Here is a 72,089-nt window from a genome sequence, read left to right as displayed (position 1 = left end):
AAAAGTGATCCACAGAAAGTGACTTCAATTCAACATAATACATTATTCAATCACACCAAGGCCTCAGCACCCCGAAATACACCGACATGCAACCCCAGACCGACTAGGTTTTTCCTTTATTGTTATTTCAGTTCCCCACAAACGGGACACGCTGGTAGCGGATAAAAACGCTCTCCGCTGACCAGACTGGCTTTGTCTGATTTAAACGGCCAGTTCACAGTGGAACGCACGGAGCGCTCACCTCTCACCGGCTAGCGCTATAGCTCGGCAAAGTGTTTCACCTGATTCATCCCTACTGAATTCGCCACAGACTGTGATACTTTCAATGATCTATTTCTGGGTACAGTATCATCTTTGCAGAGTGTCAGTGATTTAGAATGAGTTAGAATGAGCTGAAGATAATCTGTTCCGAAAGTTGAGGTTGTGACAGGCAACGTTCAGGCTTTACAATTTTAAACGTTAATATCATGAAGGGAATATGGTACTGAGTGGAGAGAGGGACTTATTCATTTTCAGAGCACTGAGAAATATGCCACGAACTGCGTTTTTCTTAATAGGAACGCACAGAAAATGGTTCAAATGGCTCTGAGCACTTATGGGACTTACATCTATGGTCACCAGATCCCTAGAACTTAGAACTACTTAAACCTAACTAACCTAAGGACATCACACAACACCCAGTCATCACGAGGCAGAGAAAATCCCCGAACGGACAGAAAATCTGGAGCTACAGTTAGCTATTTGATTGACCAAACAATGATTTTTCCCCCCTTGCTACATGAATGGAAGTAATAAAAGTCAACTAGGACAGGTACTTTTAGTGGCCTGAGTAATAGTACACTACTGGCCATTAAAATTGCTACACCACGAAGATGACGTGCTACACACACGAAAATTTAACAGACAGGAAGAAGATGCTGTGATATGCAAATGATTAGCTTTTCAGAGCATTCACACAAGGTTGGCGACACTTACAACGTGCTCACATGAGGAAAGTTTCCTACCGATTTCTCATACACAAACAGCAATTGACTGGCATTGACTGGTTGGTTCAAATGGCTCTGAGCGCTATGGGACTTAACTTCTGAGGTCATCAGTCCCCTAGAACTTAGAACTACTTAAACCTAACTAACCTAAGAACATCACACACATCCATGCACGAGGCTGGATTCGAACCTGCGACCGTAGCTGTCGCGCGGTTGCAGACTTCAGCACCTAGAACCGCTCGGCCACCACGGCCAACGTCGTTGGCTCGTGAAACGTTGTTGTGATGCCTCGTGTAAGGAGGAGAAATGCGTACCATCATGTTTCCTGTTTTTGATAAAGGTCGGATTGTAGCCTATCGCGATTGCGGTTTTTCGTATCGCGTCATTGCTACTCACCGTTGTCGAGATCCAATGACTGTTAGCAGAATACGGAATCTGTGGGTTCGGGAGGGTAATACGGAACGCCGTGCTGGATCCCAACGGCCTGGTATCAGTAGTCGAGATGACAGGCATCTTATCCGCCTGGCTGTAACGGATCGTGCAGCCACGTCTCGATCCCTGAGTTAATAGATGGGGACGTTTGCAAGACAACAAACATCTGCACGAACAGTTCGACGACGTTTGTAGCAGCTTGGACTATCAGATCGGAGACCGTGTCTGCGGTTACCCTTGACGCTGCATCACAGGCACGAGCGCCTGCGATGGTGTACTCAACGACGAATCTGGGTGCACGAATGCAAAACGTCATTTTTTTGGATGAATCCAGGTTCTGTTTACAGCATCATGATGGTCGCATCCGTGATTGGCGACATCGCGGTTAACGCAATTGGAAGCGTGTATTTGTCATCGCCATACTGACGTTTCACCCGGCGTGATGGTATGGGGTGCCATTGGTTACACTTCTCGGTCACCTCTTGTTCGCATTGACGGCACTTTGAACAGTAGACGTTACATTTCAGACGTGTTACCACCCGTGGCTCTACCCTTCATTCGATCTCTGTGACACCCTACATTTCAGCAGGATAATGCACGACCGCATGTTGCAGGTCCTGTACGGGCCTTTCTGGATACAGAAAATGTTCGACTTCTGCCCTGGCCAGCACATTCTCCAGATCGCTCAGCTATTGAAAACGTCTGGTCAATGGTGGCCGAGCAACTGGCTCGTCACAATACGCTAGTCACTACTCTTGATGAACTGTGGTATCGTGTTGAAGCTGCATGGGCAGCTGTACCTGTACACGGCATCCAAGCTCTGTTTGACTCAATGCCCAGGTGTACCAAGGTCGTTATTACGACCAGAGGTGGTTGTTCTGGGTACTTATTTCTCAGGATCTATGCACCCATATTGAGTGAAAATGTAATCACATGTCAGTTCCAGTATAATATATTTGTTCAATGAATACCCGTTTATCATCTGCATTTCTTCTTGGTGTAGTAATTTCAATGGCCAGTAGTGTAATTATGTAGGTCAGATACTGGTTCAAAAATCAAAGTGGACTTGTTAGAGCTTAAATCATTGAAACAAAATTTGGTTTATATTACCATCCTTTATTATACAAACACAGTCCGAAAGGCCTTGAAGGCCCAACGGAACCGACCGACCGCCGTGTCATCCTCAACTGTTGGGCATTACCGGAAGCGCATGTGGTCAGCACAGCGCTCTCCCGGCCGTTGTCAGTTTTCGTGACCGTGCCGCTATTTTTCAACAAGCAGCTCCTCAACTGCCCTCACAAGGGCCGAGTGCACCACGTTCGCCAGCAGCGCTCGACAGATTCGGACGGTGACCCATCCAGTTGTTAGCCAAGCCGGATAGCGCTTAACTTTGCTGATATGACGGTAAACGGTGTTGCCACTGCGGCAAGGCCGTGGCATAATTTATTACATGGAATTAAGAAGTACATTTAAAAAACACGTACGTACATGATGCTGAATAGGAGCCCCGCAGTTCATAATTGCTAATGGCTCCGCAGGTCATAAAACCGGCTCTGCCACTTGCCAACTGCACAAATACGCCAAACGACGACACTGCATTGTCCGACAAAGCCAACTGTGGGTCCGGGCAGAGTGGCAGCGTTGCGATGTTAAAGTGCGCAAAAGACAAGAGGGAGAGGAGGGGGGGGGGGGGGAGAGGAAAAAAATGGTTCAAATGGCTGTGAGCACTATGGAACTTAACTTCTGAGGTCATCAGTCCCCTAGAACTCAGAACTACTTAAACCTAACTAACCTAAGGATATCACATACACCCATGCCCAAGGCAGGATTCGGACCTGATCCAACTGGATCAATACTGGAGCGCATCTGAGTTCTTTTTCCTCTCCCCGCCGGCCGGGGTGGCTGAGCGGTTCTAGGCACTACAGTCTGGAACCGCGCGACCGCTGCGGCCGCAGGTGCGAATCCTGTTTCGGGCATGGATGTGTGTGATGTCCTTGGGTTTAAGTAGTTCTAAGTTCTAGGAGACTGATGGCCTCAGCAGTTAAGTCCCATAGTGCTCAGAGCCATTTGAACCATTTGTAAGCACGTTTAGCGTGGGAGCACGTGCCGCCTGTTTCTACATCGGTGCTTTCCAGTCTCTTGTCTCCTTCTGATCAAAGTTAGATTAGTAATAAAGTTAACAGAAAATTATCACACATATCACAGAAGAAATTTTCTGTGGTCGCTTTCAGCGCTAATATAGCGGAACAATAATAAACAACATTTTGATCTTGAATGTGACTGTAGCTGCTCACACTACCGTGCATCTTTCCTGAAACGGCCTGAGGCACAATTGACTTCGTCTTATAATCGACCACGTAGTTACAGTCATCTAGACAAACACGGCTACGCTCAGTATTTAACATTAATACTTCGCAAGAAGGAGTACCATTGCAAGTTAGAAAAGGAAATCTTTACTGCTACGTAGGAAGCTGAGTTTCCCAGCCAATGAAACAATTTAACCTGTTTGTTAAGAGCCAAAACATTTCTTCCGTGTTGGGCAACCTTTTACATAGTAACTTCATTTGAAACAACGCGTCTTCTCAGGTAATGAGTACTGACTATTATTCATCTCTGTTTATTATTGAGATCGAGCTCCATTCAGTTCAGTTTCATTCAACGTTTTAACAGTTTTGAAAATACATAAACACAGCTCTGTTGTGGAGAACACCCAACATAAACATTTCTAAGGCGAAGCCAGTGCTAACAGTGAACTACAGAGAATAGCATTTTTTATATGAATTGTGATGTTTCCAGTAATATCGCATCCATATCAGCTATGTTCTCCCAATGACAATCTAAACAGTGCTATTTTCCACTGCTTTCTCAAGTTACGGGCATAGTGGACATCATCTGAGGTTCAGCGTTCCTCTTTCAGAAGCACAGCACCAAATCACCTTCTGATAGCTTGATTTTTTACTGAAAGGGATTTAGACTAAGCTGATTACTCCGGAAGTTTATCTTTCTTACATTAGCACAACAATATGTTTAAAAGAGCCACCTTAGTTATTTATTTCAGCCTTTAATTGAAGGTTTTATTCTGAAGGTAGATTCAGTTTCTGTTAGGAACTCATCAGTACGTGATTTATAATTGAATCTTCCTACTTGCGTCAGACCTAGTATTCTATTTTTTTAATCTCTTCTTATTATACATCCATCAGGAGAGAGTTTGAAAGAGGTCCAACCAACTCCTATTTGAGAAGTGTTCGCACTATTTGTTTTTAATTGAGAATCAGTCTTTGCACCGTAAACCAGCTGCCGTTCCAATCAGAAAAACTGGACGCTATGTTAGGCAGTTATAGCTAGAGTCCTTCGTAAGTATACTTGTATACTTAATCATGACTTAAACTTGTGTCTAACATGTTACACTTACTCGAAAATCAGTAGCGTACGTAAATCATAAAGTGAGAGATGCAAATACTTCGGCGCGTCCTCCAGTCTAGGTTGCTTCAGTCAGAGGCATATTTTAATAGAGACTCCTTTCATCCGTCTGAATAGAAACACAAACGACAATCAACTTTCCGTTATATCCTCCACGTCATAGTTGCACATCAACTTATTTTTATTCCTACCGATAAAATAGTCAGCAAAAGAACCGGAATTAAAAGTTTCTCTAAACTTGAAATACGTTAATTGATCCTTCAATGTCAGTAATTTGTTTCTACATGCAATCAAAACAAAGTATGTGCAGATGCATGCATCCACATTCTGTAGATCTAGATAATATATTAAACTTAGAGACTTCCTTCTAAAAGAAGTTAAGTTTAAATTTTAAATCTGATAACATAAATCAATTTTTTACGAAATAATCACGCACCTATACCTCTTTTGAAAAATGCCTGAGACGTAAATACAGAGGCACTTTTACAATATCATATTGTCTAATATATACTCACTTATGATACTGCAGCGTAACGAGGAGAAATGGACTCTAAATACTAACAGAGAGATTGGTCAAAGTAAAGAAAAATGCTATAAAATGTGTCGCAACCTGCGCTCAAGGTATTCTTACGGAGATATATTTAGGGAAATAAAAAACACTGATAGTACCTTCAAACGAACCATATATGTGCACATAAAATATCTTCACAGATTTGTTAGAGACATGACAAACAGAGACATATACACCCCTGGACCTTGAAATAAGAACACCGTGAATTCATTGTCCCAGGAAGGGGAAACTTTATTGACACATTCCTGGGGTCAGATACATCACATGATCACACTGACAGAACCACAGGCACATAGACACAGGCAACAGAGCATGCACAATGTCGGCACTAGTACAGTGTATATCCACCTTTCGCAGCAATGCAGGCTGCTATTCTCCCATGGAGACGATCGTAGAGATGCTGGATGTAGTCCTGTGGAACGGCTAGCCATGCCATTTCCACTTGGCGCCTCAGTTGGACCAGCGTTCGTGCTGGACGTGCACACCGCGTGAGACGACGCTTCATCCAGTCCCAAACATGCTCAATGGGGGACAGATCCGGAGATCTTGCTGGCCAGGGTAGTTGACTTACACCTTCTAGAGCACGGGATACATGCGGACGTGCATTGTCCTGTAGGAACAGCAAGTTCCCTTGCCGGTCTAGGAATGGTAGAACGATGGGTTCGATGACGGTTTGGATGTACCGTCCACTATTCAGTGTCCCCTCGACGATCACCAGAGGTGTATGGCCAGTGTAGGAGATGGCTCCCCACACCATGATGCCGGGTGTTGGCCCTGTGTGCCTTGGTAGTATGCAGTCCTGATTGTGACGTTCACCTGCATGGCGCCAAACACGCATACGACCATCATTGGCACCAAGGCAGAAGCGACTCTCATCGCTGAAGACGACATGTCTCCATTCGTCCCTCCATACACGCCTGTCGCGACACCACTGTAGGCGGGCTGCACGATGTTGGGGCGAGAGCGGAATACGGCCTAACGGTGTGCGGGACCGTAGCCCAGCTTCATGGAGACGGTTGCGAATGGTTCTCGCCGATACCCCAGGAGCAACAGTGTCCCTAATTTGCCGGGAAGTGGCGGTGCGGTCCCCTACGGCACTGCGTAGGATCCTACGGTCTTGGCGTGCATCCGTGCGTCGCTGCGGTCCGGTCCCAGGTCGACGGGCACGTGCACCTTCCGCCGACCACTGGCGACAACATCGATGTACTGTGGAGAACTCACGCCCCACGTGTTGAGCAATTCGGCGGTACGTCCACCTGGCCTCCCGCATGCCCACTATACGCCATCGCTCAAAGTCCGTCAACTGCACATACGGTTCACGTCCACGCTGTCGAGCATGCTACCAGTGTTAAAGACTGCGATGGAGCTCCGTATGCCACGGCAAACTGGCTGACACTGACGGCGGCGGTGCACAAATGCTGCGCAGCTAGCGCCATTCGACGGCCAACACCGCGGTTCCTGGTGTGTCCGCTGTGCCGTCCGTGTGATCATTGCTTGTACAGCCCTCTCGCAGTGTCCGGAGCAATTATGGTGGGTCTGACACACCGGTGTAATGTGTTCTTTTTTCCATTTCCAGGAGTGTACATGACATAGCGGTGTCCATCTTGAAGTGAAATGACACAAATTAACCCACTGCGGGACACATTGGAAGCATTCTGCATATCGTATCACCGGACACGCTAAAAATCGTAGACAGACTCATTCCGAAATAAATTAAACATGTTACTTCACCTCCGTTTGTGTATTTAATGTGAAAATGTTCAGAAACAAATGAGAGAGAGACATTTTCCTCGAAAGAATATTATCAGGCAATCACATAAATATCCGTACAGCTAATGCAGTGTGTAAACCGTTAGTTTTTGTATGGTAATGGTCATACTGTTGGTTTTGCTCTTTATTTCAGTAATATTCAAGTACAGATCATACTGCTGCGGCAGGCATGGCATAGGTAGAAGCGGAATGAGTGCAGTGGATGTAATGCCATTTTGTAACATTGACCAAGGACTAATAAATAAGGCGAGGACGCAACAGGCGTCTTATGGGGTTCTTGTAATACATAAGGAGAAAACAAACTACATTATCAGTGAAGACAGCTTGATGGTAGATAATTACAAATTTTGTTTGGGGAATATCAAAAAGCAGGCAGTATTCCACCAACTATGTAACATGATCCATCTTTCTTTGGAGAGATGAAACAAAGTGCAACTAATTGGCACTGGGAGGTGACGTAAAATGCATCATAGCTAATTGAATTTAGCTATCAGAGGAGACGAGCAGTCCACTTTTCGCACCATTTCCGCATCATTCCTCACCTAAATATGCGAGTGTTAAAATGGCGCACAGCCTTTCACATATGTAACCTGCTTTAACCATGCACACTATGATTGCCCATAGTCTAGCGAAGTGACAGTTTTGTTGCTTTTTTCCTCACCCCCCCCCTCCACTCCCCCACCACCACCCCAACCGATGTCGATTAGATCAATTCGAAGAAATGACATTCGACCTGAAGAAAACTTGTTCGAACACCAACAATGGAAGAAACTTGGCTAGCAAGCGGGGGAGAGTTTGTGACCTGAAAGTGCTAATCACTAGACCCTATGTCAGCCGAGACACTGTATTTTGTATACAGATTTCACTTCATTCTTATTTTTATTCTAGCAACATCCACGGCATCCATGGCAACAATAACAGAGCACCTCGCTTAATATTCATTCCGTTCAGCCATTCAGAAATATATCGGACACATTCTGTACAGGTTACATCCCTGCAGTAACAAACTCTGTTCACTCTGATGAGCCATGAAACTATTGCTACTGTAGACTACAATACTTTTTCGTAATTATGGTGATTTTACATTATCACCACACGTTTTCTGACTGCAAGTGACACAACTGTCACTATGAAGGATGTGAAATGTAATGTAAATGATCGAGCAAAAGGGTTAATGCATAACATTTCGTGGTCTACAGAAAGCAGATTGAAACAAAAAGCCAGAGACCCCTTTTGTAAAGGGGAAATTCCTCAGTTACTAGGTGATCCAAATTTTAAATTAATGTGATGAAAAGTCCTCTTTGAAGCTACATTCAGGGTCTTATTTAGATGCTAAATGCTGCTCCTTTTACTATAAGAATAACATCCTCTGTCTCTGACAAACGCGATGCTTGTTTACTCAGCATACTTGAACTCCATTATATTCTGTGGTATCATTTTTGGGGCATCTCTGTGCATTCACAGAGAATATTCTTAGCCCTGAAAAGGATAGTCAACACGATCTGCAATAGCGAAATCCGCACCGGTCCTTGGTCAATCGTCTGTCAAAACTATGCATGTACTCCATGAGATTTGATGTTAATAATATGGACTCCTTCAAGACCAAACAGGTTAGCCGAGAGCGTCAGTCGGCCTTTGGCTGTGGAGCGGTGCGGTACGTCCCGGCCGCTCCGTGTCGCGTTTCCGGGTGTGTTGTTGTTTACCGCGCCGGCGCGCTAGTGTTACGTATTGCCGTCACGTTCCTGACACACGATGGCTCTTTCGTATCGGAAAGCCACGATCAAGCTGCAGTTCGACACTACATACTCTAGACCCAAGGCCCACGAAGTAGAGCGTTTTTTACGCGATGTGGTACACGTTGATCCTAACGAGCTGATCGGCATCTACTTATCTATTGTCTCCAGCGTCGTATATCTTAAGTTCACTGACGACGAAGCATGTGACAAACTTCTCAGACGCTCGACGGCAGGTTATCGGTTCTGCCACTCAGACGGAAACGTGGGTGTGGTGACGCTTGAACGTGCTGGATTGGGAATCCAAAATGTGCGCGTGTTTGAGCTTCCTTTTGAAGTTCCAGCGGATTTGGTCACCCTTGCTCTTCGACCCTATGGAACAGTTCTCGGCCACACGGCCGAAAAATGGAAGACCTTCGACACCTACCCTGTCCTTAACGGGGTGCGACAAGTCCGTATTGACCTGCATCGCCATATTCCTTCGTATCTCACGATCGCTGGTTGCAGAGCAATAATTATTTACGACGGTCAGCCGAGAACCTGCTCCGGTTGTGGCCAGACGGGACACATGCGTACCGAATGCCTGCAACGCCGTCTCGCGCAGACACCCTCGACCGACCAGATTCGTCCGTCGACACCGACCTCTCTGCCGATTACGTATGTTGCGGCGGCGAGACGGGAGACGCCAGCTGTATATGACGACCCCACTGTATTGGTGCGAGCTTTGGAGGACCCTGCAGTAGCTTCCACGGAGCCCCAAGCGTCTTTCAGTGCTGATGCTACTGATGTCCTTTCGTCGGACCCCGGCGCACCGTCACAACGGCTCGCCGACGGTGCGATGGAAGTTGAAGCACAGGATGCAGCGTCCTCCCCTTGCCCTACGTCGGAAACAGAGGCGCGCCAGCGTAAGCAGAAATCACCCAAGCGTCATAAGAAGCGGCGCAAGACAACCGACGACGTAGAACAGCCCGAGGCGACACCGCTGGATGACGAGGTGCCTCAACCGCTCCACCCCGCCGACACAGGCGACCCTACCGTCTCACACGGTTCGACGTCTTCTCCCACTACCGCTGGGTCTGGACCACATGGGGATGCGGGAGATCACCGCAGTTCCGACACCGGGGATGCACCCTTGCCTCCGTCTGCCTCTCGAGATCCAGTGGTGTCAACGTCCCTGGGCGACTGGGCGCAGGAGATGGAGTTGCAGGATGCGTTTCAGAACCAAGACGATGCACCGATGCCGATGGCAGCGTCTACGCGGCCGGCGACAGACGCCTAGGACGGCATGAGCACCTCTCGTCGCTGCCTAGCACTTCGCAAGACCGGCGCTCCACGTCACGACTACTGCCCTCCTGTCATACCATGGTCACCTCCCGAGACTTGATGGACCAGGCATACCGCCTCGCCACGATCAACGTCAATGGCATTACATCTGATGTCAAGACCCGTATGCTGAAGGATACGTTACGCGCTGCGGATCTGGACGTTGTTTTCCTTCAAGAAGTCCGATCAGGACTCTGTCTCGATGCCTACGGATATGACGCCTACACTATGCCTGCAGATGTGGGCGGCGGAGGTACGGCGATTCTACTGCGGGAAGGGATAATGGCCACTGATGTCTCCTATTTACCGTCGGCCCGGGGGGTCGCACTCACGATTGGTACAGTACGTCTGGTGAACTTATATGCTCCTTCAGGCACCGGCAAAAGGAGAGAACGGCGCACCTTTTTTGCCGAAGATATAGCCCCGCTCTTCCAGGGCAATACCGACCACTTGGTAGTAGGCGGCGATTTTAATTGTGTGCTCCGCCCATCCGACCAGGAGCCACACTATACCACCTGCCCGGCACTCCAGGCACTTGTACAGGACTTGGCCTTGTTGGACACCTGGATCATCCAACACGGCGACCGTCGAGCACACACCTACTTTACTAGTCACTCCGCGAGCCGTTTGGATCGAGTCTACGTCACCCGCGGCCTACGATCGGCCGTTGTCGACGCTGAGATGTGGCCGGCAGCGTTCACGGATCACCTCGCATATGTGTGTACTCTCACCCTTCCCCGCCAGCGCGTCCGCCGAAGTAGGGGTCCCTGGCGCCTCAATGTGGCCCTTCTTGATGAGATAAATTGCAGACGCGCAGTCGAGTCCACATGGAGCAATTGCCACCGGCGTTTACCCGCCTACCGTTCTGTACTTCAATGGTGGTTACGGTGTGCAAAACCCGCACTGTGCCGGACATTAGTCAGCTATGGACGCGACCGAGCGCGCTGGTATACTGCGACTACTGATTTTTACTATACTGCGCTCCGCGAACTGGCTGTACAACCGCCGTCGCCAGAGCGACAATCAGCAGTACAACGCGTCAAGGCACAATTGCTTCGTATCAACGCCGTACGTCTTGCGGGTGTGCGGGTGCGAGCGAGGACGACTGATGATGTTCGTGGTGAACGACCTTCCCTCCACCATATCATTCAAGAACGCCGAAGACGCAAGAGGCAGCTCATTACCGAGGTTGAGACGGAGGACGGGCGACGCGTTGACGCACAAATGGATATCGTCCGAGCGTTCACTCAGTCATATAAACTTCTTTACGAGAGGGAGTCCCACATGAATGTAGGGGTCAGGGAAGTCCTATCTGACCTACCAGTCTCTCGGAACCTACAAGATGATGCTACGCTCTTGTCGGCGGTGACTTTGGAAGAACTGCGAGAGGCTCTGTTGCGTGGCTCTCCCAACAAAACGCCTGGCCCTGACGGCCTCCCTCTTGAATTTTACAAGCGGTTCTTTGATCTCATGGGCCCAATGTGGGTCAGGATGTACAGTGAACTCCTGGACGCCGATTTTCAGGTACCATCTGACTTTACTGAGGGTCTCTTGATCCCTGTGCCCAAACCCGGCGGAGGCCGTCGCCCTCTTGATTTTCGCCCGTTGACAATGCTAAACACTGACTATAAGCTGTTGACACGCATGCTCCGTGAGAGGCTCAAACCTACGGTAATGGCGGCCATTCACACTGATCAAACCTGCCTCGGGGGCGACACTAATGTGTTTACGACTTTAAGCACCTATAGAGACGTGGTGGCGCTCATGCAAACTTGCCGCCTCCAAGGCGCTCTTGTTGCGCTGGACTTCGACCATGCTTTCGATCGCGTTAACCATGGTTTCCTGCGTGCTGTTATGGACCACATCGGTGTCCCGCGTCTGACGACGTCTGTTGTGCTTCGATTGATCCATGGGGCTGTCACGAGGATTATGATCAACGGCTGTCGGTCCGCCCCCGTCCGTGTCAACAGGTCCGTCCGGCAGGGTTGTCCTCTTTCTGCCATGCTCTTCGCCGTTGCCCTCGAACCAGCTCTTCACGGACTACGGCGACGCTTAGAAGGACTTACTCTCCGTTCCGTAACCTTTCGATGTGGTGCATACGCCGACGATGTGATGTTCTTAGCACGGTCTGGTGACGAAATACACACGGCGTTTTCCTGGCTCCACCAGTATGGGGCGGTGGCAGGCAGTGTGCTCAACCTTCGGAAATCACGCTACATGGAGGTAGGACGAGGAATGCCTGCAGGTCTGGCCGTACCTCTGACAAAGGTCCCGATGCTCAAGTGTTTAGGGATATCACTCCATCGACAAATACAACGCACGGCGGCCTTTACGTATCGTATGGTCTTACGACGACTCCGTTTAGAGGCTCGTCTCAATAAATTCAGATCATTGAACATTTTGCAACGCGCCCAATACGTTAATGTGTACATGGCTTCTCACCTTAACCATTACGCCCATGTACTGCCGATAACGGACACGATGGCTTCCAGGATACAGGCAGTGTTTGGACACGTGGTGAACGATGGTGCTGTTTTCAAGATCCGTTTTGTTACGCTTACTTTACCCTTCCACAAAGGCGGTGTTGGACTCACTCACGTCAAGCACAGAGCGCTGGCACTGTATCTCCGTTCCATGAGGCGACTCTGGCTTTCACCAACAGCCAGTCTCCCAGGCCTACTGATTGAAGAAGTGGCCCCACGTACGCTGTACCCACCTGTACCAGTTGGACATTTATCGCCCTCGCTGTCACACATTAGAACGTTTTTCGTAGAGCATAGCTATGTGTTGCGGGTTATATCGGAGACACGGAATCCGACAGCGAAGACTTATTATAGTGCTCTCCAGCACTGGACTCCGGATAACGACATTGTACGGCGCCACCCTACGGTCGACTGGCCACGAGTATGGCGAGCCATCCACGCGCCGTTCCTGTCTACTTTCGTGCGGTCGACGTGGTATGTGGTCGTTAACGAGAAACTTCCAACCCGACAACGGCTGCATGCCATTCACCTAATTGACGACCCTGTGTGCCCCCGTTGCACGACGTTAGACACGGACGAACATAGATTGAACTGTGGCCCCGCGCGTGAGTGCTGGAAACTGATCCGCCAGATCCTGGCTTTCCTGCTCCGCCGCCCCTACGTTTCGATTTTACCCCAAGAACTCTTTCATCCCGACGCTGTCTATTTCCCTATGACCCGGATGAATGCGGTTAATTGGGTACGAGGAATGGCGATACACTACATATACCGCGATGGAGACAAAGACGTCCTCGATTTATGGTACTATATGATCGACGAGTTTCTGGTCTTAACGAACAGACAGGATTACCGGAACCTTTTTGCGAACTATTTGGGTTCGTCATTCATGGACCCACCACCCAGCTGGGGTGTGCCGGGTGTGAGAAGACATTAACTTATAGATGTGATCTTTCCACGATTCCCCTATGGTAACAGAAACAGTCTCTGACTGTGTGCAGCGGCCCCGGGCGCTCCAACGATTGGTGGCTGGTGATGTCCAATGCAATGACGACCGCCCGTTCCTGGCCGCCCGCCTAGCAATGTGACCGCGGCGAGCAAGATGGCCCTTTTTAGTTCACTTTATTGGCAACTTTTTGCGCATGGCTGCCTTGTTTTCTTTTATGCATTCTCAAAAAAAAAAAAATGTAGTTAGTAGTTTGTGAAATAAGCATTGTAGGCTGTGATTATATTTTTGTTGAGCTTAATAATTAGTGTGTGTAGAAACACCATTTTCTTTAAGTATTCATTGACATATTTCTGTACATGTTATTTGCATAAGCGCCTTAGTACAACTTCAGTTTTGTGGCTTTGTCATCGCATTTCCATGAAAGTAACCAAAAAGATGGGAGGTTATTTTATGCACAGACAGATTTTTTCTTTTCTTTTTTTGTAATATTTTTATTTTCCATTTGAAGTGTAAAATTTGAGCTTAATTGTTATGTTCTGCACCACAAAGGTGAAGCTTTGTAAGACTTTTCCCAATAAGTTGTTTTCTTGTGTACTATTTTGTAATTGAATCTCATTTGTATTAAAAAAAATAAATTTTGTACTATGAAGAAAAAAAAAAAAGGGTTAGCGTCTTTGATTCAGAATCAAAACGTCTTCGGTCCCGGGTTCGATCCCCGCCACTGCAATAAAAAAAAAAAAAAAAAAAAAAAGGGGTAGCGTCATTGAATCATAATCAATACGTTTTCGGTCCCGAGTACGATACCCGCCACTCCCTAAATTTTGATAAAAAAAAATAAAAAAAAATAAAAAAGAGCGCTAACGCGCTGCTTCCTGGACTCGGGTAGGCGCGCCGGCCCCGGATCGAATCCGCCCGCCGGATTAACGACGAGGGCCGGGGGTGCCGGCCAGCGTGGATGTGGTTTTTAGGCGGTTTTCCACATCCTTCTAGGTGAATACCCGTCTGGTCCCCACATCCCGCCTCAGTTACACGACTCCCAGGCATTTGAAACAGTTCCGCACTTTTCCATGATTTCCACTAGACGCAGACGGAGGGGGTACTCTGATTCCGCCCCAGAAGGGTACGGGGTGGCGGCAGGAAGGGCATCCGGCCACCCCTTCAAATTCACATGCCAAATCCGATTTAACCACGCCAACCCCGCGCACAATGCGGGACACGGCGCAAGCGATAGTAGTAATATGGTCTCATTCAAAAGGAATTGTCACATTCACTCTGCTAACGCTAGGAGGGAAAACTAAGAACACTTGGATAACTGTTCTTAGTCCATTGTGCGTAAATATTCTCACTGGTCTGCCGATTTCATTTTCAATAGGCTTCCATCAGAACAAACATGTGCGTGATAAATCCAAGATTTTCAAGTATAAGATGAAAGACTTCCGAGTGGGACACTTCTTTATGTACTATTTTTTTTTTAAATTATGGACTTTTTGGTTTTAAATTTTTCTTGTTAGGTATTTGTGAATTGCATAACGACTCGTTCGATGACGGTGTAGCTTTGGTGCAAGGTTCATTATTTGGTCCCTAATACGCCTGTTCTCATCTGAATTATAAACCCTAATGTCATACAAATTTATGCACAGAAATGTTTTCGTGACACTGACAAAAACTGTTGCATTAATTTCAGTCTTTTTTAGAGAAGTAAATATCGATGTTCACAACTACTTTCCCTCTTATTTGTTCCCTGAGTACTACTTGTAAGTACGTGCCAGTTTCTCCAGTCCGCACTCCCTGCGTCACGCGAATTATTTTATTTTAACATCCAGTTACTACTCACCTTCCGTTCCGGTAATTTCTGGCCCGATCCAGCAGACTGCCGAAGGTTGTCAGCGGTGACTTGGGAGGAGGTAATGCCCCTCTTGTCTGGGTGCACCATTTGCTCCGTCAGTTTGCCGTTTGCCGTTGTTAGTTACGGCCACTGCCTGTACCTCGGCCTCAATTCTGGGGACGAGAAATACTTATAATCATTTTCTCGGCGGACCTAAATTTGTACGATAATATAGTAAAAACCTGAATGTGACCGTGCAATTCAAAGAAATGTACCAGAAGTAAAGTATTAGGATTACAGTATGACGTTTTAAGTAAACCCGAGGTGTGAAGCCTTGCACCGTTTCGTATGTGGCACATACTCATTAAAAAAATATTGTTATTTCACACAATGATACGCAGTCTTTGATTCTCTCTCCCCGAGAAACCATCTACGCGATTGTTCCATTTTGCGTTTTTCGTAATTGTAATTCCTTTTAGATCTGTGTAATTTAACAAGTAATCGAAGTTTAACGGGTTTCTTTTAGTACTCATGTGGATCTCGCCGCGGCGAAAAACGTCTTTGCTTTAATGACTTCCATCCCAACTCGCGTATCATATCTGCCACTCTCTCTCCCCTATTACGTGATAATACAAAACGAGCTGCCCTTTCTTGCACCCTTTCGATGTCCTCCGTCAATCCCACCTGGTAAGGATCTCACACCACGCAGCAATATTCTAACAGAGGACGAACGAGTGTAGTGTAAGCTGTCTCTTTAGTGGACTTGTTGCATCTTCAAAGTGTCCTGTCAATGAAACGCAACCTTTGGCTCGCCTTCCCCACAATATTATCTGTGTGGTCTTTCCAACTGAAGTTGCTGAACTGCTACTTAGTTGAATTGACAACCTTGAGAATTGTACTATTTATCGAGTAATCAAATTCCAACGGATTTCTTTTGGAACTCATGTGGATCACCTCACACTTTTCGTTATTTAGCGACAACTGCCACCTGCCACACCATACAGCAATCTTTTCTAAATCGCTTTGCAACTGATACTGGTCTTCGGAGACCTTACTAGACGGTAAATTACAGGATCGTCAGCGAACAACCTAAGAGAACTGCTCAGATTGTCACCCAGGTCATTTATATAAATCAGGAACAGCAGAGGTCCCAGGACGCTTCCCTGGGGAACACCTGATATCACTTCAGTTTTACTCGATGATTTGTGGTCTATTACTACAAATTGCGACCTTCCTGACATGAAATCACCTGCGTTGCACAAGAACGATGTTGTCTGAAACCATGCTGATTACGTATCAATAGATCGTTCCCTTCGAGGTGATTCATAATGTTTAAATATAGTATATGCTCTAAAACCCTACTGGATTACTCCTACTACCCTTCTTAAACACTGGTGCGACCTGCGCAATTTTCCAATCTGTAGGTACAGATCTATCGGTGAGCGAGCGGTTGTATATGATTGCTAAGTAGGAAGCTATTGTATCAGTGCAGTCTGAAAGGAACCTAATCGGTATACAATCTGGACCTGAAGACTTGCCCGTACCAAGCGATTTGAGTTGCTTCGCAACCCCTAAGGTATCTACTTCTAAGAAACTCATGCTAGCAGCTGTTCGTGTTTCAAATTCTGGATATTCCATTCGTCTTCCCTGGTGCAGGAATTTCGGAAAACTGCGTTCAATAACTCCGCTTTAGCGGCACAGTCGTCGGTAACAGTACCATCGGCACCGCGCAGCGAAGGTATTGACTGCTTCTTGCCGCTTGCGTGCTTTACATACGACCAGAATTTCTTCGGATTTTCTACCAAATTTTGAGACAATGGTTCGTTGTGGAACCTATTAAATGCATCTCGCATTGAAGTCCGTGTCAAATTTCGCACGTCTGTAAATTTTAGCCAGTCTTCGGGTTTTCGCGTTCTTATTAACTTCGCATGCTTTTTCCGTTGCCTCTGCAACAGCGTTCGGACCTGTTTTGTGTACCATGGGGGATCAGTTCCATCTCTTACCAATTTATGAGGTATGAATCTCTCAATTGCTGTTGCTATTATATCTTTGAATTTGAGCCACATTTCGTCTACATTTGCATAGTCAGCACGGAAGGAATGGAGATTGTCTCTTAGGACACTTTATCCGCTTTTTTAAATAAAATTATTCTGCGTTTGTTTCTGGTGGATTTGAAAGAAACGCTATTGAGCTTAGCTACAACGACCTTGTGATCACTAATCCCTGTATCATTCATGGTGCTCTCTATTAGCTCTGGATACCTGCACCATGCAGGTATATTGTCTAAAGCATTTTGCAATTGGTTTTGTACTTCTGATGACTTTACTAGACGGTAAACGACAGCGTCATTTGCAAACAGTCCAAGAGGACTGTTCGAATTGTCTCGTAAGTCGTTTATACTGAGTGCTCTAAGATTCCCCTTACAAACTTCTAGGATTTCTACAGGGGACTGAGTAGATAACATTTCGCACGGGAACTCATATCCGGAAAGGTACCGTTTCCGTGCAACAGCCATCTGAAAATGTGTTGGTAATGCTACCACTTTTACAAGTAATTTGTTCAAATGGTTCAAATGGCTCTGAGCACTATGGGACTTAACATCTTAGGTCAGCAGTCCCCTAGAACTTAGAACTACTTAAACCTAACTAACCTAAGGACATCACACAACACCCAGCCATCACGAGGCATAGAAAATCCCTGACCCCGTCGGGAACCGAACCCGGGCGTGGGAAGCGAGAACGCTACCGCACGGCCACGAGATGCGGGCAGTAATTTGTTAGGCGTGTCCCAGTACATAACTTGTTTTACAATTCTACTCATTAATAACCAAAGAAACAAAAATGAAACTTAATCAGCTTTCTCAAACACTATTTTTTACAGTGAATTCGGGTGTGCTGTGCCTCATTTGAGCACCAAAATCACGCCTACTGACGGTGAAGACATCTTTCTCGAAGCGAGAGGGGTATGCGATGGAATCGGACGTTGTGGTTAACGATCCTGATAAAGGCGTCGAGCAGCTCTTCCATTACCGTGAGATATGCCACACGGATGGATCATGCCATTGTATTATGCAAAAGTGCACTCAACCAAAAGTTGCTCTAACACTCACAGACATGTGAATGAGGCTTGATCCAGGTCATAGAGGTAGGACAGATGCCAAATGGCATCAGCCGATCTACGATATTTACGAACCGGGGCAAAAACTTGAGACAGGACGTCAAGAAATTCAAGAAAATCGATTTTTCAAAAATATTTTCATTTTGCGGCGCACATCCTTCTGAAGAGTTTCATATATGAAAGATGTGTTTGAGGAAACGTAAGACATATATTTTGGTGTTAAGTGTGCCAAAGTGCAGTGACACGCCTCTTCACACAGCATTCTTCTATCATACGTCACTGTCTTTCTCTCTGTGGAATCCAAACGTGTATATTTTGGAATGGAAGACATCCAACCTATTTTCAGGACAGTGGAAATTAAAATGAACTGTTCAAATGGCTCTGAGCACTATGGGACTAAACACCTATGGTCAACAGTCCCCTAGAACTTAGAACTACTTAAACCTAACTAACCTAAGGACATCACACAACACCCAGTCATCACAAGGCAGAGAAAATCCCTGACCCCGCCGGGAATCGAACCCGGGAACCCTGGCGTGGAAAGCGAGAACGCTACCGCACGACCACGAGCTGCGGACAAAAATGTCCTGTGATGCCTCTCCTACTCCCAGTCGGCCGATTTGATAGCCTACCCACGCTTTAAAAAAATTTACAATTAATAATGGGTCCGATTGGGAAAAATCAAAATATCGTTGTCTAATACTGAAAAAGCTGTTAATACGAATAATACCGAAGAGTGCTAGAGTTTCTCGATCTGATTACGTCTATTTTGTCACTGTCTGCCAGATGAAACGAAATAGGCCTTTCTGATATTGCAGCAATTTTAACACATGCCAAATAAGCGAGACGGTTTTGGCACAAATGGTCATATTTATCTACCCGATTTACATAAATAACGACACAGAATACAACTCACAAGGTACAGATATCAAATCCCTATTAGGCCCATTACAAGCAAACAGTTTTATGTTACAAAATAGTTTCACAAATCATTCATATGCTCCGATTTCTTAAGCATGAGATCTAAAAGTAGTAGCAGTACGAAATTTTTATATAAATTTGGAATGTTCATACTCTTCCATATAATGTATGTGATGTCCCCGTTTCTTCTCCTTCCTCTTATAACAAACAATCTTGTCATCGCTAATTCTTTAACTATTCCTGCCGTTCTCAAAACTTGGCCTCCGTTTAACTTCAATAACCCTGCCAGAATCACCTGTTCATTTATTCCGCGTTTATTCTCCGGTTAGGCGTTATTACGCGTCCGTACAACGCGTTTGCCGCTCTATTCCGAGAATAGAACTTAAGCGGCTGCTGACCGGTGACTGTACCACTGGCCCTTAGTACTGTAGCGATCTGGCAAATATCGGCGTGGCCGATCGACGTAAGTACCCCCGACCATGACTACTTTGCTGCATACCTACCTTGCGAACATGTTATCAAAAGGCTGCAGCACGGAAACCGTACTTTTCCGGACATGGCTTCCTATCCAAAATATTGTCCACTCAGTTCCCTCTACAAGGCCTAGAAGTTTGTAAGTGGAAGTTTAGAGCGCCCTGTATCCATTACAAACAGCAGAAGGCCTATAATACTTCGTAGGGGAACGCCAGTTATCACTTCTATTTTACTTGATGACTTTCCGTTAGTTACTGCTGTCAACTTAATGACAGTAAATAACGAATCCATTCGTACAGCTGAGACGATACTCCATAGGCACGCAGCTTTATTAGAAGTCGCTTGTGAGAAAAGCTGCCAAAAACCTTCTTGAACTCTAGAAATTTGGAATCGTTTGTAGATCCGCTGTCGATAGTACTCAACACTACATGTGAGTAAAACACTAGCAGTGTCTCAAAAAGACGATACTTTCTGAATCCGTACTACTTGTCATTACATCTTATCATCAAATGGCTCTGAGCGCTATGGGACTTAACATCTGAGGTCATCAGTCCCCTAGAACTTAGAACTACTTAAACCTAACTAACCTAAGGACATCACACACATCCATGCCCGATGCAGGATTCTAACCTGCGACCGTAGCGGTCGCGCGGCTCCAGACTGAAGCGCCTAGAACCGCTCGGTCACCCTGGCCGGCTGTATTTCTTCTTGGTGTAGCAATTTTAATGACCAGTAGTGTACATTCAGTTCCGCAGTGACTTCTGCAACAGTCGTCCTCTTATTTTTCGTAGCAATCCTCTTCAATGACCGTATGTCACGATCACTCGACACTCTTTCGTCACAGTTGTGACTTATCGGACGTTTTTCCTCTTTCCCTGTATGCGGTATAGCTCTTCGATACGATGCCTCCTTAAGCACAGAACACCTTGGCTACCAACAGTTTTTCCACGCTGGAATTCACTAAGTTCCGACAAAATGCACTCACAACTATACAGAACAGTATTCTGACCGCGATTGACGCAGCTCTGATCATTTGTATCGTTGTCCGCCGGCGATAAAGTTACATGAGAAACCACGATACGTTTTCTCGTCATAAATCACGTGACAAAGTTTGAAAAAAGGCGCGTGATTGGCGCTTGTCACTGTTGTTTGTAATATTGAACTAAATTTAGTAGCTGACTTCAAAATGAATAAATTAGTTTATTCTGCATGTTTCCATTTACTAGAAGGATACTAGGTTATTTCTGACGTAACTTGATTTACAAATATGACAGTTTCAGAATACAGAAGCGTGTTATATGAATTATGTCTGACATAGGTAGTAGAGCAACCAGCAGAAATTTTCTTAAAAAGTAGTACTTTGACATATGTTTAACAGTACACACACGAACAAATAGTATTAATCATTGTCAACATTTCTTTTCTCTAAAAGAATCACAATAATACGGAACGTAAACATAACAACAGGACCAAAAAAATCTGTACGAGAATTTGCGGGTAGTACAGCAGAGTTTAAAAGTGAATTAAGGAATTTTCTGTTGATCTGTCCCTTCTATTCCAGTGAAGAGTTTCTTCAGAGGAATACTTGAAATTTTGTATTAAATTATAATATGTTTCATATTACTAATGTAAAGATAACTGTGAACTTGAAATAACGGTACCCTGTGGTTCATCTGGAGTGGAAAAAGATGCCTCAGATTAACTACACGTAGAGTGCGTATTGGTATCACTCCAAATGTTAGAGCAATATTAGTAGAAATAAATAAAGATAAGGAAAAATAGGAATACGGATCCTATAACCTTAATTCAATTTTCAAAATAGAAAAAAAAGATTATCATGAAGGTTCACATAAATATAATTCTGCACGCATCGGTGCATTGTTGTCATCAGGAAAGTGTAATATCATAAATCAATAGTTGTAAAGATCAAGGTGTCGTCATCCCTAAAACTGATTTGAACACTATTGTCGTATTGGAGGTGGTATGCCGTTGTCTTCCTCCGACCTTTGAGACTAGTTAGAAGGGGACTACTTGAGAATCACGGTGCAACCTGGAATTTTTATTACTTTTGAATACATTTTGGGAGTGAACAGTGAGTGATCAATGTGTTACAAATATTTAATTTTGTTTACTATCAAAAGCAGTCTTGATCACAATTTATTTATTACGGTGACCGGTTTCGACCACTACTGTGATGATCTTCAGACCAATGAGTAAGAACCTCCTTCTGCTGGAGAATCACTACTAAGTAGCACCGTAATAAATAAATTGTGATCAAGACTGTTTTTGATAGTAAATATCTGGAATTTTTATATTAACAAACACTGCCAGAGGTGAAAGGAATAATAAGTCCGTGGCAAAAATCCTAGGATTAACTGGGGATTGAACCTGGGACCTTTAGGTCCGTAGTCTTGTACGTACCGCTTTTTATTTTTGTTTCGTTTCTTTCTTTCTTTCCCAACATAACTTGTTGAAAAGTATATCTGTTATCCGCCCGGAAGTCTTTTCAACAGTGTCGACATGGTTTCAGGGTTTATTTTGTACTTGGAGCTCACTTTTTGTGCGTAGTTAATTTCAAAAACATGATTGTGGAAATAGGGTTCTGCCTTGAACAAATTAAACAAACATGTTTCGGGAAGTTTCACCGTCGTCAGTGGGTTCATTTATTTTCTGTTAAGTAACATTTAAAAATTTAACATGATAATATACACAGTTTTGGGATTATGATATCATGGCATTAAGTACAAAAATATGTACCTTAGTATCATATATTTACGTTTATGTGATTGTCTATCATTTGAAGTAAAGCTGGTATTTTGAATCATTTTGTCATCTACAATCAATCAGGATTTCTCAATAGTACCACATATATTTAGCTAAATATTAGACGTGAAATGAAGCTATTGCATTTTTCCTTCGATTTGCTAATGTTAGCGTATGTTAGTGTCATTACTTTACATTTTGTAGTCAACACTGCTTTTTATCCACTCTTTAACTATCGTTTGATAGGTTAACGTAACAGCTTTCGAATTTGTAGTGAACATCTGTTATCTGTGACAGGCTTTGTAATCTGGATGGTAGGGAGCGGGAGGAGGCTGTGTACGTAATTTGTATGTACTTACTTTTAGGTGCTTCCACTTTTTGAAACAGCTATATAGTCTGAAATTTCTAACATGCACAGTGTTAATGTTTATTACATATGCAGATGTGCTACTGTCTTGTTTCACGCGCTCAGAGCGGTCTCTTTCTCTCTCCCCCCTCCCCTCTCCCTCTCTCTGTCTCTCTCTCTCTCTCTCTGTGTGTGTGTGTGTGTGTGTGTGTGTGTGTGAGAGAGAGAGAGAGAGAGAGGGAGAGAGAGAGAGAGAGAGAGAGAGATAGAGAGAGAGGGGGGGGGGAGGTGTGTGTATGCAGGCAACGGTGCTGCAATATGTGCTGATGCTGACCAATGTGTAAGACTGCTGACTTGCATATATTCAAGGATGCACCACTGTACTGTTGGTAGTTTCGTCGAATCTGCTAGACTAGTTGAATGTTCGCTGTCATCTTGGAGTACAAATGTGACACCATCTGACCACGTGTGGACGATTGTTTTGAATCTATGTACACTGTCTGATCAAAAGTATCCGGACATCTCTATGTAATGCGGAACTAAAAACTAGATGCCACTAGAGTTGGATTCGCACGAAATCAACAAATCCCTAGTGAGTTTTAAAGTATTGTGTGGGCAGCACTCCATCTGGCACAATTGCTAAAAAGAATGAGGCAAAATTATCGAGCACCTCCTCATAAGCCATGCATTTCTAAGTGACGCTCGACATGGTGTAAAGAGCGTCGACACTGGCCAGTGGATGACTCAAAACGAATGATTTGGAGTTATACGCTGTGGCAATCCTACGGAGGGGTTTGCGTTTGGCCGGCCGGAGTGGCCGAGCGGTTCTAGCCGCTACAGTTTGGAACCGCGCGACCGCTACGGTCGCAGGTTCGAATCCTGCCTCGGGCATGGATATGTGTGATGCCCTTAGGTTAGTTAGGTTTAAGTAGTTCTAATTTCTAGGGGACTGATGACCTTAGAAGTTACGTCCCGTAGTGCTCAGAGCCATTTGAATCATTTTTTTAGTTTGCGTTTGACGTATCATTGGAGAACGTTTCCTGCCGCCCTGTGTAGTGTCAACGATGGAGTAGGGAAGAGGTGGTGTTGACGGTATGACCGTGTTTTTTGTGGTTTGAGTGTGGTCCCCTTATTGCGCTTAAGAAAATGCTAAATGCTGGAAGAAAACTTGGAAATTTGTGATAAAGTCTTAAGGGACCAAACTGCTGAGGCCATCAGTCCCTAAGCTTACGTACTACTTAATCTAACTTAAACTAACTTACGCTAAGGACAATACACACACCCATGCCTGAGGGAGGACTCTAACTAACGACGGAGGGAGCCGCGCGAACCGTGCAAGACGCCTGAGACCGCGCGGCTACCCCGCACGGCTGACTATGCAGGAGGATATGAAGACATTTTACAGTACTGTGTTCTGCGTACAATAGGGGAACAGTTCGGAGGCAATGACTGTGCACCCTGTCATAAAGCTGCGTTTTTGAGGCAATGGTATGTGGATGACAGCATTCCTGAAATGGATGACATGCCGGAATCACTGCCTTCTCTGGTTCGGCTCTTGAGGAGGAATGGGCAGCCATTCCTCCATAGAAATTCAGACACCTCCATAAGTGTCCCCAGCAGAGTTAAAATCGTCATAAAGGGGGACGGTGGACACACCGCATATTAGCGTCCACTAATATGTGTTCGAATACTTTGGATCAGATAGTTTGCTTTGTTACCCGTTACTGTGTGGTGAAGATGTCCTATCAGGGGTTCGGTGGCCAGCGCTAAAAAATTTAGCGGATAATGGGCAATCATGTCGATGTCCTTTAGGAAAAGGAATTGGGTTCGTCAGCGTTTTATTCGTTTTCAATCTCGAGGATGTGCCGCTGATGTATGAGGTTATGAAATCAGTGAAGGTAAAATGAAAACCTAGAGTTGTGTGGGCAGAAGAGCCAACACAGTGTTACTAGAGGAGGCCGAAATGCACGCTTTTTAGCTCACGCAGGCTGGCGTGAGGAGGGAAGAACTGTACTGACGTGAGGTCTGGAACATGACAAGGAATTAGAATTAGGAAAGCGGACGTAATTAGTTTCATACTTAACTTTAATCCATTAATGATGAACGTCGCTCTTGACTGTACATGATTCACAGATTGTAGTATCTTAATATGGCGCCTTGCTAGGTCGTAGCAAATGACGTGGCTGAAGGCTATGCTAAACTGTCGTCTCTGCAAATGAGAGCGTATGTAGTCAGTGAACCATCGCTAGCAAAGTCGGCTGTACAACTGTGGCGAGTGGTAGGGAGTCTCTCTAGACTAGAGGTGCCGTGTGGCGGCGCTCGATCTGCACTCTCTGATAGTGGCGACACGCGGGTCCAACGTATACTAACGGACCGCGGCCGATTCAAACGCTACTACCTAGCAAGTGTGGTGTCTGGCGGTGACACCACAGACACTATGTACAACAGACAACCATAATCTCTTCAATCATACGCGTTTGCTAGCTCTAAAAATGTGTTGGCACTTGACACTTGCAAAATGGCTCTGAGCACTATGGGACTTAACATCTGAGGTCATCAGTCCCCTGGAACTTAGAACTACTTAAACATAACTAACCTAAGTACATCACACACATCCATGCCCGAGGCAGGATTCGAACCTGCAACCGTAGCGGTCGCGCCTAGAACCGCTCGACCACACCGGCTGGTTGACACTTGAACCTGCCAAGTCATATATACTAGGTCTCTGTAATGGGCTAAAAAGTTCATCATCAATACGGAGATTACGGTGGCAGTGTGCTGGCAGCATCGTGGGACACACGATAAAAGATGTTTCAATCTATGCTTAGACTGTGCGTAAGCAAGTTGAACCACAGTTTGGCTATGTAATCGACCTTAGGGCTACTATAGTCGTCGCGTTCCCTGAGTGAATTCCGCTGGTATGAGTGTCCCCCGAAGCAATTCGTTAATGATCTCTGTAAGGAAGTTACCGTAGCGTACATAAAACTCTACCGGCAGGCCGTCCGCCTTGGAGATATGCGCCCTGGTGTGGGGTTTTTCACGCTGAGCGCAGTTCCTCGCTGTAACTTACATGTTGGCGGCAGTATTTGGTTCCAAACGTCGCTAAACGTCTTCGAATGCCATCTCTACTACTCATATACACACATCAAAAAAGGTTTTGCATCACCTCGGTTCCGAGGTACAGAAAACTGGAATAGAGATCAACACAAAGATCATTTTCTTACTTTTTATTGCTCATGAAAACCACACATAGCATGTTGTACCACCATACAGCGAGACCTTCAGAGGTGCTGGTCTAGATTGCTGTACACACCGGTACTCAGTAGCACGTCCTCTTGCACTGATGCACGCCTGTATTCGTCGAGGCATACTACCCACAAGTTCATCAAGGCACTGTTGGTCCAGATGGACAAACACCTCAACGGCGATTCGGCGTAGATCCCTCAGAGTGGTTGGTGGGTCGCGTCGTCCATAAACAGCCCTTTCCAATCTATCCCAGGCATGTTCGATAGGATTCATGTGTGGAGAACGTACCGCGCCGCATAGTGTCGTGGTTGGAAAGATGGACCTCGTCATGGCCATAGGGAGTGAAGTTGCGCATCATGCAGCCTATTGCGCACAGTTTGAGTCGTAATACGACGTCCTATGGCTGCACGAAAAGCATTATTCAACATGGTGGCGTTGCTGTCAGGGTTCCTCCGAGCTATAATCTGCAGGTAGTGGTCATCCACTGCAGTAGTAGCCCTTGGGCGGCCTGAGCGAGGCATGTCACCGACTCCGAGACGCCTTTACACTTCCCTTGTTGAGAACCTTTCCTGGCACAAAATAACAATGCGGACGCGGTATTGACTGTTTAGGTATGGTTTAACTACAGACTGGAACTGATCGGTTGTCGGACGCCCTCCGTCTAATAGGCGCTGGTTGTTTACATCTTTGGGCGGGTTTAGTGACATCTCTGAACAGTCAAAGGGATTGTGTCTGTGATACAATATCCACAGTCAATGCTTATCTTCAGGAGTTCTGGGAACCGGGTTGATGCAAAACGTTTTTTGATATGTGTATAAAACTGCTCCGAATAATTATAGCCTAGTGTACGATAGTCTTTAGATAGCAAACAGTAGAGATCTTTACACGAATTACCGGTGAATGGAATGCTGAGAATTGCTGCGTTACATGACCGTAGTAAAAGCCACATCTTTCTGCTCTGCAATTAGTTCCCGAGGGGGCATAAATGTTATTCAATTGCAGGGCGTGTAACCGAGCGGCTATGCGTTGCCCGGAAGCGGGATGCGTGCGATTCCTTGCTTGCTTGAACATGTTCATTACGCCAACGTAGAATCCAGTTTTGATAGCGACTGCGAGTAATAGTTTGCTTCTGGTGCCTTCTCTAAGAATGATAACATCTACGTTAGCAGCATACAAATATTGATGGGAAATAAATATGTTGGTATCAGACGCTATCAGACTGAGATATAAGGTAGCGAATTTGCAGATCTGCGAGAGAGGATGTAATTAACTCTCAGTATCTTCAACCCACAAAAATTTGTGGCGTGAGGTTCAATGCTGACCGATTTCCATTGGCTCTTCTTTTTGCTGCCAGGGGACGTTATTATGTGTGATTTTCATCTGAGAAGAGGGACTATAAGGAGGCCCACATCATATGGTCCGTTGTGGTAGAATTTCTCTTAGGTCTGCGTGTGCGTCTTTTCTGTTGGCCGTCGGTGAAATCCACATGCTGCCGTGCGCGTTTAAGCCAATATTGCTCACTTCTGCATCATCTGTTCTGTTTGGGAGCTCGAAAGAGTGAGCACTAGGACTTTATGGTATAGGAGGTAGCGTTTGTCAGGGCGTCTGATTGGACTTCTCGATTGTCACTGAATCGCGCGCCGCAAGGTTAAGTTTCGAAGAAGTCGCCGTTTCCGAGGAATATATAATTTGGCTGTCTCCCTTCTCCTGTGGGGTGCTTGGTTCTCGAGAAGAAGTGACGACGGCTGTCGAACTGTGTCACCAGGAGGCTGGGTAAGAACGCCTGTTAACATGTCGATGGGCTCGGGTCTACAAGTCGTGGGTACGTTGCGCTGCAGTGAGTCAACCGCGTCTAATGATACAGAGCGGCTGTTAATTAAGCGGTTGCGTAGGAGGAGTCTGCCTGCCAAGATTGATTTCGTAAGTTCTCGCGACAGCTGAGCACCTGACTGCCTATAGCGGTAGCCTGGTGCTGGACACATTGGTAGCCTGTAACCCTACAAGCCGCGTAGCTTCGGTCCAGTAAGAGGGAACATGCGTCGTCAGACCTCACGAAGGTGCTAACACCTGCTTTATAGCTTCGTTGAGTGTCTCAAAAGACAAGCTCTACACCTTTATTGTGAGCAACCCCTTATCCACGTAAGAGGCAATTACTTGTAAGCCTCTCCGTGGACGTAGGAAATCAAGTTCCATCGAATTGGTCAACCACTTGTGCATACACGTCATCGCTAATTACTTTCATGTAAATCGCATAGGCGAAAAAGTCGTACTGAAAGCCGGATAATTCGTGTTCAGAAATGTCAATACCATTGCGCTTAAAGACGTTGATGAGCTGAGTCATTATGATCACCTGCTTAATAGCGTTTGAGTCCGCCTTTAGCATACAGCAATTTACCAGCGACTCTGGGTGGCACGGATTCGACAAGTCTTCGTAGGTTTCCGGAGGAGTGTGGCATCAGATGTCAACGCACAAGTAATGTAGTTCCCACAAATTTAGGGCAGGGGCGTTTTGGACACGGAACTGCCTCGATAGCGTCCCATATGCATTCCATCGAGTTCAGAACGTAACGTGACTTCACTATCACGTTATTCAAAACGTACAGCACGATTCTGGACTTGTGACACGGACAGTTATCCTGCTGGAAGATTCCGTCCCCATCAGGTGTGTGACGAATGGTGGTCCGCATTAATGTTCATTTAGCCCCCTGAATGATTCCTTTACATACACTACTGGCCATTAAAATTGCTACACCAAGCAGAAATGCAGATGATAAACGGGTATTCATTGGACAGATATAATATACTAGAACTGACGTGCGATTACATTTTCACGCAATTTGGGTGCATAGATCCTGAGAAATCAGTACCCAGAACAACCACCTCTGGCCGCAATAACGTCCTTGAAACGCCTGGGCATTGAGTCAATCAGAGCTTGGATGGCGTGTACAGGTACAGCTGCTCATGCAGCTTCAACACGATACCACAGTTCATCAAGAGCAGTGACTGGCGTATTGTGACGAGCCAGTTGCTTGGCCACCATTGACCAGACGTTTTCAATTGGTGAGAGATCTGGAGAATGTGCTTGTCAGGGCAGCAGTCGAACATTTTACGTATTCAGAAAGACCCGTACAGGACCTGCAACATGTGGTCTTGCATTATCCTGCTGAAATGTAAGGTTTCGCTGGGATCGTATGAAGGGTAGAGCCACGGGTCGTAACACATCTGAAATGTAACGTCCACTGTTCAAAGTACTGTCAGTGCGAGCAAGAGTTGACCGAGACGTGTAACTAATGGCACCCCATACCATCACGCCGGGTGATACGCCAGTATGGCGTTGACGAATACACGCTACCAATGTGCGTTCACCGCGATGTCGCCAAACACGGATGCCACCATCGTGATGCTGTAAACATAACCTGGATTCATTCGAAAAAATGACGTTTTGCCATTCGTGCACCCAGGTTCGTCGTTGAGTACACCATCGCAGTCGCTCTGTGATGCAGCGTCAAGGGTAACTGCAGCCATGGTCTCCGAGATGATAGTCCATGCTACGCAAATGTCGTCGAACTGCTCGTACAAATGGTTGTTGTCTTGCAAACGTCTCCATCTGTTGACTCAAGGATCGAGTCGTGGCTGCACGATCCGTTACAGCCATGCGGATAAGATACCTGCCATCTCGACTGTTAGTGATACGAGGCCGTTTGGATCCAGCACGGCGTTCCGTATTACCTTCCTGAACCCACCGATTCCATATTCTGCTAACAGTCATTGGATCTGGACCAACGCGAGCAGCAATGTCGCGATACGATAAACCGCTATCGCGACAGGCTACAATCCGACCATCATCAAAGTCGGAAACGTGATGGTACGCATTTCTCCTCCTTACACGAGGCATCACAACAACGTTTCACCAGGCAACGCCGGTCGACTGCTGTTTGTGTATGAGAAATTGGTTGGAAGCTTTCCTCATGTCAGCACGTTGTAGGTGTCGCCACCGGCGCCAACCTTGTGTGAATGCTCTGAAAAGCTAATCATTTGTATATCACAGCACCTACTTCCTGTCGGTTAAATTTCGCGTCTGTAGCACGTCATCTTCGTGGTGTAGCAATTTTAATGGCCAGTAGTGTAGAACGTGAGAAGATGTCTCGTGCTGTTAGTGCTTCTGGGTCGCTATCGGGCCCATCACGACGTTCGCAAATCAGCGGCCCGTTATTTTCGCGAATTACAAGAGCTATGCCTAGACATCCAACGCCACACACCTCCACAAACCTATCAACAAACTGTCGGATTGATGATACGCAGAATCAGTGATGTATTTCATTCCACAGACGGACAAATAAGCTATTAAGCAGGTGGGCATACTGTTTTTTCTTATCAGAGTATACTTTGGTTTCTCGTCATCTGTGCGTAACTACTGCAGCCTACATCTATTTGAACATGTTTACTGTATTCAAGCCTATATAGTTTTACCTCAGACTCCCCTCCTCAACCCCCCCTCCCCCTCTTAGACTTGACCTCGTTATCAGATTAACTACAACTTTGAATGAACCCTATCAATCTATCTCTTCTTTTAGTAGGGTAGTATCATTTTTAACCCTGACTCGATTCAGTAACTCTTCATTAGCTACCCAATATGCCTACCTAATAATGCTAGTCTCTCTCTCCAACCCCTCTCCTTACATATACAGGGTGGTCCATTGATAGTGACCGGGCCAAATATCTCACGAAATAAGCATCAAACGAAAAAACTACAAAGAACGAAACTCGTCTAGCTTGAAGGGTGAAACCAGATGGTGCTATGGTTGGCCCACTAGATGGCGTTGCCGTAGGTCAAACGGATATCAACTGCGTTCTTTTTTAATAGGAACACCCATTTTTTGTTACATATTCGTGTAGTACGTAAGGAAATATTAATGTTTTAGTTGGACCACTTTTTTCGCTTTGTGACAGATGGCGCTGTAATAGTCACAAACGTATAAGTACGTGGTATCACGTAACATCCGCCAGTGCGGACGGTATTTGCTTCGTGATACGTTATCTGTGTTAAAATGGACCGTTTACCAATTGCGGAAAAGGTCGATATCGTGTTGATGTATGGCTATTGTGATCAAAATGCCCAACGGGCGTGTGCTATGTATGGTACTCGGTATCCTGGACGACATCACCCAAGTCTCCGGACCGTTCGCCGCACAGTTACGTTATTTAAGGAAACAGGAAGTGTTCAGCCACATGTGAAACGTCATTTGCACCCGTACCATATTTCTATGCACCAGGAATTGCATGGCGACGACTTTGAACGTCGGGTACAGTTCTACTACTGGGCACAAGAGAAATTACGGGACGATGACAGATTTTTTGCACGCATTCTATTTAGCGACGAAGCGTCATTCACCAACAGCGGTAACGTAATTTGGCGACGTACTTCAAACATAATGGATGTCCGGCACATAACTCGCGTGCGGTTGACGCGGTATGAATCACATATTCCATGACAGGTGGATTGGTCGTCGAAACACCATACCATGGCCCGCACTTTCACCGGATCTGACGTCCCCGGATTTTTTTTCTGTGGGGGAAGTTGGAGGATATTTGCTATCGTGATCCACCTACAACGCCTGACAACATGAGTCAGCGCATTGTCAATGCATGTGCGAACATTACGGAAGGCGAACTACTCGCTGTTGAGAGGAATGTCGTTACACGTATTGCCAAATGCATTGAGGTTGACGGATATCATTTTGAGCATTTATTGCATTAATGTGGTATTTACAGGTAGTCACGCTGTAACAGCATGTGTTCTGAGAAATGATAAGTTCACAAAGGTACACTTTAGAACAACCGAAATAAAATGTTCAAACGTACCTAAGTTCTGTATTTAAATTTAAAAAACCTACCTGTTACCAGCTGTTCGTCTAAAATTGTGAGCCATATGTTTGTGACTATTACAGCGCTATCTGTCATAAAGCGAAAAAAGTGGTCCAACTAAAACATTCATATTTCTTTACGTACTTCACGAATATGTAATAAAAATGGTGTTCCTATTTTTTTTTTAACTCAGTTGATGTCCGTTTGACCCATGGTAGCGCCATCTGGTTTCCCCTGTCAAGCTAGACAAGTTTCGTTCCTTGCAGTTTTTTTGTGTGGCGCTTATTTCGTGAGATATTCGGACCACCCTGTATATTGCAAATGATGTGTATACCAGGTCTGGTTGAACTGATCGAGTGGTTTAGGAGGGGAAGTTATGCATACATACATAAATACACACATTTTTATACTATATACCGGCTGAATTGACTTAGTGGTTTAGGAGGGAAAGTGGTGTATACTGAACTAGTTCAGCCAAATCGTAGACACAAATCATTTACTATCTGGAAAGAAGCACTGTATGGGTAGGGCATGGGGGTGAAAATGGGGTGACATACAAACATTACTGAGAAATGTCCGGTAGTGATGTGATGGGACAACCGACTGGCATTTAAAAACCGACTGATTGGTTGGTTGGTTGATTTGGGGGACGGGTCATCGGACCCATCGAATGAGGGGAAGGATGGGAAAGGAAATCGACCGTTCCCTTTCAAAGGAACCATCGCGGCATTTGCCTGACGCGATTTAGGGGAATTACGGAAAATCTAAATCAGGATGGCCGGACTCGGGCTTGAACCGTCGTCCTCCCGAAAGCGAATCCAGTGTGCCCTGCGCCACCTCGCTCACTATCGAATGACTGGGCTAAAATATTGTTTTTTCGTTCAGTCGGTTGTTTCAGTCGAATGGCAACAACTGAATAAAACTTGTCTCTCTGTGGCCACATCAGCTATATGAATGTTCAGTCACTGAGTTTGAGTGACTTCACTTACAAAGAGAGGCCACGTCGTTTTGGAATGCGGATTTACTGCAAAGTTCGTGCACTCGTAGTACTCCATGAGGACAACAAAATGTGTAAGCAGTAGGGCGTACTTCTCAAGCGTTATTGAGAAAATTGCAAGGTAATCTCGGTCGTCAAATATGTACCTGCGAGGGGCCGTTATTATCACAAAGCGGCAGGCGTTATCAACACGAAGCGGGAGCTGCTCAGAGCCGTCACGGTAGTTCAGCGTGTTGGGTCAGAGGGTTAGCTGCCCTCTGTAATAAAAAAAAAAACTGAGTTCATAGACCAACGACGAACTTAAAGAGATGTCTTACGACGTCCACACCGAGCAGATGCATCGAGCGTAAACGAACAAAATGAAATTAAAAAAAAAACAGTGGTTAGCGTCTAAGCCCCGTAATCGTGGGTAGTTGGTCGCTGTATCGATTCCCGTTCGTTACACCCCCTCTTTTTTTTTTTTCAGGCAACATGTAGTTTCGGGCTCCTTCCAGGTATAAGGGATTTTTCAAATCACGGACAAGAAAACATTTTCAGTATCACTTTATGCGTTTATATGGTTTATATGGTGCGGAGACCTGGACATTGAGGAAGGAAGATGAAAGAAGATTGGAAGCACTAGAGATGTGGATATGGAGAAGACTGAAAAAAGTGAAATGGGAAGACCGAGTAAGGAATGAAGTATTAAGAAGGGTTGGAGAAGAAAGAAACATGCTGAAAGTTATCAGAAAGAGAAAACAGAACTGGATTGGACATTCCAGAATGAGATTTTCACTCTGCAGCGGAGTGTGCACTGATATGAAACTTCCTGGCAGTTTAAAACTGTGAGCCGGACCGAGACTCGAACTCGGGACCTTTGCCATTCGCTGGCAAGTGCTCTAAAAAATGAGCTACCCAAGCACGACTCACGCCCCGGCCTCACAGCTTTACTTCTGCCAGTACCTCGTCTCCTACCTTCCAAGCTTAACAGAAGCTCTCCTGCGAAGCTTGCAGAAGTAGCACTCCTGAAATAAAGGATATTGCGGAGACATGGCTTAGCCACAGCCTAGGGGATGTTTCCAGAATGAGATTTTCACTCTGCAGTGGAGGAGACGAGGTACTGGCAGAAGCAAAGCTGTGAGGATGGGAGGTGAGTCGTGCTTGGGTAGCTCAGTTGGTCTGCCGGCATGGTAGCTCAGCGTGCTCGGTCAGAGAGTTAGTTGAACTCTGTAATAAAAAAAACTGAGTTAATCGATCAACAAAGAACTTAAAAGCAGATGCGAAGAACGAAAGTGAACAAAAATGATAAAAAAAAAAACAAAAACAAAAAAAAGTTGGTAGAGCACTTGCCCGCGAAAGGCAAAGGTCCCGAGTTCGAGTCTCGGTCCGGCACACAATTTTAATCTGCCAGGAAGTTTGGATTGGACATTGTTAGAGGAGGGACTGTTTATTGAAGGGAGGAATAGAAGGAATAGTAGATGGAAAAAGGGGAAGAAGAAGATATCAAATGCTGGACAATATGAAAGGAGACAAATATTCAGAAATGAAAAGACTGGCTGTGGACAGACAAAAGTGGAGGAGCCGGCTGCGGTGGTCTAGCCGTTGTAGGCGCTCAGGCCGGAACCGCGGGACTGCTACCGACGAAGGTTCGAATCCTGCCTCGGGCATAGATGTGTGTGATGTCCTTAGGTTAGTTAGGTTCATGTAGTTCTAAGTTCTAGGGGACTCATGACCTAAGATGTTAAGTCCCATAGTGCTCAGAGTCATTTGAACCATTTTTTGAAAAGTGGAGGAGGCTTAACCCATGACAAGACCTACCGTAAGGCAGAACCCCATACTGCTACTGCTTATGCGGGTGGTCGTTTACTAGTCGGTAGTTACGAATATTATATTACTTGTGAAAATAAAATTTTGTAGACTGCCAAATAACATTGTAAATGTAATACAAGTTCATCTGATTACACGTATTTTTCACGTTATTTCAACAGTAATATAAACAGTAAAGAATATGACTGTGTTGGAAAAAAAAGTGACGAACAGGACTCGATCCAGCGACCGACGACCTACGATTTCGCGTCGTTGACGCTAACACATTTTTTTTAACGCTCTATCCATCTTTTTTAATTACGCCTTAACCACTTTTTCGTTTTTTTTCTTTCTTTTTTTCTTATTTTAAAGCCCCTTAGGAAAATGGAACTAAAAAAAGAAACTAAGTGCCACCGACACTTTTCTTCCTATAACAAAAAATCTGGTCCACTTCAGGCATTGGCTCCTGACTAAATCTACCCCAGAGAGCTGCCAATATACCAGGGAAAATATGGGAAATCAAGGTCAGGGCTACCCTTACAAACAAAACAAAATCTTCCTTTTTCTGAATTTTATTTTTATTTGTATTTTTTTATTTTTGTTGTGTAATTGATCAGTGGCATTCTGCGTCCCGCTGGTAATATGTTGAGTCACGTCTTCTCTAAATTGATGTGTTCCGTTCAATTGTTCAGAAATGTTCATTGGTTCGAACAGGAAACTTTCTTCTCTCTTGGTTTAACACATTCTAGCTGCTAGGCGGGTCATGGAAAGCACTCCCAAGGAAGTTCGAGAAAAATTGTCTGTATTATGGGTGACGGACAACGACATAATGACGGTCATTGACGTATGTCCATTACTCGCGTACAGAGTCTACACTATGTCCAAATAGGTAGTGAATGGCATGTCCGCGAATCCAATTCACATCATTGTGCTTTGTCCGAGGAAAATAGTCACGTTCCGGAAATAATAATGAAAGGGGAGTAATGTGATCTGGGATGTCCCGCGTTAGAAAAGCCACAATACGACGAATCAATTGCCAAACCTCCGCCGCCGGTCAGCAAACAAACCGATGTTCGTCATTGTCTGGCACTCCACACGTGGAACATGGAGGTGATTGGGCGAGGTGGATACGATGAAGGCGAGATTGGTTGATTTGCTTACCACTGACAGTTAGGTACCAGACAGATTGAACGTTCGTGTCAAGGTGACAGGGGAACACCGCGCGCCATACATGACGCCAGTCAACCTGGGGGAACTTTCGTTCAATCGGGTTAGGTGGACGACCTAATAGGGGGACATTGTATACTGCCTTTGTCTTGAGTAAAAGCTGTCTTGGTAAGGTGAGGCGTAGATAACTGAGTTTCAAAATGGTTTCAAATGGCTCTGAGCACTATGGGACTTAACAGCTGTGGTCATCAGTCCCCTAGAACTTAGAACTACTTAAACCTAACTAACCTAAGGACATCACACACATCCATGCCCGAGACAGGATTCGAACCTGCGACCGTAGCGGTTACGTGGTTCCAGACTGAAGCGCCTAGAACCGCACGGCCACACCACTGAGTTCAAGAAAGAAGTATATTATATAAGGGAACATCCGAGATTATCACTGGGGCTGACCATAGACTTACTAAATACAAACTAGACCGCGCATTAGCGCTAGTGTCGCGTCCCCACACTGAACGTGATAGAAGACGCCATTTGCAGGGGAACAGAGCGTAAACATGGTTCGTTCGTGTGCTGCTTTTAATTGTAACAGTAAGAATGGAAGCAAAGACGAAGACGAAAACAATATTACATTTGACAAGTCAGTCATTTCTGGTCGTTTGTTACTTTCTATTACATGTATATAGTATTTTCATGGAGAAATAATACATCGTGAGCGTTTGTTGTCCGGCCGCGGTGGTCTCGCGGTTTTCCTTCCCAATCGTTCCCTAACCCGAGCTTGCGCTCCGTCTCCAATGACCTCGTTGTCGACGGGACGTTAAACACTAACCACCACCACCTTTGCCGGCACGGTAGCTCAGCGTGTTCGGTCAGAGGGTTAGCTGCCCTCTGTAATAAAAAAACTGAGTTAATCGAGCAACAACGAACATAAACGGATGTCTCGCGACGTCCGCACCGAACAAATACAACGAACGAAAACGATCAAAGTGAGACATAAATAAAATATTAAAAAAAAAAAAAAAAAAAGGCGCGCAGTCCGGAACCGTGCGACTGCTACGGTCGCAGGTTCGAATCCTGCCTCGGGCATGGCTGTGTGTGATGTCCGTAGGTTAGTTAGGTTTAAGTAGTTCTAAGTTCTAGGGGACTGCTGATCACAGCAGTTGAGTCCCATAGTGCTCACAGCCATTTGAACCTTTTTTTTTTTTTTGAGCGTTTGTTTTTGTTTAGGTTTCCCTTTACAAATGATTTTCTAAATCGGAAATGGACAGTTGCTACTCGGAGAGAGAGCTTCCAACCTACAGCAAATCATTTGCTGCGCTCTCTTCATTTTGAAGAGAATTGTTACATGGAGAATTATGTAAATGGACTTCAACTGAAGGACGATACTATACCGACAGTATTTGGATTTCCAAATCATTTGAAAAAGGTATAGTGTCCTGGAAATCGTGCAATATAGGCCTAGGTTAAATAGTGTGCAAATACTGTCAGTGTGTGTAATTTTGAACGTTCCTTTTCCAGGTTACCAAGGCAAGGAAACATCCAAAGCCAAAACCGAGAAATGTTGAGGCAGCAGAAAACGTGTGTGCACGTTTCGGTTACACTGGAGACCACAATTATTCATTTCCATCAAGTCCAAGTAAGCGGAAGGAAAAGTTCAAAAAAATCGAAGAAAGGAAGGAAGCAAAAGTTGTGCAATATAAGACTAAGTTAAATACAGTGAACAAAAAGTGCAAAGGGCAGACGCAGAAGATTTGTAAATAAGTAAATATTTTAGAAGAACTAAAAACTTAGTAAACGATAAAGTATTCTCGCTTATTAACGCTACTGAAAGTGACATGTTATTGAAGATGGCCATTACAATGTTGTATAATGTAAATGTCAGTGTGTTAGCTGTTACTTGTGATGGACTTTCCACTAATATTGCAATGGGCAAAGGAGTTAGGGGCAAATATAATCGTACTATTTGCTACTTTAAAAGTTTCATGTAATTATCTAATGCAAATAACTCGATGTAAACTCGCTCCACCTTGTCAGGAAAGAGTCTTACAGTCTCTATGCAGACGTATTTCGGAAATTAGGAAACTTCATACAATTAAGTATACTTTTAAAATAGACTCGAAAATTCTGTATTTTTTAAACAAACATGTGTTTAATTTGTGCTTCAATTTACTTTTGTTGCGTCTCATATACTGCAAATCACATCCCCAGTACTAGGATTCATCCCTGCAAATGGCGGCGATCAGCTGCTTCAATTGTGGGACAGTTGCCTCGCTTGTCCGCTACGACGTGGTAGGGGCTCGGGGCCGACAGCGAGACTGGCGTATATGCCGATAGGAGGAGACCAGTGAGACTTCTTGGGCAACGTGTCCATACCGTCATGACTCCGCCGCCGCTTCGTGATAGTAACGGCCACGCACAGGAATATTTGAGGACCGAAATTATCTAGCAATTTTGTCAATAACGCTTGAGAAGTACGCGCTACTGCTTACACTTTTTGTTGTCCTCGTGGAGTAGTACGAGTGTACGAACTTTGCAGTAAATCTGCGTTCCAAACGTATTGGCCTCGTTAGACTACTACCCTACCCTCCCTTCTCCGTCCGGGGGCGGGCGCAGTTACTGGGGCCAGCGTGTGACGCCGCCGCCGCCGCCGCCAGCCTCCGAGAGTCAGGTGTGCAGCCGGTGTAAGGAGGTGGCGTAGTCGCCAGCGAACTGCAGCAGTTACCCAAGCCACCTCCTCGCGCCGGCTGCTGTCCTGGTCGCTGCAGCACCGATAGTCGGCTAGGCGAGCACAGGCGATTTAGTCGGCGCGACTATCTGTCGCGGAAGTACAGTGCCCCTGGCGGCAGCGACAGGAAATTCACAACTACTCTCACAAGGGAACCTCCCCATCGCACCACCCTTAGATTTAGTTATAAGTTGTCACAGCGGATAGGCCTTGAAAAGCTGAACACAGATCAATCGAGAAAACAGGAAGAAGTAGTGTGGAATTGTGAAAAAAATAAGCAAAATATACAAACTGAGTAGACCTTGCGTAAGATAAGCAACATCAAGGAGAGTGTGAGCTCAGGAGCGCCGTGGTCCCGTGGTTAGCGTGAGCAGCTGCAGAATGAGAGGTCCTTCGTTCACGCATTCCCTCGAGGGAAAAGTTTTATTTTCAGACAATTATTATCTGTCCGTCCGATGCGAGATAACTTCGCCGTAGTATGGGGACGCTACACCTAAACAAACATCAAAACACACGTCAGTCGACTACAGAGAGAGTATTCCTGCTAACGAGGCTCCCTGGCTGGCAGTTGACTGTTCGCTACTTTGGACGAGAGTGCATTAAATACGTGAGATGTATTCCGTGGGAAATATGAATCCAGCAAATATAGCTCGCGACTTCAATAACAAGGTCAATGAACATATCAGACGTGTTTTCCTGTGGAGGAATCGGTTGAACTATGACCTTGCGATCAAAGGTTTTCGGTTCCCATTGGAGAGGCACGTCCTTTCGTCTACTAATCGCACGGTTTTGCGGTGCGGTCGCAAAACACAGACATTAAACTTATTACAGTGAACAGAGACGTCAATAAACGAAAGGACAGATCATAACTTTGCGAAAACAAATATTTCACTCAAGGGAAATCTTGAACCAAGGACCTCCCACTCCGCAGCTGTTCACGCTAACCACGGGGCCACGGCGCTCCTGACCTTGCATTGTCCTATCCTGCGCATAGACTACTCAGTTTGCATATTTTGCTTATTTTTTTCAAAGTCCCACACAACTTCTTCCTGTTTTCTCGATTGATCTGTGTTCAGTTTTTCAAGGCCTATCCACTGTGCCAACCTATAACTAAATCTGAGGGGGGTGCGATGGGGAGGTTCCCTTGTCAGTACAGCCATGCAGTAAATCGAAACGGATTGTCTGGCGGCGCCTTTACTACGAAGAGCAGAAGTAAGAATGATTTCAGGTGTGCAGCAGGGGACCTTGTGGATAACATCGGAAGTTGACTGAGGCTTTTTGCGGATGATGCTGTCGTATATCGAGAAGTTGTCACAATGGAAAATTATACTGAACTGCAGGACGATCTGCAACGAATTGACGCATGGTGTAGGGAATGGTAACTGAATCTCAATGCAGACAAGTGTAATGTGCTGCGAATACATAGAAAGAAAGATCCTTTATCATTTAGCTACAATATAGCAGGTCAGCAACTGGAAGCAGTTAATTCCATAAATTATCTGGGAGTAGGCATTAGGAGTGATTTAAAATGGAATGATCATATAAATTTGATCGTCGGTAGAGCAGATGCCAGACTGAGATTCATTGGAAGAATCCTAAGGAAATGCAATCCGAAAACAAAGGAAGTAGGTTACAGTACACTTGTTCGCCCACTGCTTGAATACTGCTCACCAGTGTGGGATCCGTACCAGATAGGGTTGATAGAAGAGATAGAGAGGATCCGATGGAGAGCAGCGCGCTTCGTTACAGGATCATTTAGTAATCGCGAAAGCGTTACGGAGATCATAGATAAACTCCAGTGGAAGACTCTGCAGGAGAGACGCTCAGTAGCTCGGTACGCGCTTTTGTTATAGTTTCGAGAACATACCTTCACCGAGGAGTCAAGCAGCATATTGCTCCCTCCTACGTATATCTCGTGAAGAGACCATGAGGATGAAATCAGAGTGATTAGAGCCCACACAGAGGCATACCGACAATTCTTCTTTCCACGAACAATACGAGACTGGAATAGAAGGGAGAACCGACAGAGGTACTCAGGGTACCCTCCGCCACACACCGTCAGGTGGCATGCGGAGTATGGATGTAGATGTAGAACAAGAAAACAGTACAGATATCTTTACAGGGTGCACTCAAACAAAGACTGGTGAAAGGCCAGTTTTATGAATTACATGATCAGATACAAAACCACCCAAATAAATTCTTTCAGTACTATCGAACGAGTAACAATACTTATGACGCACTGCTTCAAGCAATAGGCCCGAAAGTAACAAACCGACACACGACATCGAGGAAGTCCGTACCACCTGAGGAGCGCTTATCATTGGCTTTAAGGTCACATCATTCCATTTAACAGTTTTTCTTGCCCTTTTATACTATTCATCAGATACCTCAAGAAAGTCACTACAACAAGTCGTAATTCGCGAACTTGTTTCATGTGAAAACAGCGAAACCATACTGCGAATAGAAGTTTCTGAGTCCTTGCTGCGGTTGTCAGCAGAGGGGCACAGGAACACCATTTGTGGCGGTTCCACTTCATTTAAGACATTTGGCAAATACGACTGAACGAATGAAATTCTTGAGAATAAACTGCTTGTGGGGATTGTTATAACGCATTTTTCGGATGCTGCGAAAAATTCGCTGAAAATGATAATATTTGGCATTCCTCAACACGTTCAGTATTTCTACTTTTAAGTAAGTTTTTGTTCTTCGTTCAACTACGCCAGCATAGAGACACACTAAAGCAAAATTTTTGTCCTCGTAGGTTTCTTCATATGTTCCTCCATTAACATACACTGACGGAAAAAAATCGCATCACCAAAAAATAACTAATGTACAGTAATGAAATTTAGGGAATACATTTGTCTAGGCAACATATGTCATCATCATCAGTTATCTGCTATATTAGCAGGTCCTTTGCCTCTCCATTTTCTGCGATCCATTGCTTCCTTCTTAAGGCTGCTGTATATTGTACCGTCCATCATGTCATCCGATATCTGGAATCTCTTCCTTCCTCGCTTCCTTTTCCCTTCTACATAACCTTCTAAAACTGTTTTGATGAGTCCGTCATTCTTTCTTAAAATATGCCCAATCCAATTTCTTTTTCTTCTCTTTATTACATCTAGTAACAGTCTTTTCTCTCCCACTCTTCTCAGTACCTCTTCATTTTTTATTCTGTCCATCCAACTTATTCTTTCCATCCTCCGGCATGTCCAGATCTCAAAAGCCTCCAGCCTTTCTCTGTCTTTCTTCCTCATAGTCCATGTTTCAGCGCCATATAGAAGAACACTCCACACAAAACATTTTATGAGTCTCACCTGAGTTCTCTGTCCAGGCCGCTGCAGAAAATTCTCCTTTTCTTATAAAACGCCTCTTTTGCCATTGCTGTCCTTGTTTTAATTTCCGTGGTGCACTTCTAGTCGGTGTCTATCCTGCTTCCAAGATACTTAAAATTTTGCACCTGTTCTAGTATTTCTCCATTCAGCAAAATTTTTATTTCCTTATTTCCTCTTAGTGCCAATACTTTTGTATTATTTGTGTTAATTTTCATTCCATAATTTTTTCCGTTAGTTTCAATGGTGTCCACCAAATCCTGTAATTCTTTTTCCCCTGTGCCTAGAAGGACCATGTCATCAGCAAACCTCAAACACCCTACTCTTGTTCCTCCAGTTTCTACGCCTTTGCCATCTAATCAGCATTAGTCAACATATGTAAGTGATTAATATTGAAAGAACACAGGTTAATGTAAGCGCGAGAGAGGCCACTGCAGATGTGAAATGCTGGTACATTTATAACCGGTATAACAGCCAAAACGTTGAACGCAAGCATGTAAACGTGCGTGCATTGTGATGTACAGATTCGATTAGATCAGTACTTGTTCCATAGATCATGAATACGACACTTCGTAATGATGTGGAACGTGTCAGGTTAATAAAAGGTGCCTATACAAGATGTTACATTAGACAAAATATCACATGACACTCATTTTTTTTTTTTTTTTTTTTTTTGAGATTGGGAAATCACCCACTTACTATATCCAAAAATTCATCTATTGAGTAGAAGGAGTTGTTATTAAGAAATTCTTTTAATTTCCTTTTAAATGCTATATGGCTATCTGTCAGACTTTTGATGCTATTAGGAAAGTGATCAAAGACTTTTGTGGCAGCATAATTTACCCCCTTCTGAGCCATAGTTAGATTTAACCTTGAGTAGTGAAGATCATACTTTCTCCTAGTGTTGTAGCCATGTACACTGCTATTACTTTTGAATTCGTTCGGATAGTTAATAACAAATTTCATACAGGTATCGGATATCAGTTTGTGGGATGATGTTGCATGCTTGTTGCACTTGTTCGGTCAATACAGGCACGGGTAATGATGGTTGTGGATGATACTGGAGTTGCTGCCCGATGAAGTCTCATATGTGCTCGACTGGAAACAGATCTGGTGATCGAGCAGGCCAAGGCAACATATCGACACTGATAAGAGCATGTTGAGTTACAACAGCGTTATGTGGGCGAGCGTTATCCTGTTGGAAAACACTCGATGGAATGCTGTTCAGGAATGTCAACACAACAGGTCAGGTCACCAGACTGCTGTACAAATTTGCAGTCAGGGTGCGTGGGATAACCACCAGAGGCTCTTGCTGTTATACGAAATAGTACCCCAGACCATAATTCCAAGTGTAGATCCAGTGTGTCTAGCACGGAGACAGGTTGGTTGCAGGCCTTCAAGTGGCCTTCTTCTAACCAACACACGGCTATCACTGGCACCGAGGCAGAACAATCTTTTATCAGAAAACACAGCAGACCTCCACCCTGACCTTTAATGTGCTCTCGCTTGATACCACTGAAGTCGGAAATGGCGGTGGTTTTGGGGTCAGTGGAGTGCACGCTACAGGGCGTCTGGCTCGGAGTTGTCCTTGAAATAACAGTTCGTTGCGTCACAGTGGTGCCAAGTGGTGCTCAAATTGCTACGACGCCCCACAGCCATACACCGAACACGATGGTCTTTCCTCTCCGTAGTGCGACAAGGCTGTCCAGAAGCCGGTCTTTTTGCGACCGTACATTCTCGTTACCACCGCTGCCAACAATCATGTACAGTGGCTACATTCCTGCCACTGTTTCCTGCAATATCGCACAAGGAACATCCAGCATCTTGTAGCCCTATTACAAGACCTCGTCCAGATTCAAGAAGGTGTTAATATTCGCGCCTATTCGCTTTCAAGCCTTTCTGGACCGAGATCAAGTCACCAGGTCCAATCTAAAAAGTAGCTATCGCTCACGATCGCTATAGCGTGTATTTAAAGCAAATCTGACATGCATCCTCGTAGTGACTCTACTAGCGCCACCCTCATGCAACAGGCACGGAATTTGAATAGAAATTATCTTTCAGATGTAGAAATACCGTTACTAGCTGTTGTGTACATAGTTCCGCGTAGTCACCGCGTACACAACTTTCCCACTAGAGCGCGCCCCACTAAGCACGACAGCGCAGGCGCAGCGCTCGTCCGTCTCCGCTCTACGAGATGGCGCTGCCATAAAGACGGACCAAATTCTGCTTTCGCCGATCCACGTATTAATATGTAACGCAGCCAAGATTGCTGCTAACGTAGAACCTTTTTTCCTCGCGGATCACACTCGCGCAGTGATACCTGAACGCGCGAGGTATTATAACGAGTCTACAGACCTTCGATCAGTCAGCCTGCATTTGTCTGCATTAGTCTGTAGCAGTCTGCATTAGTCTGCACCAGTCTATAGTCAAGTTTCAGTCTGCGCCTAATAAGATTACCATATTCCTGTACATAGCCATGAAGATAAATGTATAGACACTTTGTCAAGTATCAGAGATATGTGAGAATAAGATTTAACGTACCAAGCCCAAAGGAACTTCAGATTGTCAATTGTAAACCGCATCCAGAATCAAGTTACGTAATGTCTATGCTTTTTATTATTTTAATAAATGTGTGTGAAAATTAATCAAGTTCTGTTTAAAGTTGGTCACCGTCAATCCGCTACTCTAAGCGTGCAAGTGGCATTTCTATCGTCTGACCTAAATGCAGAAGATAAACACGCCACGATAAGACCACGAGACATATTGCTGACACTCGCCTACTTCGTTAGAGCGGCAAGTCAAATAATCTGATGATGTGTGTACCGAAGGTCTTACAGTACGCACACCACACTAGCTTTCGTTTAATTCGCATAATTCCTTCTTTGTGTTGCGATTTATTTTACCGTCCGTGTATTTAAGAAAGATTCCTCGCATGAAGTAACCTTTTTTGCTTCTCTTTCAGTAGAATTCTTTACTTTTGTGACCTGTGCTGCATCGTTGCTGTTTCTTTGTGAAGACAACGTAGGGCGTGCGAACTTCCTTCCTTGTTTCCTATGCTTTGTATTGAAGTACAGATATTTTCCAAGTTTACTTCGACCCTCGCCAGACGGAGACTTTTTCTGTGATGCCAGTTCTCTCGGCGAAATAGCCCGTCAGCTACTTGCACTTCTCTTGAATTTATTTACCGATCATGTATAAAATTAACACTGTGTACACTCTATTGTAAGTATGTAGCACAACATTCCAATGAATAAATATTAATGCTGTTACTGAGACGGAAGAAGACACAAAGAGACAACTCGACAACTTAAGTGAGGTAGCCAGAAAGGTGGGACTGAGGATCGCCTATAACAAGACAGAGACATTAAATACCACTGCAGACTGGGAAAAACCGGAAGGCACTGTGCAAATGGTGGACAAAGTTAAATATCTGTGAGAATTTATAACAGGAGCAAGGAGGGAATAACAGAGAGGATAAAGAAGATGAGGTCAGCTTCTGCATGCTGAGGGAGATATGCAATGAAAAGAATATATCCACAGAGGCAAAGATAAGCCACTAAAAAGCAACGGTGAGGAATGCAGTATTATATGCTGCTGAGACGTTGACACTAGGAAGAAATGGGGCAGAACAACTAGAGAAAGAAGAGAGAATGGCTCTGAGCACTATGGGACTTAAAATCTATGGCCATCAGTCCCCTAGAACTTAGAACTACTTAAACCTAACTAACATAAGGACAGCACACAACACCCAGTCATCACGAGGCAGAGAAAATCCTTGACCCCGGCGGGAAATGAAGAGAGAGAAATACTGAGAAAAATACTAGGTCCCAAGAGAGGTGGAGAGGCTTGGATGCGAAGACCTAGGGAAGAATTGTACCGGAACATGGGAACAATGTCCGGGGAAATTAGACTCAAAAGGGCAAGGTTTGCTGGACATGTAATTAGGATGAGTATGAACAGTATGACGAAGAAAGTGTTGGAAACAAAACAACAGGGAGGACAAGGGGAAAGACAGGAACCAAGTGGGTTGTTGAACTTCGGAAGGACTGGTTGGAATTGGGGATCAAGGTGGAAGGAAAGGAAAACTGGAAGAACAAATATACACCCACCAATATGCCGGAGATCAATGATAGAATACAGGAGAAGATTAGAGTGTCACCAGTGGAGCCAACAGGACAAACGGAAACTGACGATCTTCAGAAAAAGAGTGAGAGAGAAGAAGAGAAACAATGAAGAGGTTCTGGGAGAAGAAGAGGAAAATGCAGTCCACAAAGGGGCTACCCGTGGTCCTACAGAGGCCGTAACGCAAGGAGAAGAAGAAGAAGAAGAATATTTCTTCCAGATATCTTACAACTGGACATAGCTTTCACTCAGTACAGTACGAATCGTGCATGAACCACATGTTGTGTCGTACTTGTAAAGGCACATGTTCTAGCAGCACAGGTAGAGTATCCCGTATGAAATCATGATAACGTGCTCCATTGAGCGTAGGTGGAAGAACATGGGGCCCAATCAAGACATCAACAACAATGCCTGCCCAAACGTTCACAGAAAATCTGTGTTGATGACGTGATTGTACAATTGCGTGCGGATTCTCGTCAGCACACACATGTTGGTTGTGAAAATTTACAATTTGATCACGTTGGAATGAAGCCCCATCCGTAAAAAGAACATTTGCGCTGAAATGAGGATTGACACATTGTTGGACGAACCATTCGCAGAAGTGTACCCGTGGAGGCCAGTCAGCTGTTGATAGTGCCTGCACACGCTGTACATGGTACGGAAACAACTGGTTCTCCCGTAGCACTCTCCATACAGTGACGTGGTCAACGTTACCTTGTACACCAGCAACTTCTCTGACGCTGACATTAGGGTTATCGTCAACTGCACGAAGAATTGCCTTGTCCATTGCAGGTTGCCTCGTCGTTCTAGGTTTTCCCCAGTCGCGAGTCATAGGCTGGAAAGTTCCGTGCTCCCTAAGACGCCGATCAATTGCTTCGAACGTCTTCCTGTCGGGACACCTTCGTTCTGGAAATCTGTCTCCATACACACGTACCGCGCCACGGCTATTGCCCCGTGCTAATCCATACATTAAGTGGGCATCTGCCAGCTCCGCATTTGTAAACATTGCACTGACTGCAATACCACGTTTGTGATGAACACTAACCTGTTGATGCGATGTCCTGATGTGCTTGATGCTAGTACTGTAGACCAATGAGTCGCATGTCAACACAAGCACCGAAGTCAACATTATCTTCCTTCAATTGGGCCAACTGGCGGTGAATCGAGGAAGTACAGTACATACTGACGAAGCTAAAATGAGCTCTAACATGGAAATTAAGCGTTTCCGGACACATGTCCACATAACATCTTTTCTTTATTTGTGTGTGAGGAATGTTTCCTGAAAGTTTGGCCGTACCTTTTTGTAACACACTGTATAACCGGGCTCCGACGCAGTCTTCAATCACATTCCAGATCTGTTCGGTCAGTTTCACATCTGGCGAGCTGGGGGCCAGCACATCAATTGGAACTCACTACTGTGTTCCTCGAACCACTCCATCACGCTCCTGGCCTTGTGACATGGTGCGTTATCATGTTGAAAACTGCCACTGCAGTCGGTAAACATAATCATCATGAAGGGGCGTAAGTGGTCTGCAACCAGTGTACGATGTTCCTTGGCCGTCATGTTGCCTTGCACGTGCTCCACTGGTCCCATGGACGACCACGTGAATGTTCCCCAGAGCATGATGGAGCCGCCGACAGCTTGGCTCCGTTTCGCAGTACAGATGTCAAGGAGCTGTTCCCCTGGAAGACTATAGACTCGCGCCCTTTCATCGGCATGATGAAGAAGGTATCGGGATTCATCAGACTATGCAGCCCTCTCCCACTCCGCCAACGTCAACTGCCGATGGCCACGTGACCGTTTCCATCGTAGTTGCCGATGTCATGGTGTTAACATTGACACATGCACGGGTAGTCGGCTGCGGAGATCCACCGTTAGGACTGTTCAGTGTAAAGTGTGTTCAGAGCCACCTGTATTTTGCCCAGCATTGAACTCTGGTGTTAGTTCCGCCACAGTTCGCCGCCTGTCATGTCTGAGCTGTCTCCCGTGCCTACGACGTCCGAAATCTGTGTTGAGGGGTAGCCTCCCAATCCCACGACGGCTGGACGTGATTTCACCTTGGTTTCTCCACGTGTTGAAGACATTCACCACATCACTCCTCGAACGCCCAACAAGTCATGCAGTTTCCGAAATGCTTGTGCTGAGCCTCCAGTCCATCACAATCTGCCCTTGGCCAAACTCAGATAGATCGCGCGCCTTCCCCATTCTACACACGGACAGCACGCTCACTGATACATGTACGGTGCGTATTTCTGACTAGTAGTCATTCCTCGCCAGGTAACGCTGTTTAGCCTGGACGGGTTCATATCGATAGTAGGTCAGTGGTCATAATGTTCTGGCTGATCAGTATATCTAGATAATATATAATTTCCTACAAATTAAAAAACTCGTCGTGAGGTAATTTTTGAGGTTGTGAAATGTTTAACTGATTAGTGTTTAGTCTTTGACAGAAATTGGATGTCTTAAATACATTAGAATCCCCACTGGCGCCGTTTGAGCTCACATCTACCACAGTGAAACAATAGTCATCGTCCGCTACATCCAAAAATGCACTCCTGGAAATGGAAAAAAGAACACATTGACACCGGTGTGTCAGACCCACCATACTTGCTCCGGACACTGCGAGAGGGCTGTACAAGCAATGATCACACGCACGGCACAGCGGACACACCAGGAACCGCGGTGTTGGCCGTCGAATGGCGCTAGCTGCGCAGCATTTGTGCACCGCCGCCGTCAGTGTCAGCCAGTTTGCCGTGGCATACGGAGCTCCATCGCAGTCTTTAACACTGGTAGCATGCCGCGACAGCGTGGACGTGAACCGTATGTGCAGTTGACGGACTTTGAGCGAGGGCGTATAGTGGGCATGCGGGAGGCCGGGTGGACGTACCGCCGAATTGCTCAACACGTGGGGCGTGAGGTCTATACAGTACATCGATGTTGTCGCCAGTGGTCGGCGGAAGGTGCACGTGCCCGTCGACCTGGGACCGGACCGCAGCGACGCACGGATGCTCGCCAAGACCCTAGGATCCTACGCAGTGCCGTAGGGGACCGCACCGCCATTTCCCAGAAAATTAGGGACACTGTTGCTCCTGGGGTATCGGCGAGGACCATTCGCAACCGTCTCCATGAAGCTGGGCTACGGTCCCGCACACCGTTAGGCCGTCTTCCGCTCACGCCCCAACATCGTGCAGCCCGCCTCCAGTGGTGTCGCGACAGGCGTGAGTGGAGGGACGAATGGGGACGTGTCGTCTTCAGCGATGAGAGTCGCTTCTGCCTTGGTGCCAATGATGGTCGTATGCGTGTTTGGCGCCGTGCAGGTGAGCGCCACAATCGGGACTGCATACGACCGAGGCACACAGGGCCAACACCCGGCATCATGGTGTGGGGAGCGATCTCCTACACTGGCCGTACACCACTGGTGATCGTCGAGGGGACACTGAATAGTGCACGGTACATCCAAACCGTCATCGAACCCATCGTTCTACCATTCCTAGACCGGCAAGGGAACTTCTTGTTCCAACAGGACAATGCACGTCCGCATGTATCCCGTGCCACCCAACGTGCTCTAGAAGGTGTAAGTCAACTACCCTGGCCAGCAAGATCTCCGGATCTGTCCCCCATTGAGCATGTTTGGGACTGGATGAAGCGTCGTCTCACGCGGTCTGCACGTCCAGCACGAACGCTGGTCCAACTGAGGCGCCAGGTGGAAATGGCATGGCAAGCGGTTCCACAGGACTACATCCAGCATCTCTACGATCGTCTCCATGGGAGAATAGCAGCCTGCATTGCTGCGAAAGGTGGATATACACTGTACTAGTGCCGACATTGTGCATGCTCTGTTGCCTGTGTCTATGTGCCTGTGGTTCTGTCAGTGTGATCATGTGATGTATCTGACCCCAGGAATGTGTCAATAAAGTTTCCCCTTCCTGGGACAATGAATTCACGGTGTTCTTATTTCAATTTCCAGGAGTGTATTTAGAGTAGGAATTGAAGTACAGGGAAAAGAAATAAAAACCCTGAGGTTTGCCGATGACATTGCAATTCTGTCAGAGACAGCAAAGGAGATGGAAGAGCAATTGAACGGAGTTGACATTGCCTTGACAGGAGGATATGAGATCAACACTAACAACAACAAAACAAAGATAATGGAGTGTAGTCGAATTAAATCAGGTGATGCTAATGGGATTAGGAAACGAGACACTTAAAGTGGTGGATGAGTTTTGCTATTTGTGCAGTAAAATAACTGATGATTCCCGAAGTAGAGAGGATTTAAAATGTAGACTGGCGATGGCAAGAAAAGCATTTTTGAAGAAGAGAAATTTGTTAACGTCGAATATAGATGTAAGTGACAAGAATTCTTTTCTGAAAGTATTTGTGTGGAGTGTACCCATGTATGGAAATAAAACATAGACGATAAATAGTTTAGACAAAAAGAGAACAGGAGCTTTCGAAATGTGGTGCTACAGAAGAATTTTGAAAATAAGATGGGTAGATCACGTAACTAATGAGGAGATACTGGAAAGAACTGTGGAATAAAGAGATATGTGGCACAAATTGACCAAAAGAAGGGATCGATGGGTAGACGCATTCTAAGACATCTAGGGATCGCCAGTGTAGTACTGGAGGGAAGCATGCGCGGTAAAAATCGAAGACCAAGATATGAAGACAGTAAGCAGATTCAGAAGGATGTAGGTCGCAGTATTTATTTGGGGATGAAGAGCCTCGCACAAGACAGAGTAGCATGGAGAGCTCCGTCAAACCAATCTTAGGATTTAGTTAAATATAATTACGAAACTTTTGTTATGATCTTACAGTGAAATTTTGATGAGAAATCTACTAGGTGGATCGGAACTGCGCTCAAAGAAATTCTTTGGGTGTCACATCTGCTTCAGTACATCGTCTTAATTTGGACAGGAAATGTCCATCTTCTGTATCGGCGGACAACTTCCTTCCTGGAATTTACATTTCAAATAATTCAGAAATGTTGTGCAGCCATAAATATGTCAAAATTTTTGGAATTCGATAGAGTGTTTGATCGTAAAATGATTTTTTCCTTTATTTTATCACCGATTTCCGTCTATGAGAATGACATCAGATGCGTCTCTGTAACTAAACTAGTAAACAAAAATTAATGAACTTGTACCCAAGATGGGCACCATCAAAAGATAGAAAAACAAAATCTCAAAAAAAAAAAGAAGTCAAAACTTTATAAAGCTATGTGCTTTATCAGTTTTATTTTGTTTTTACACATTTTGACGTTCTTATCTTTGCCACAAGATTGTTATATTTTCTCTTGTAGTTAAGATAGGAACATGCATCAGATGTTGATCTCATAGGTCGAACTGTATCATAAAATGAAGGAAAAATCATTTTGCGATAAAAGACTGTTTTTAATTCCACAAGTTTTAAACGTAGGATCACTACTTTAGTATTATTTACCATACCTCATATGCGCACTGTATGATACGAAGTGTTCGTACCCCAATTATCGGACATTAACATGAGGTGTGTCCATCCTTCGCTTCAATGACGACTTGAACTTTGCTGGGGACACTCGCAGTGAGGTATCTGAATGTCTGTGGAGGACTATCAGTCCATTCTTTTTGTAAACCCTAGTTGCCAGTTTTTGTTAAGGCCTCGTCGCTACTGCTGTGGAGGCCGAGTTGCCGCTGTTGTTACTGTAGGCCGAGTTTGTGAGTTCGTGAAACGACATCTGGTGCAGTACACCGCGAAGACAATTTCTCCCTGCCACTATTACACAGCTGTGCCCCATGAGCGAGTAACGGGATGGAAGAACGAAGGTTCTACAAACACTGCAACAAACTACTAACGAAGTCACACAAATGAGTTAAAAGGTTTGCTTATCTTTGTGACTAGTTGAATCAAGAAGTCTTCAACAGTGCTTGTAATATACAGGGTGTTTCAAAAATGACCGGTATATTTGAAACGGCAATAAAAACTAAACGAGCAGCGATAGAAATACACCGTTTGTTGCAATATGCTTGGGACAACAGTACATTTTCAGGCGGACAAACTTTCGAAATTACAGTAGTTACAATTTTCAACAACAGATGGCGCTGCAAGTGATGTGAAAGATATAGAAGACAACGCAGTCTGTGGGTGCGCCGTTCTGTACGTCGTCTTTCTGCTGTAAGCGTGTGCTGTTCACAACGTGCAAGTGTGCTGTGGACAACATGGTTTATTCCTTAGAACAGACGGTTTTTCTGGTGTTGGAATTCCACCGCCTAGAACACAGTGTTGTTGCAACAAGACGAAGTTTTCAACGGAGGTTTAATGTAACCAAAGGACCGAAAAGCGATACAATAAAGGATCTGTTTGAAAAATTTCAACGGACTGGGAACATGATGGATGAACGTGCTGGAAAGGTAGGGCGACCGCGTACGGCAACCACAGAGGGCAACGCGCAGCTAGTGCAGCAGGTGATCCAACAGCGGCCTCGGGTTTCCGTTCGCCGTGTTGCAGCTGCGGTCCAAATGACGCCAACGTCCACGTATCGTCTCATGCACCAGAGTTTACACCTCTATCCATACAAGATTCAAATGCAGCAACCCCTCAGCGCCGCTACCATTGCTGCACGAGAGACATTCGCTAACGATATAGTGCACAGGATTGATGACGGCGATATGCATGTGGGCAGCATTTGGTTTACTGACGAAGCTTATTTTTACTGGACGGCTTCGTCAATAAACAGAACTGGCGCATATGGGGAACCGAAATCCCCATGTTGCAGTACCATCGTCCCTGCATCCTCAAAAAGTACTGGTCTGGGCCGCCATTTCTTCCAAAGGAATCATTGGCCCATTTTTCAGATCCGAAACGATTACTGCATCACGCTATCTGGACATTCTTCGTGAATTTGTGGTGGTACAAACTGCCTTAGACGACACTGCGAACATCTCGTGGTTTATGCAAGATGGTGCCCGGCTACATCGCACGGCCGACGTCTCTAATTTCTTGAATGAATATTTCGATGATCGTGTGATTGCTTTGGGCTATCCGAAACATACAGGAGGCGGCGTGGATTGGCCTCCCTATTCGCCAGACATGAACCCCTGTGACTCTTTCTGTGGGGACACTTGAAAGACCAGGTGTACCGCCAGAATCCAGAAACAATTGAACAGCTGAAGCAGTACATCTCATCTGCATATGAAGCCATTCCGCCAGACACGTTGTCAAAGTTTTCGGATAATTTCATTCAGAGACTACGCCATATTATTGCTACGCATGGTGGATATGTGGAAAATATCGTACTATAGAGTTTCCCAGACCGCAGCGCCATCTGTTGTTGACAATTGTAACTACTGTAATTTCGAAAGTTTGTCCGCCTGAAAATGTACTGTTGTCCGAAGCATATTGCAACAAACGGTGTATTTCTATCGCTGCTCGTATAGTTTTTATTGCCGTTTCAAATATACCCGTCATTTTTGAAACACCTTGTAAGATAAAAAAATGGCCCTCAATGCTTAAGTGCAAATAATCGTAGGTTAACTTCTAAGAGTACCATAAACGACGTTCCCTGTCTAAGTCAGCCGTGGACTATGATCTATATTTTATTATAGGGACGGCCACGGGGTGCCAAACTGCACGCGTGTACAGGTGTGCTGCACGCGTGCCGTCCAGGTCTCGGTCCGCCTCGCCAATACTCGGCTTTCCTCGGTCTTCCGCTGCACTGCCCGGCACGGCGCGACTTATCAATCGCTGTCGCGGAAGTACATTGTGGTGCACACACGGCGGCAGGAAGATCGCAACTACTCTTAGTACCAGCATGGATTTCATCGAAACAGCTTGTTTGGTGGCGCTTTTACTACGAAGAAGAGCGAGAAAACAGCGCAAATGTCGTTACTGGGTGGATTTCATCGAAACAGCTTGTTTGGTGGCGCTTTTACTACGAAGAAGAGCGAGAAAACAACGCAAATGTCGTTACTGGGTGCATCCGATTGTAAGTCAAAGACTAGTGAAAGGGCAGTTTTACAAATTACACGAAGAGTTACAAAATCACCCAAATAAACTCTCAATACTATCTAATGAGTAAGAATAGTTTTGATACACTGCTTCAGACAGTAGGACCGAATATAACAAAACAAGATACGACATGGAGGAAGTGTATACCCCCGGAGGAGCGCTTATTAGTGACTCTGAGGTGAGCACACATTATTTCATTCAATAGTTTTTATTGCCCTTTTACATTACTGATTAGATACATCAAGAGAATCGTTTCATTCAACAATTGTTGTTGCCATTTTACATTACTGATCAGATACATCAAGAAAATCCTCCTCATCTCGTGGTCGTGCGGTACCGTTCTCGCTTCCCGCGCCCTGGTTCGATTCCCGGCGGGGTCAGGGATTTTCTCTGCCTCGTGATGTCTGGGTGTTGTGTGTTGTCCTTAGGTTAGTTAGGTTTAAGTAGTTCTAACTTCTAGGGGACTGATGACCATAGCTGTTAAGTCCCATTTGAACCATCAAGAAAATCACTACTGCAAGTCGAAACTGGCGAACTTGTTTCATGAGAAACTTGCAAAACCATGTTGCGCATAGAGGTTTCTGTGGTCTTGTTGCGGTTGTCAGCAGAGGGGCACACGAACAAATTTTGTGGAGGTTCCGTTTCATTTAGGACATTTGGAGAATACGGTTGAACGAATGAAGATGCTGGAGAATAAGTTGCTTGAGTGGTGTCATAAGTCGCTTAAGTTGTGTTACAACACATGTTCGGATGCTGTGGAAAAATTGCTGAAAGCCGATAATATCTGGCATCCCTCATCACATTCAGCATTTCTATTTTCGCGTAATGTTTCTGTTCTTCGTTTAACTTCGCCAGCATGGGGACAAGCATTCATGCAAAATTCTTATCCTCGTTAACTACTTCTTTTTGTCTGTCTTTTAATATATTTAATAGAGATTCCTCGCAGGACGTAACCTTCTTGGCTTCTCTTTTCATAGAATGTCGTAATTTTGTGCTCTGTGCAGTATCGTTGTTGTTTTGTGAAGACAAACTGGGGGGAGAACCTACTTCCTTGTTTCCTTTCCTACTGGTCATAATTTCGAAGTTTCTGGTGGTCGGTCTGTTTTCCACTTGAGGGAGCAGAAATAACATTGCATAGAAGTATAGATATTTCCTCCGTTTTCTTGCAGCCTCGCCAGACGAAGATTTTTTCTGTGATGCCAGTTCTCTCGTGAAGCAGTCCTTCAGATTTTTCCACTTCCTTTGAATTTCTTTACCTGTCATAAATGAAATTATCACTGTATATAATGTATTGTAAGTATTTACCTTAATACTTCTATGAATAAATATTAATGCTGTTACTGAATATTATTTCTTCCAGATACCTTGCAACTGGAAATACCTTTCGCTAATTACACTACGAATATCTACTGGGAGCCACTACAATCAGAGAAATTGTGAAGGATACATGCGAGCAGATGTGGCAATGTCTACAGCCTATTCATATATATAATTTCCTGTTGTAGAGAGCTACTTTTTTTGTCACACGTGCGCGCGCTCCTATTCAAGCCACTATGCTTCATTCTTGCGACAGATAAATCGCGCGACGGAAAATCGCCAGTGTGCGCCTAGCCTTAGACTAACTGTGCGATGCGACATCTTTTCATCCGGCATATGGTGCGTTAGTTGATTCGTAGTGGCAGCCGTGTTTGTTCCTCGCTATTTGTTAGCGATTCGTAGCCTCACAAAGAGGCGGGGTAGTGACACAACGTCACGAGCCTTCAGAGCTGAATGGGAAGTGCAATATTTTTTCGAAGGGAAGGATTAAAATTCTCAATGTCTATTATGCAGTCGCAAACTCGCCGGGCACCGCAAATTTGCAATAGAACGGCATTATAACACCACACACAAAGAACTTCATGATTTAGTTGGGGCTGATAGATCAAACAAGTTGATGGAATTAAGAAGACGTAGTGTTATGCAGCGAGACAGACCAAACGTGAGGACCCCTTACAAATCTTTGTGTTTCTGATGTTTGTATTTGTACAAATTTGTCGTTAGAATTCGAATTTAGAGTTCACTCAATTGGTGTTTCCATTTTTTAGCCTGCAACCGAGCGTAGCGACCTGTCTTTGAGAGCAAGCTTCAAAATAGTGCTCAAAATTGCAAGAGCGAATAAGCCTTTAAGTGATGGTTATTTCATCAAGGAGTGTATTGTTGAGGCGGCGGAGCTCTTGACGCCACTGGAAGTAAAGAAGTTTAGTGAAACTCGTCTTTCCAGACAGACAATAGCTCGCCGCTTAGCTGATCTGGCAGCGGATGTCTACATGCAGTTAATTGATAGTGCCTGCAAATTTATTGCATTGTCGATTGCTTTGGACGAGTCGACCGACATTTCGGACACAGCACAACTAGCGATTTATGTTCGTGGATTCGACACAAATTTGCACGTGACGAAAGAACTGTTAGATTTAGTACCAATGAAAGACACAACGAGGGGTACCGACTAGCTAAAAGCAGTTGAAGTGGCAGTTGAAGCCGTTGGCCTGAATTGGAAAATGTTAGTTTCAGTCACCACGGATGGAGCGCCAGCAATGCGAGGGGCTCAAAATGGGCCTGTAGTATTGTTGCGTAAAAAACTAGGACGATCGACAGAAGATTTGTACGGAATTCATTGTTTTGTACACCAAGCAGCTCTTTGTGCTAAATATGCAAATTTGGAGCACGTGATGAAGTTGGTAGTCACCATAGTAATTTTTTGAAGTCATGGCTTAGTACACCGTCAGTTTCAAGAGTTTCTCATGGAACTGAACGAAGAGTACGGAGATGTTATTTACCACTGCGAAATACGTTGGTTAAGTCGAGGGGCATGACTCGAAAGATTTTTCAATTTAAGACTCGCTATTGTTGAGTTCCTGAAGAAAAAAGGAAAGGCAGAGCCAAAATTAGAAGATCCAAAATGGATTGCAGACCTCGCCTTTGTACATGATCTGATTGCACATTTGAACGCTCTCAATAAGACTTAGGAAGCTGAGAAACAGCTTATTTCTGCTGTGATGGCAAAAGTGGATGCATTTAATAAGAAACGCGCATTGTGGAAGGAACAACTCATGACAAAGAATACCGCCCAGTTCCCTACGCTCACTAAAGTCAGAGAAAGCGCAACTTCTGACGAATTCGTTCCTGTGTCGGAGGAACTACAGGCGCAATTTTCTAAACGTTTTCAGGACACTGCCAGTCTGACATCTGTTTTTGAAATATTTTCTAGACCCTTTGCCGTTTCAGTTGAAAGAGCTCCAGTACATTTGCAAATGGAATTGATCGACCTGCAGTGTAATTCCCGTTTAAAGGACAACATTTTTTTACGTTAAAATTGTCCAGGAATTTTACGAAGGTTTTCCTCGGAAAGAGTTTCCCCGTCACCACAATGAGGCTGCAAAAGTTATATCAATGTTTGGATCGACATACGTGTGCGAAAGGTTTTTTTCGATTATGAAACTAAATAAGTCACGATTACGTGGCAACCTGAGTGACGAAGATATGAGTAACTATCTGCGTTTGTCCGTGTGCCGTCAGTTTGTGCCAGATACGAACTTTATTATGTCTACAGCGAACCAAAAATAATTAAATTAATGGTGATAATTTTGTTGTATTTGTCGTTTGTTTTGTTGAGAATTGTATTTATTGCAAATTCTGTACAGTAGTTCCAGATAATAAAATTTACTTGTTTCACATGTAGTTGGAACCACTTATTCCACATCATACTGCATGTTGTAGACAACTTTTACGTCCGTTTCTATATCTCAGCTTAAATGTTGTAAGAATTTTATGAGTGACGATGTGAGAAGCACGATATTGTTGGTGTAATGCAGTTTCAAACCCAGCGTTATTGTTGTTTTCCTGCAGGTGTACCAACAGCCAACAAAGATTCAGTATTGCTCAACATGATGTGTTGTACAGAGCTTAATATTATCACATGTAATATGAAACTAAGCCACATGCTAGCAGGGCGGTGTTCTTTACGCGAATGCACTAGAGTTGTTGCGATTCGTGAATGAGTCGATCATTTGAACGACTCTAAATAATGAATCGAATCGTGATACGGACGAACCGTCATTCAAAAGAATCGTAAGAACGACTGCGTGTTTCCGAGTCGTGACGATTCCAAGTTCCAACGGTTCATCGATTCTAAGTACGCTATGCTTCGAAGGCAACTTCCGAATCATGCCCAGTCGTGCCGAATGATTACGACCGCCAGATGGCAGTCAAGTGGAGGATGCGTGTGAACAAAGGAAGCAATTTTGCACCACCTTTCGCACAAATCGACTCCTCTTTCCTGGCATAGTGAAATAAAAAAATATATGCAATCAAATCAAACGTGACCTTTTGTCAATTAAGGCATTACACGTATAAATCGAGAATCACACTTGTAACGTCATATGCATGTTTACTTATAAATAAACTATTTCTAACACAGTTCGATTCTAACCCAATGACGATTTCAGACATGTCCTGCCATCTGTGAGTAAGATGTAGAACTTTTTGCATTCCGTAAGACTAGAATCAATGAATCGTGAAAGAATCGTGAACGAATCGTAGGAATCGATTCGCAATGTGAGATTGATTCGTAGGAATCGAATCGGGAAAAAGAATCGTGTTGCCCAACTCTAGAATGCACTGTCGCGTGCGGCGTGTTCGTAGTTCCGCGCATGCGCGCGCAGTCAGCTGGTGTGTTAGTGGGGGACGCGTGACGTCAGAAGGGAGCGATCCGCACGCGTGTGAAAGCTCGGCCCCGCGTGCATGCACACTTGCCGCGTTCTTGGCCATCCTATTCTATAACCAAGCGAACGAGAGCTGCTCTTGTGTCTTCCGAGCAGGCTTCGGTCCGTTGTCGTCCGGTCATTGGCGGATTGTACTCGGCCGGCAATTAGCCGATGCGAAGTCGATCTCTTCATCCTCAGCGCCGCCCGTGGCGCTGGTGGATCTCGCGCAAGTGGCGAGTCTCTACGGCACTGCCACCAGCTCACACCTTTGCGCCTGTGGTGCTTTTGCCCTGGCTGTGTCTTGTTTGGACGAGAGCCGAAACCAGAAACGGTAGTGATGTTAAACGCTGGAGTCTGGAGTGGGGTCGACGTTCTAACTCATCCCAGGGGTGTTCCATTGGGTCCTTGCCAGGCCAATCCATTTCAGGAATATTATTGTCCACAAACCATTGCCTTGCAGGGTGCATTGTTGAACTAGTGCAAACAGTCATCGTCTCCGAACTGTTCATCTACTGTTCGCAGTACACAATGCTATAAAATGTGTTCATGTCTTTCCAATATTAGCGTTTTCTGAAGCACAGTAAGTGGACCACAAACCAACCACGAAAAACACCCGCAACCGTAGCACCACTTCCTCCGTACTTCACTGCTGGCACTACACACTATGGCAGGTGACGTACCCCAAGCATTCGCCAACCCATCGGATCGGCGCAGAATATTACGCGATTCATCATTTCAAATAACTCGTTTCAGTCATCCAATGGCCAGTGGCGTCACTCTTTGCACTACCTCAAAAGTCGCTTAGCATTGGCTACAGAAATGTGTGATTCGTAAGAAGCAGCTCGATTATTCCACCCAATTGTTTTAAGTCGCTATTTGCAACCATTGTACTAACTCGACTGCTGGTAACACTTTGAAAACCACGAGATAATCCTTCTGCCGATTTCATGCGATTTTTTTTAATAAGCGCGATACTCGACGGGCTCTGTCCGCCAGTACGTGAGGCCTACATCTACATACATACTCCGCAATCCACCATACGGTGCGTGGCGGAGGGTACCTCCTACCACAACTAGCGTCTTCTCTCCCTGTTCCACTCCCAAACAAAACGAGGGGAAAATGACTGCCTATATTCCTCTGTACGAGTCCTAATCTCTCTTATCTTATCTCTGTGGTCTTTCCGCGAAATATAAGTTGGCGGCAGTAAAACTGTACTGCAGTCAGCCTCAAATGCTGGTTCTCTAAATTTCCTTAGGTCTAAATTTCCTCAGGTCTGTCTCCTCTTGGATTAGCTGTGGTGATTTCTTCTTGTGCGCGTCACTTGGGAAGCGTTAGAAGGGTTGCAATGTCCCTGATGTGACAACCAATGTCAAGTCGACATTCTAAGTGAGTGAGCTGTCCTGACTGACCCCCTCTGTTAATGCTTCTCTACTGACAACGCAATACTCGCCGGCTCCGTTTATACCGGCGGGTCGCTCTCTCGTCGAATCTAGCCATCAATTCCGTATTGCATACGTGTTTCCGGATACTTTTGGTTACATAATGTATGTTACGTTATCTGAAGTGTAAGTGCAAATGTGGAAGTTTTACAAAAAATGGTTCAAATGGCTCCGAGCACTATGGGACTTAACATCTGAGGTCATCAGTCCCCTAGAACTTAGAACTAATTAAACCTCACTAACCTAAGGACATCACACACATGCATGCCCGAGGCAGGATTCGAACCTGCGACCGTAGCGGTCGCGCGGTTCCAAACTGAAGCGCCCAGAACCACTCGGCCACATCGGCCGGCGAAGTTTTACACCGATGCAGAAGATGAACATGTTCAAAAATGGCTATGAGCACTGTGGCACTTAACATCTGTGGTCATCAGTCTTCTAGAACTTAGAACTACTTAAAACTTACTAACCTAAGGACATCACACACATCCATGCCCGAGGCAGGATTCGAACCTGCGACCGTAGCAGTCGGGAGGTTCCGGACTGAGCCCCTAGAACCGCTAGACCACCGCGGCCGGCCTTGAACATGTTCTTTCCACATTAATGTAATAAAATGAAGCAGGTTTAACGCCCAATAAACGTCATTATAAGCGTTGAGAATTAACCTGTAGCTTCGAAACGCGTTGGAATAAAACAATAAAATGAAATGCTGTGAGGGAAAACGTATTAATAAAAATGGACCCACCTTTCTATTATTTTCCGTGTCTATACTGTCGATCATCCACGTTCACTTCCATATAATGCTGCGCTCCAGAAAAGATTTTCTAATAGGCCAAATTATGTATCCGTTATTGTAACGTAGTAACTTCGCGAAGCAGATCGTTATATTTGCACGCGACACTAAGTAGAATTACAAAGCGCGTGAGTGCTCACCAAGGCAACTTGTTTTCGGAATTGTGTTGCGTCAGCATTTGGAGGAATTCATTTTGCGGATTGTGTGATCGCTCTGGTTAGTTCGCTCGAACTCCTGGCCGTCCACACTGGTCTTTCTTTAGGCGCAGTGAGAGCGTAAGTGGAAATTTCCGGATCGCGATAACGGCGCGCTGGCACGTAACGTAAACAACTGAGAGCTGGCACAGACGGCGCCCGGGCGTCTCGCCGAAAGGGCGTCCGAGCAGGGCTCCTTCTTCCTGGCGAAAGTCACCGTAGTTTTCTGTTAAATCACGGCCCTTATTACACTATAAATGTCAGTTTTTTAAATCCTTTCTGTAAACTCTTTCACACTGTGCCAGGGGTGCTTTCATATAAGATCTTTGATAAAAGTTAGAGTGTAGTACCACGTTTTATAGAAGTTCGGCATCGATTAGTTGGTGCTTCTGTTAACAATATTGAAACGTCGGAAACTACGGTCATAATGGAGTATATGAATACCTGACAACCCGAAGGATGTGGATTGCAAAAACCGCAACAAACGTTTGAAAGCATGCAAGAAACTACATGTGTCCATCAGCTGTATAAAGCGGCTCCAAGGTGAAGACGTTGCTATACATTAAAGGGCTTAAGTACGTAATACCTGGCTCCGGAACTGAAAGAGACTGCAGTTACTTTAAATACACTACTGGCCATTAAAATTGCTACACCACGAAGATGACGTGCTACAGACGCGAAATTTAACCGACAGGAAGAAGATGCTGTGATATGCAAATCATTAGCTTTTCAGAGCATTCACACAAGGTTGGCGCCGGTGGCGAAACCTACAACGTGCTGACATGAGGAAAGTTTCCAACCGATTTCTCATGCACAAACAGCAGTTGACCGGCGTTGCCTGGTGAAACGTTGTTGTGATGCCTCGTGTAAGGAGGAGAAATGCGTACCATCACGTTTCCGACTTTGAAAAAGGTCTGATTGTAGCATATCGCGAATGCGGTTTGTCGTATCACGAAATTGCTGCACGCGTTCGTCGAGATCCAATGACTGTTAGCAGAATATGGAATCGGTGGGTTCAGGAGGGTGACACGGAACTCCGTGCTGGATCCCAACGGCCTCGTATCACTAGCAGTCGAGATGATAGGCATCTTATCCGCATGGCTGTAACGGATCGTGCAGCCACGTCTCGATCCCCGAGTCAACAGATGACGACGTTTGCAAGAAAACAACCATCTGCACGAACAGTTCGACGACCTTTGTAGCAGCATGGACTATCTGCTCGGAGACCATGGGTGCGGTAACCCTTGACGCTGCATCACAGACAGGAGCGCCTGCGATGGTGTACTCAACGACGAACCTGGGGGCACTAATGGCAAAACGTAATGTTTTCGGATGAATCCAGGTTCTGTATGCAGCATCATAATGGTCGCATCCGTGTTTGGCGACATCGTGGTGAATGCACATTGGAAGCGTGTATTCGTCATCGCCATACCAGCGTATCACCCGGCGAGATGGTATGGGGTGCCATTGGCTACACGTCTCGGTCACCTCTTGTTCGCATTGACGGCACTTTGAACAGTGTTACGACCCGTGGCTCTACCCTTCATTCGATCCCTGCGAAACCCTACATTTCAGCAGGATAATGCACGACCGTAAGCTGCAGGTCCTGTATGGGCCTTTCTGGATACAAAAAATGTTCGACTGCTGCCCTGGCCAGCACATTCTCCAGATCTCTCACCAATTGAAAACGTCTGGTCAATGGTGGCCGAGCAATACGCCAGTTACTACTATTGATGAACTGTGGTATCGTGTTGAACCTGCAAGGGCTGCTGTACCTGTCCACGCCATCCAAGCTCTGTTTGACTCAACGCCCAGGCGTATCAAGGCCGTTATTACGGCCAGAGGGGGTTGTTCTGTGTACTGATTTCTCAGGATCTGTGCACCCAAATTGCGTGAAAATGTAATCACATGTCAATTCTAGTATAATATATTTGTCCAATTAATACTCGTTTATCGGCTTCATTTCTTCTTGGTTCTAGCAATTTGAATGGCCAGTAGTGTATGGAAGGAAGTTTGAATACGTCTGATTGTAAGTTATGCACCTCATTTATTCGTGTTATTTTACAGATCCCAGGGAGCATACAGAACCGCGCAACTGCATTCGATGTGCACAAACAAAGTTTTTACTGGTCTCCGTTATTAAATTTCTTAGATAACTCAACGAATGCTCATGAGGGCCGAAGCAATCTGGCGCACGAACATTCAGCACACAATGATCCGCCGACAATCACAAACGACGTTTACTACGTGAATAATCGTGGCGTTTCGTACATTTACATTGCATACTTGTTTTGCCAAGGGGCTATTCCAGCGCCGTTGTATAACATTTTAACGTGTTTCTCTTCCTTCTCTGCCATGCGCAATCTGTCCTGTGATTGTTTAGTTAATATACTTTGTATTTTTTGAGGTTCCTCTGCATCGTGTTTTAAGGGGATGTTTCAGAAAAACTTCTAGTCAGTTGCGTAAGTGTTTCTTTCTACCAGTTAACAGACTATGTCAAAGAATGCCATTTTCATCAGATTGTTAGTTTGAATGAGAAGTGTGTTAGAAATTACAGGCCATTTTCACACGGGCACTCTACATCTACATGTACATCTACATGGATACTCTGCGAATCACATTTAAGTGCCTGGCAGAGGGTTCATCGAACCACCTTCACAATTCTCTATTATTCCAATCTCTTATAGCGCGCGGAAAGACTGAACACCTATATCTTTTCGTACGAGCTGTGATTTCCCTTATTTTATCGTGGTGATCGTTGCGCTCTATGTAGGTCGGTGTCAATAAAATATTTTCGCATTCGGAGGAGAAAGTTCGTGATTGGAATTTCGTGAGAAGTTTTATTCGCAACGAAAAACGACTTTCTTTTAATGATTTCCAGCCCAAATCCTGTCTCATTTCTATGACACTCTCTCCCATATTTCGCGATAATACAAAACGTGCTGCCTTTCTTTGAACTTTTTCGATGTACTACGTCAGTTCTACCTGGTAAGGCTCCCACACAGCGCAGCAGTATTCTAAAAGAGGACGGGCAAGCGTAGTGTAGGCAGTCTCCTTAGTAGATCTGCTACATTTTCTAAGTGTCCTGTCATTAAAACACAGCCTTTGGTTAGCCTTCCACACAACATTTTCACCGAGCGAGGTGGCGCAGTGGTAAGGCACTGGACTCGCATTCGGGAGGACGACGATTCAATCCCGCGTCCGGCCATCCTGATTTAGGTTTTCCGTGATTTCCCTAAATCACTGCAGGCAAATGCCGGGATGGCTCCTCTGAAAGGGCACGGCCGATTTCCATCCCCGTCCTTCCCTAATCCAATGAGACCGATGACCACGCTGTCTGGTCTCCTTCCCCAAACAACCAACCAACCACATTTTCTGTGTGTTCCTTCCAATTTGAGTTGTTTGTAATTGCAATACCTAGGTATTTAGTTGAATTTACGACTTTTAGATAAGAAGTTTAACGAGTTCCTTTTAGTACTCAGGTGGATGACCTCACACTTTTCGTTATTTAGGGTCAACTGCCACTTTTCGCACCATTCAAATATTTTTTCTAAATCGTTTTGCAGTTTGTTTTGATCTCCTGATGACTTTATTAGTCGATAAACGACAGCGTCATCTGCAAACAACCGAACACGGCTGCTCAGATTGTCTCCCAAATCATTTATATAGATGAGGAACAGCAAAGGGCCTATAATACTACCTTGGGGAACGCCTGAAATCACTTCTGTTTTACTCGATGACATTCCGTCAATTACTACGAACTGTGACCTCTCTACAGGAAGTGGTTTGCCATTGCCTTCCTCCGACCGTAATGGGCATGAATGACGATGATGAAGACGACACAACGACACCCAGTAATCTCGAGGCAGGGATTTGAAAATGGGCACACGCTAGAATCTGGTCAGTAGTGATTGATGATTCTGATGAAGAAGTCCCATACTCCGAAGAGCGTAGGCAACGATGCGGGAGACCCGCACCGCCAACTAGGCAAGGTCCTACAGGAAGTGGTTTGCCATTGCCTTCCTCCGACCGTAATGGGGATGAATGATGATGATGAAGACGACACAACAACACCCAGTAATCTCGAGGCAGGGAAAATCCCTGAACCCCCCCCCCCCCCCCTGGGAATCGAACGCGGGACCCCGTGAGCGGGAAGTGAGAACGCTACCGAAAGACCACGAGCTGCTGACCAGAAGTGATTGATCAAGTAGTTTTTCAATCAAACAGCTTGGCGGAAATAGTATCGTTCTTTGGATTTATTGAGGTTGTGGTGCCCACCCAGAAGAATTCAATTAACAGATTGTATAGTGTGCAAGCATCGCGTGTAAACGCTGCTACTTTTTCTGAATATGAATTGGTACTTGTCAGAGAAGCTTCAAAAATGCTCGCTAAAATTCCGAATGTCCTTCCAACTCTTGTTTCAAGGCGCGAAAGCCTATGCTTAAAAATAATTTTTTCGTTCGTCGAAATACTTTTCAAATGATAAAGTGTTAGTACACTCAAGTCCGCAGTTCGTGGTCTCGCGGTAGCAATCTCGCTTCCCGAGCACGTGGTCCCGGGTTCGATTCCCGGCGGGTCACGGATTTTTCACTTGCTTCGAGATGACTATCGTTGTGTCGTCTTCATCATCATCACTCATCCCCATTACGGTCGGAGGAAGGCAATGGCAAACCACCTCCATTAGGACCTTGCCTAGTAAGGCGGTGCGGGTCTCCCACATCGTCCCCTACGCTTTGTTACGGAGTATGGGACTTCATCATCATCATCAGTACACTGTAAGATAGTCGAAAAGCTTTGTCACCCAAAACAACTAAAGAAATGCTAACACCAGTATTTCCGAGTGATTCGCAGTCTGGTATTTGTAAAACAGAACTGTCTATAAGGCATGCACGTAAATTTCTTTTGCATACTCTCCACCATTATCTACCTGGTCATTTGTTTAAAGATCAGCATAAAGGAATCTATAACTTGCATCTACAAGCGCAAATAATATAATGGTATAGTAAGATAGTTAATGAAGCGTGTACCACTATCATGCAATGCGCACTTCCTTCGCGTAAATTTCTCCAACTGTGTTGTACGCATTTTACTTTTCTTCTATTTATTTAGTTACAATTCCCATTCTTCCTCTCTCGTAAATATTTCCAAATAAAATGGTAATTAGTAGTGCACAGTTTTTTTTTAGTTTTATTGCTTCTAGAATGTGACAGGCGAGAATGCAGGCAGTTCAGATATGGAGGAAACATCGAAAAACAAGAAGCAGAATTACCGGATAGTTATAATTAAACTCTCCCTATTTAACACGGTGTAACACGGAAACTAATTACTTTACGAGTGCCAAACTCGGTAGCATTAATGTCCAGAGGCACGATTTCCATACGTCACAGCGCCACCGTACAGTTTCGACTGAGGGCACCAGGTTCCGTGATCTGTCATCGTGGTTCATAGTCTCACACACCTGACCAGTTGCAGTGCTACTCTTGACGTGTCAACATAAGCGTGGATAAAAGGAGGAGGTCATTATTGGTGAAATTCGATTATCAAAACAACAGTAATTCTACAGCCGCACTTCGAGAATATCGGCGATTCAAAGGATTACGGAAGGGTCCTCTTTCTCCGCCTACTGAGCGGAGGATGATGAAGAAGTTCGAATCAACTGGAGAGCTGGGTTTCGCTTCGGGAAGAGGCAGACGACCACCGCGGGTGGTTGGTTGATGAAATCGCTGCTGTTATGACAGACAACGCTGCGCGCAGTTCCCCATTCGTCGGGCAGTCCCCGTGCAAGGTTACGTGATGAAAGCGGGCACGGCAATATTGAGGATTGTCCTCGCAGCGGCAGGCCTCGTACTGCACACACTTCAGACAATGTGCAGAGAGTTAACGAACTGGTGACTGCTGACAGACGCATCACAGTGAACGAATTGTCACGCTACGTTGGGATAGGGGAAGGAAGTGTTGGCGTTAAAAGAGGTTTGTGCCAGGTGGGTTCCCAGGATGTTGACAGTGGCTCACAAAGAAACAAGAAAAACGGTATGCAGCGAACTTTTGGAACAGTACGAGAATGGTTGAGATGAATTTCTTGGAAGAATTGTGACAGGTGATGAAACATGGTTCCATCATTTTACACCAAACACGAAGAGGCAATCAATGGAGTGGTACCATGCAAATTCACCCAAGAAAAAAAATTCAAAACCACACCTTCTGCTGGAAAAGTTATGGCTACAGAGCATGCCAAGGGGAACCACCATAAATTCTGATGCGTATGTGACGACACTGAAGAAACTTCAAGCTCGACTGAGTCGTGTTAGACCACATCGGCAAAAGCAGGATGTTTTGCTGTTGCACGACAATGCACGGCCACATGTCAGTCAAAAAGCCACGGAAGCGATCACAAAACTAGGATGGACAACACTGAAACACCCGCTTTACAGTCCAGACTTGGCTCCGTGTGACTATCATCTCTTTGGGAAACTGAAAGTCTCTCTTCGCGCAACAAGGTTTGAAGATGATGACTCCCTTATGCACGCTGCCAAACAGTTCAGAATTTTACTGTGCAGGTATACAGGCGCTGGTTCCAAGATGGCGTAAGGCAGTTGAGAGAGATGGAAATTATGTGGAGAAATGAAAATATTGTTCCTAAAGGATGTATCTACACACTGTAAAACTTTCTAACATGTAGAATAAAAGATGGATTAAAAAAATAGTGTGCATCTCTTTTGGAGTGACACTCGTATAACCACCCAGTATATACAGAAACAGACGTGTTGTATTCATCAAATATACTTGGCGTCAAAACACAATTATGTAGCAGGAAGAGAGCGCCCCGCCAACGAAAGTGGTTGATGTTTTGAAGTCGATTGCTTGCAACGGTACAGCTTACTGTCAGGGCAAAATAGGGTTAGGCAACAGCTATAGTAAGATGATGGCAGCACAGATTAGCAACAATTTTGAAGGATTTATTAATAGGAACTATACAAATACTTAACTGTGGTACGAGATAGGGAATGGTAATAGTTGAGTGTTCACTTACACTGATATGTCTTCAAGTGTGGTCTGGTCCTGTATCAAATGAACGATAACTAAGATCAGTTGTGGAATGTTCAATGCCTCTTCTTGGTAGCAACTATACATAGTCCTGATGTGCCCTGTGGTGCTGTCGAGACTGTGTTGATATCAACTGCTATGTGTCGTCTTATATCCGCTACTGGCGAATGGATATCCACTTGGGAACTGTTAGGCTGACGATTGGCGGTAGCATAAAATGGGTCTTGCTTTGTGCGTCCTCTGTTTGTATCTAGCCTTAACTACACATGTATACCAAGCGGGTCGGCACCCTGCTCTGTATGGCTGTGTTCCATGTCTTCTGGAGGACACAGCCAGAGACATTAATTTTGAGTGCATTGGAGGCAGGGTCTATAGCAAAGCCACGAACTATCTCGACAGATCCAATTATAGAGGCCTATGGAGAGTATGTAATGATGACATTACATCGCATTCCGGAAAAGTGGGGCGTTGTGGCCGTTAGGTGTACTGAGAGACAGATTAAAGATAGTTACATGAAGCTATAGTAAATAATGGAAATCTTGTAGTAAATGAGACAGAAAACGATGATATAGAATACAATGACTGTGCTTAAGGAATATAAATGCATTTTTATAATTTCTTTAAACATATCGTATTTACCCTCATAAATTCCTCCTACGCTGATTTCTATGCACCTTCACATGTTTCTGGAAAAGTATGTGAAATAATGCATTGTGGGAACCAGGAACTACATTGCAAACTCCAATGATTTTCAGCCGTCACTAAAAATCTTAGTAACAATAGCTTTTTTAAATTGGTGTCTTGCTTGCAAATATGAGGAGCTACTTTCACAAACAGAAACAGAACTGTTTCTAAGTCCATTCTCAAATAATTTTCTCAGCACTTTGCACTCCACTACAGTACACGAAGCAAATTCTGGTGAACACTTCGAAAACTCTTTTCGCTTCTTACCTGTCCATCCAAAAGAGTTCCCGTTTCTCTTCCTTTTTTTAAGAACTGTGGCTGCCGAAACATTACATGACATGCTGTTGCACAGACGATTAGCTGTTTCCCATTCATTCACGGACAGTCGAGCACAACAGACAAAATGTTATTCACACTATTAGTTTCTGCAGTTGAAAATATTTTAACTTTGTGCACCTTGATCTATTACGTGGGGATTCGCACAACACTAAAAGATTTCCTGCTGTGCACGTATGATCTTTAATTTGCAAACAATTTGTATATAACCTGATGTGTCTTGTTAAAAATGGAACACGGTACCATTACTGTAACTAATTATGAAATTAAACATGACCTTCGCTACTTTCATCTCTGAAATGCACTGAAAATTACTCTTTTTATACGTACACAAGTTACAGTATGCTATGTTAGCTAAATGTAAAAGCTGCAGTGGAGTTTTTGATATATGAAGACTATTGTTTGCCACGACTAACAGGAGAGCATGAAACTAAAAATGAACTTTTGTTTTTGTGTTACTAGCCAGGACAGGTTTCATCATAGCAGTCTTTGATATCACACAAGTAAAATTTTATTGCTCTGATTTACTTAAATGATTTACGTCACTGATATTGTAATAGCAGTCCACCTAAAAATGACATAATAAAATCCACCATTCTCCTCTGAGGTCTCCGGGAAGCTGAAAGAAATAATTTTAATGTACCGTTACCTGCCCGCTTAGTTACGGGAAAACCGCTTTCATTCAATTTAATTTGAATTTGCCGCGGCAGCGGCTCCCGCGATCTCTACACAGCATTGCGTCATGAAAAATTCTATATATTCTGAAAACGGCTAAAAATGTGTAATGATATACTGGGCAAGCTAGCAATAAATTATTACAAGTATTTTTAACCATTTCTACACTCCTGGAAATTGAAATAAGAACACCGTGAATTCATTGTCCCAGGAAGAGGAAACTTTATTGACACATTCCTGAGGTCAGATACATCACATGATCACACTAACAGAACCACAGGCACATAGACACAGGCAACAGAGCATGCACAATGTCGGCACTAGTACAGCGTATATCCACCTTTCGCCGCAATGCAGGCTGCTGTTCTCCCATGGAGACGATCGTAGAGATGCTGGATGTAGTCCTGTGGAACGGCTTGCCATGCCATTTCCACCTGGCGCCTCAGCTGGACCAGCGTTCGTGCTGGACGTGCAGACCGCGTGAGACGACGTGCATTGTCCTGTTGGAACAGCCAGTTCCCTTGCCGGTCTAGGAACGGTAGAACGATGGGTTCGATGACGGTTTGGATGTACCGTGCACTATTCAGTGTCCCCTCGACGATCACCAGAGGTGTACGGCCAGTGTAGGAGACCGCTCCCCACACCATGATGCCGGGTCTTGGCCCTGTGTGCCTCGGTCGTATGCAGTCCTGATTGTGGCGCTCACCTGCACGGCGTCAAACACGCATACGACCATCATTGGCACCAAGGCAGAAGCGACTCTCATCGCTGAAGACGACACGTCTCCATTCGTCCCTCCATTCACGCCTGTCGCGACACCACTGGAGGCGGGCTGCACGATGTTGGGGCGTGAGCGGAAGACGGCCTAACGGTGTGCGGGACCGTAGCCCAGCTTCATGGAGACGGTTGCGAATGGTCCTCGCCGATACCCCAGGAGCAACAGTGTCCCTAATTTGCTGGGAAGTGGCGGTGCGGTCCCCTACGGCACTGCGTAGGATCCTACGGTCTTGGCGTGCATCCATGCGTCGCTGCGGTCCGGTCCCAGGTCGACGGGCACGTGCACCTTCCGCCGACCACTGGCGACAACATCGATGTACTGTGGAGACCTCACGCCCCACGTGTTGAGCAATTCGGCGGTACGTCCACCCGGCCTCCCGCATGCCCACTATACGCCCTCGCTCAAAGTCCGTCAACTGCACATACGGTTCACGTCCACGCTGTCGCGGCATGCTACCAGTGTTAAAGACTGCGATGGAGCTCCGTATGCCACGGCAAACTGGCTGACACTGACGGCGGCGGTGCACAAATGCTGCGCAGCTAGCGCCATTCGACGGCCAACACCGCGGTTCCTGGTGTGTCCGCTGTGCCGTGCGTGTGATCATTGCTTGTACAGCCCTCTCGCAGTGTCCGGAGCAAGTATGGTGGGTCTGACACACCGGTATCAATGTGTTCTTTTTTCCATTTCCAGGAGTGTATATTAAAAAATCAACATAAATTTAAAGTACACACCTTTTTTATTCATCGGCCTCCAATGGCGTCTTTCTCGAACAAGGAACGAAAGAAAGCTAACAAAGCATTCAATCGAGCATTACAGGCTCTTAAAACTTTAACGGCTACAAGAAGACAGAGAGAGTAATGTTTTTAATCTCCACTGTTTACAGGTAATTTAACATGCAACTCTATTATTTTTTAATTATCATTGTCTGCTTTGATTTCTACAGTCGCCGACCAAAGTCGTTATTTGCAAAGTATAGGTACATAATTATTGCACAAACATAAAAATGAAAAAAGGATTATTTCTTTTTTTACAGAGTCTACATAATCGACAACCGTTCATACAGAAATGAAATAA

Source organism: Schistocerca gregaria, chromosome X, assembly GCF_023897955.1.
Source record: "Schistocerca gregaria isolate iqSchGreg1 chromosome X, iqSchGreg1.2, whole genome shotgun sequence".
Classification (NCBI taxonomy): domain Eukaryota; kingdom Metazoa; phylum Arthropoda; class Insecta; order Orthoptera; family Acrididae; genus Schistocerca; species Schistocerca gregaria.
This window is presented reverse-complemented; position numbering follows the sequence as displayed.